Source organism: Zingiber officinale, chromosome 2A (genome assembly GCF_018446385.1).
Source record: "Zingiber officinale cultivar Zhangliang chromosome 2A, Zo_v1.1, whole genome shotgun sequence".
In the NCBI taxonomy this organism is placed as follows: domain Eukaryota; kingdom Viridiplantae; phylum Streptophyta; class Magnoliopsida; order Zingiberales; family Zingiberaceae; genus Zingiber; species Zingiber officinale.
In genome coordinates, this window is record NC_055988.1 from 124,088,848 (window position 1) to 124,160,936 (window position 72,089).

Below are 72,089 nucleotides of genomic sequence, written 5' to 3' on the forward strand. Positions count from 1 at the left end.
AAGCTGACAAAGGGGAATGCAAAAATAGCGACTCACTTTCAGAGAGGAAAGGGTGAATAGGAAAATTAAGGCCAGCTATAATCTATTCTTTGAAAAAAGTCACATAACCCTGAGGAGGCCAGGAAAATTGATGAACCTTAGAGGGTATGATAACGTGCATGGCTACGGACACTTTGTAGTTGAAGCGAAGATTATCCAAATTTACACCGTTGAAGGTCGACACGCCAAGAGCAGGCCTAGGTATTGAAAGATCCATGGAGAGCAAAAGGAAGGTGAGAAGGCAAAAACACAGAAGGAAGAAGAGAAGGGAGGAGGGCTCAAACTAGCAGTAAAGAGTCCGAAGGAGATGTAGAGTAGACTATTTATAGTTGTCAGGAGGGACGCTAGAAGAAATGCCTCGATATCAGCGCCAATAATGTGATCCGTAAACAATGTATGTGGTGTCAGGTGTAGGCGCGTAAGTGATGTTGGTCGTTGGATCACTTTAGAATACCGTGTAGAAGGGTCTTGTTAGAAAAAGCTGGGTCGAATGACACATGATAAAAAGGGGTTGGAAGTCTTTATGACATCGGAGACAATCGATGCTACAGAAATCCCTACTCGAGCAGGTGGGAGGATCATGGAATCACTGTTGCTCGTGACTGATCGAGTAGTTATACTACGTAACCCATTCGGGAAGATGGAGTGGCCAGTAAGGATTAACACTCGGTTAGATGAAATGACCCTTGCCTGCCCAGGTGATAACCCGACCAGGCATCCACGAAGGGGGCAAACACTTAACAAGTTACTTAATTATATAAGGTGAAATGTCTAAGGGTCTTGGACGGGCCCAGTAGACATTTAAGCACCACATTGCACACTGATAACATGTTGATTTACACAACACTTACACAACATCTTAAAGGGATTTCAAGTTCAAAGTCACGAAGATGTTTGAAACCTTACATCATCATTCAGAATGGAGGAAGATAATTATAAAATAGCACAAACTACTCAAAAGAAGGAAAGACTTCGTTAGGTAGCTCGTTGAGGAGATGGGTTCGGTCCAGGAAGTTTTCAGGAGGAGTCGATCGGGGCAAACCTTTCTCCTGCAGTTGCAACAAAGCCCCTGGGCCACCATAACAAATCATCTAGTCGATGAGATGACCTATCTTAGTTTCAAAATCATTGGAATCTAGAAAAGAGGTCTTGTGAGCTGCTAGACGAGAGCCCTCGCCCGCCTAGTAGTCTTTCAGCTCTTCCCTAGCCTTATCTACGTTGTCTCGTGTCAGGGCACACTTTTAGTGGGCATCCGCTGTCTTTTCCTTGGACGCTGAGAGCTTCGCCTGTACAGACTTGAGGGCAGCTTGAGCCGCATCCAATTACTTTTAAAGGGGGCCTCCCGATTAGTGTTGGCAGACAGATCTACCATTTTAGCCGCCAGGTTTGTCTGCAGGGAGGCATGTGCCCTTTGGAGGTCCTGTAGTTGGGAGGAGAGGGTGGTAACCTCTGTGCCCCTCGCCTCTAAGTTGCCCAGGATTTGAACTCGCCTTATGGCCTTAGACTTAAGCTTGAACTCATTGGTCTTCAGGGTAATCTCCAGGAACTTCACCTTATCGGACTCGACACGGGCTAGGCCTCGAGCAATTCGAGTTTGGTCCTCCACCATCTGTAGGTGAGATTAAATCAAACTCTCAGGGGTCGTCAGGTCAAAAGGCGACCCACGATCAAAGGGGACTCCATCCCCTGAATTCAAATCCTCAAAGACTCATTCTCCCGATGAAGACCAGCTACGCACTAGGAGAGGCCCAGCCCCATGACACAGGTCTGTAAAAAGTGCGGGCAGGATTAGCAGTATTCCAAGGACGTGGAGAGGGAGCAGGTAAAACTTACCGACACTAGTCGTTGGGAGAACTGGTCGGCCAAGTCCAGTTGGGGGTATTCCAAAATTTGGTCGACATTGCTCTTCCATGAATCGGCCAGGGCACCACGGAGTTGCACCTGACCATAGTTGGGGGGCATGCTGGAAGAAGGGGTTGGACCCAACACTTGGAGGGACGACAATTGAAATGAAGAAGTGAAGACATACCGTCCTTTGAATCACTCCTTGGGGAGAGAAGAGGATGCAGAAGCCGTGGGTGGTTACTGGCTCAAGGATTGAGGAGCAGAGGGCGTAGAAGTCCCGAACTGGCCTTCTGCTCGGGAGGTTATCTGCTCCTGGACTGGGATGGAGATAGGAGAGGAGGCTGCAGCCTCCGACGAAGCTGGGGTGCTTACCCGGGCAGGAGTTTTGGCCTTATAGGATGCCCGTGACATAGGAGGCCTCGGGGAAGGGGGGGGGAGGGGGGAGAGATTGGACTGATGGAGTAATGCGCCGTCTCTTGTGTTGAAGGTGCAAGTGCTGCTCGGGAGCTAGAGAGGAAGCCTTCTTACCGGCAGTTGCCTCGATAGGAAGCTATTCATCTTCAGGGGTCTCATGGTCCCCCGACTGTTGAGAGGAGGCCCCTGTTGAGGCGCTGGCTTGAGGAACCTCTTGGTCGGACATAACCTCTCTGCCTCGCTTCCGCAGGATTTCGCTCGGCATTACGGAGGAGTCAAGAGCGAAGGTTCAGAACATGATGACTTTTGCAGGTAAAAGAAAATACCTCAGTTAGTGAAGATATGAAAGGAGAGTCGGGTAATCTTACCAAAAGGTGTGCTCAAAGATATCTGGACGGGGCTCAGCCCGAAAGTGTACAACACACTCTCCTATAGCAAAGAAGAGAGTTGAAGTTGCACTCCATCGAATTTTTCAGAAGCAATGAAATAAGCGGGCTGATGTTGATGATCACTCAACTCAAAAGGAGAGGGAAGATTGGGATACCATTCAACAGGTTAAGTCACAGACTCAAGCAACTGGATATAAAAAAAATGAGACTTTTAGCTTTTATTGGAAGAAGGCATGCTCTCGAAAAATTTATACCCGGTCTTGAATTACACCATGAAAACACCTGACTTTGATTGCTTATGGGAATACAAATGGTAAAAAAGGTTGAGGAGTCAAAGGAATCTCATACAAGCGACACAGAATTATCATTCCACACATGACACGGAAGACATTAGGGGCGAACTGGGATAAGGGGATACCAAAATACTGATTCAAGGAGAAAAAAAAGGAAGGGATAGGAAAGCAGAGACCGTCAAGAAGCTGGTCATTGAAGAAGGTCACGAAGCTAGTGGGAAGAGGACAAGGGTGGTCGTTGGGTCCTAAAAGGTGAAACTTGTATGCTTCAAAAAGTTACAAGATAGATTGTACCGACCTGAGGTCACTCCTATCAAAATCAGAATGAAAATATGCGTACCACGGTACTATCGTTTCTCCGGTCATTATCGAATCGAAAAATGGAGCAAAAGATGAGGGAGAAGAAGCACTTACAAAGGAGATGCACTAAGGAAAAAGTGAACGAGCAAAAACGAGCAGAAACAAGCAGAGAAGGAAAGGTCAAAGGAAGACGAAGGACTGATGAATAGCTATTGGAGGCCTTTAGGGTTTTTAAACCAAAACCCTTAAGGAACATGGGGATTTGAGCCAGACAATCAAAACACCGAGACGCACAAGAGTCGTTAGATCAAGGGAGAGAAGAGTCATCGGGTCACAGCAGAAAGCGTGTGTCAGACATCATATCAAGGAAAGTTTGTATGACATGTGTTAGCTTCCTATGAAGTAACATTTATGATGAAAAAGACAGGGAAATCATAGAGTTGATATGGGAACAGTGGCACTAAGCCTCATTGGGACCATGTCTCCAGGACCATAAATTCCATACGACTACCTTGGAAAATAGAGTAGGAGGCGGCGGGAAGCATTGATTAAAATTTGGCACCTCATCCCAACCTCGGAATTAAAGTAAGATTCAAATTTAACTAATGTCTTATGTAATACGTTTCATGATCACAGGTGGATTGGGCTAAGTCCACAGGTGCATTTCCTCCAATCTCCAATAACATTTTAGTCGGGATTCCAGACTCTCATCCTAGCGCAAGTTAAAGTGAGAATGCTCTCAATCTCCAACAACCTCTCAGCCGGGACTCCAGACTCTTGCCCTAGCGCAAGTTATAAGTGAGCATGCTCTCACGCCTAACGACCTCTCAGTCGGGACTCCAGACTCTCGCCCATCACGAATTATAAGTGAGCATGCTCTCACGTCCAACGACCTCTCGGTCGGGACTCCAGACTCTCGCTCCAGCGCGAGTTATAAGTGAGCATGCTCTCACACCCAACGACCTCTCGGTCGGGATTCCAGACTCTCTCCCCAGCGCGAGTTATAAGTGAGCATGCTCTCACACCCAACGACCTCTCAGTCGGCTTTCCAGACTCTCGCATCAACGCAAGTTATAAGTGAGCGTGCTCTCACGACCAACGACCTCTCGGTCGGCGCCTCAGACTCTCGCCCAGCATGAGTTATAACTTAGCATGCTCTCACAACCAACGACATCTCAGTCGGCATTCTAGACTCTCGCCCCAACGCAAGTTATAAGTGAGCATGCTCTCACGACCAATGACCTCTCGGCCGTCGTTCCAAACTCTCATCTCGATGCGAGTTATAAGTGAGCATGCTCTCACGACCAACGACCTCTCGGTCGGCGTTCCAGACTCTCGTCTCAGCACGAGATATAAGTGAGCACGCTCTCACGACCAATGATCTCTCAGTCAGTGTTCCAAACTCCCATCCCAGCACGAGTTATAAGTGAGCATGCTCTCATGACCAACAACCTCACGGTTGACATTCTATACTCTCGCCCCAACGAGGGTTATAAGCGAGCAAGGCCTTTACCAACTACCTCTCGATCAGTATTTTAAACTCACCACGGTAGGGGTGATAGACAGGCAGGGCCCTTGCCATAGCTCAGAGAAGTAGTTTTTCGGGGGGCAATTAAAGTTGCTATCATCACGTAATTCATGGATATTAAAAAATGGCCTTTTTGTTAAAGACATCTGCATGAAGCAAGGGAGTTCCAGTGGGAAAAAGGTAAAAGGACACGAGTAAAGACTGAAACCCAATCAGGTCTGCATTTAATTGATAAATTACAGGGGAGTGCTCCTCAAAATCTCATTCTTAAATCAGTGAGAACATAGAGGTCATCTAAGTGCTTAAAATTCTCTGCCAGTGCTAGCGAGGATTTGGCACCCCAGGCAAAAGTGTTCTACTTGACTTACTTTTTTAAGATGAAGTTGAGCCTGTGCTAGCTTAGCTTGAGTCAACTGAAGAATGCGCCATTGTTGAGCAATTGTTTCATCTTTAATCTTTGCTTCTTTCTACATAAGGGATATGGAAGAGGCGTGTTTCTCTTTTACATAGATCATGAATTGAGCTTGACTCTCCAGGTCTGAATAGGCTTTCTGTTTCAGCGCTACCTCAGCACGTGCCCGTGATTTAACAACTAGCTAGAGTTCTTCAATTTTCCTATGAAGGAAAGACTGAAGATCCCTCTTCTGTGCCATCTCAACTAAGGCTATATCCTTCTGGCAAGCAGTTGGGTCATATGTGTCAGTTGCTGGTGAAGGTGTTGTAGTTCACTAAACTCAACGTTCAACTCCATGAGTAATGGACATTAGTTAAAGGAAAGTATGTATCTGTGGGTGAGGGTCGATTCTTTTTAAAGAGGAAGATGGGAAAAGTCGCCTTTTGCAGAGATTAAAGTGGCCCTTCACCTGAGATTGATTGAGCAATTAAACAAGTTACAATACTGATGGTCTAGGAAAAGAAGCAGCATTCATAGTCATAATGACGAAGTGAATGAAACTCAAGTTTGAGTCTAGTCAGTCGGACTTGAGCCTCTTTCGACTAGACTTGGAGGGGAGGCTTGTGATACAATGCATAAAAGTAGGGCCCGATAAAGCCAGACAGTTAGAAGTCAAGGGGGCATGACAGTCAAGGGCGGTTAGAAGTCAAAGGGGCGTGACAATCGATAGTTAGGAGGGGAAAGGAGTTAGACCGCCTAACGTTATCAGTCGTATAATTCCCAGTTGGGTACAGACAGAGCGGAGTCTCAGATCTGAGACATAAGATGTAGCCTAGAGTAGTGCCTGACCTACCCCGACTGGTCGGACTTCCTCAGCTCAGGCCGCATAGCTAGGTCTGGTACTTTCAGTAAGATAACTGCCGGTCGACTTTTCAGCGATCCAAGCGTGAAAGATGGGGCCCACGCCACACCTCGTCTCCCTCATCAAGACTCAAGTCAAGGGGCTCACCCGAACAGTCATCCCGAGCTATCCGGAGCAAAACTAAGGCAGGACAGAAAGCACTAAGCGACAACATAATGTTAGAGAATCGTAACCTCCTGTTAGAGAATAACTGTCATGTGTCAGGGAATATTCTAGTGGTCTGCTGTTGCCTGTAAATGGAACCTTCCTTCCACCAATAGAAGGTCACTGTACACCTTCTCTCACCCGTTAGGCCCTGACACCTGACATTCTCTGACAACATGCAGGCTTTGATGGTATGCAACGCCATATAAAAAGGGAGGTCATCTCCCTTAGTTAGGTACGCGTACATGCGCACTCATCTTCGACAATTCTTTTTTCCTTTGTACACTGTTCTTTTGGGGGAAAAGTACCTGACTTGAGCGTCGGAGGACCTGCGCCCGGGACTTTTTTTCCTAGTTTCTAGTTTTTGACGTCCCGTGTGCTTGTCTGAGTGTGCACAGAGCTAAACTGCCGCCGGTCTTGTTACCTTTGTCTGACTCAGATTCCGGACAGGATCACCGGGCATGCCCAGAGATACTTAACTTTATATATAACTTTTAATAGGCGGTCGGTCGGATAGATGCCGAACGAACATGAGGTTCTATGTGAACACTCGGTCGGTCAATGCCCAGGCGGGTCCAAAGGTGCTCAACCTTATATATAATTTTTAATATACGGTCGACCGAGTAAAGTCTGAATGAACTTAAAGACATGTGGCTTTATAAAACTCTTAGTATAAGATCGGCCGGACGAAGATTAATCAAACACAAGCCTCCTTTGTATACCCGACCGGGTAAAGACCGGGCGGGCTTAAAAACGCTTATCCTTAAAAAACTCTACACGTTTGCTCGGTTGGACACAGGTCAACGAGGTTTAAGCTAATCTATGTCACATTATCCTTGAAATAAAGTTATAACGTGCATGATTTGTCACATGATTTCTTGAATAAAACTTTGGTAAACTGTAGGCATTATATTAGTTTCTGAACAGATTTCTACAACATGCAATATATGACAAAGCAGATTGATATTATGACAACAATACGGTTGCCCTTGTGGATCGACCAATATATATTCAACAGACTAGCAACAGACAACATTATGACAAACTGTTAAAATTTGTCGGAGAATATTCCTTTAGGATTTTCTTCGAAGGTTATTATGTTTCTCATATTGATTGTAGCAACATATTCTCTTAACCGTCTCAATAAGGGCATGATGCATAACGACAAAGGAGGTACATCTTGGGTAGAAAAAAGATTTCTTGGATTATACGAAACATTCAGGATGTACTTTCTTTCATTTTCTAACAAATTCTGAGGTACCGGGGACCATCTCACGATCGTGGAGGTTTGTGAGATGGTATAAAAGAGGGTCCTTTCCGTTGGTAAAGTATACAAGCATCTGCATCTGAATTCTATCATCTTACAAGTAGTTTTCTTATTATTCTTCATCTACCTCTTAGAGAAAGAACTGGCTTGAACATCGAAAGACCTAACCAAAGATCTCACCTCAATCCTAGGTCACCAATATTTTATTAGATCGTTTGATTATGTATAGAATTATTGAAGAGTTTTTTTAATCTTAAAAAATCTTCTATCTATCAATAAATTATCCATTAAAAATTTTATATCATCTTCTCAGTCTGGAGATATGATCAAATATAATTTAATTTTAAATTTTACCGAAAGTTAGTAAAAAATTCATACTCATAATAAAATAATAAGATTTAATAATACTATGTCCCACCTCAATCCTAAACCCTAAGATGAAATAATTTCATCGACTTTTCTAGATAACAAATCCATTTAAAGGGATCGTCTCTCGAATCCAACGGCCGAGATGGTTCCGAAGCTTCTCGAGCTGAACCGGAAAGAAAACTCTTTTCTCCCATAAAACCTCATCCGCCTCCCCTTCCGATCTGTGTCGCCGGTGGTGGAACTCTCGCTCAAATCCCACCGGACCCAGGTCTTCAAGCTCGCGTTTTAAGGTGAGATTTTCGCTGCCTTTCCTTCTCTTGGTGAGGTCTTGTGCTCGGTGCTTGCACGGCCTTTTACCTTGATTGCTTAGAGTTTGACCAGACACTTGAGCTGGTCAGCCTTCAGGGTTTTGGTTTAGATCTTTTTCTTAACTCTCTTGACCCCAAAACAAAATTCGATTCTTATGCCATTTCAGCTCACTGCGAGTGACTTAATGTATGCTTTATTTATCGAAGATATTTTTGGAAATGTTTATGGCTTGTATATGATTCTAAAAGTTACAAATTTGTTGCATTTGATTGCAGAGGGGATTGGTGCTTGAACTTCGTTATGAAATCTCTGCTTCTTGTGTAAAATGAAACGAATTTAGGGAATATATTACTCAGTAATATTGCTTTGCTCAGTAGGAAACATTTTTGCACCTTATATCTTTTTTGCTTTTTAGCATTGTGCTGTGTCTACCAATTTATTTTAATATATACATTTGTTAAATGGCGTATTCTGTTTCTGTCGTGTGACATTTGAATATTTTGATGGTGTACTGATATTGCACTACTAGAGATCCTTCTATGAACCACAAAAATAAATAAATAAATGCTTGCACATCATTCCCGGACCACTAGATGCCGCTGTAAATCTGATTTCATATGTTTTTAGATGGCCCTTTAAACAACGTAGTTGGAAATTTTAGAATTTTCCCCTTTATTTTTGAGATAATATAATGTTATGTTTCTCATCAGCAGACGATGGCTTCAACTTTCTATGCAATGTCTACTTTTGGTGCTATTGCTTCTCCTGGAAATTTTGGAGCAGACAAGAAGTTAGCTTCTAGACAGAAGCTTTCTTCTGTTGTTTCTATATCACCTAGTTTAGTCATCAGTAGCAGGAGGCAAAGCTTCATTTCTCCGAGAAGAGACAACTTTAAGATTAATGCCATGGCCAAGGAATTATACTTCAATAAAGATGGCTCAACAATTAAAAAGTTACAAGTATGTTATATGGATAGTAAATATTTCCAACTATGTGACTTATTGAGTCCTAAATACGTGCTTTTTTGTTTCTAATACTCCATTCTGGTGTCATCAGACTGGTGTAAACAAGCTTGCTGATCTTGTTGGGGTTACTCTTGGCCCAAAGGGCAGGAATGTTGTATTGGAAAGCAAGTATGGATCACCTAAGATTGTGAATGATGGTGTTACAGTAGCAAAAGAGGTCGGAAATCCTTCACTTGATGATACCTAATGTATCATGTTACTCTCCACACTTTGTTTGATATAGTGATTATTAACTCATATTCCTGCCTTATGAATGACTCATTTCTGTGAATTTCATATTTGGTTTTGCTTTTTCTTGACAACTGGTCATCATGATCCATGTTAGTTAAGGTGGTGTGGCCTATGCTATTTAATATTTTCTGTATTTTTTGATACAGAAGTCTCTTTTCTCACTACTTTTTAACTTCTCTTGAAGACAAACAAGCCCTGCAATGTTTTCATGCTAAATTTACATGGTCCTTTGCAAGGATACAAATGTCATGTTGGGAACTCATGCATTCTCACAGTTGCAAGAGAAAGAAATTATATCGGATGGTATACTATGCAATACTGCTCGCTTCATTGAAGAATGTACCTTCTGATATATATGCCACTTAGATGTTGGTCTTTCTGATTGATACATCTGAATAGGAAACATTGTGTAGTGCAATTTTATTTGTGCTGCTTGAATTCCATGAAAATGCTTTTGATTGATGTGTATTGGCAGCATGACTGACTGTCATAGCTGATTATTCTGCCCATAATATTATAGTTGCTACCCTTCACAAGTGGAATTATCACTTTTTTGTCCATTTGATGGCAAAACATTTTGATAATTGATGCTTTACTTGTTGTTTGATATTTATTATGTTATGTGATATTTATCCTTTGTAACTCCAATTGAAAATAGGTTGAGTTAGAGGATCCTGTCGAGAACATTGGTGCCAAACTAGTAAGGCAAGCGGCTGCTAAGACTAATGATTTGGCTGGGGATGGGACAACTACATCTGTTGTTCTTGCTCAAGGAATGATTGCTGAAGGTGTTAAGGTACACCATCATGATCAAATTCTGTAGCAGCTTGTGGATTAATTGTCCCAACTGGTCACTTATGTGTACCTCTTTCAGGTAGTTGCAGCTGGTGCTAATCCTGTTCAGATTACCCATGGTATTGAAAAAACTGCTAAAGCTCTAGTTGCTGAACTTAAGAAGATGTCTAAGGAGGTAGGCTGAGCTTTTTGTCAGATTGTATCAGTCATCTCCAAATGTGAAATCAGACTAGCTAGAAATTATGTTAGCAATGATATCACTAGTTTGAATTATGCAATCTTGTGATACAGGTTGAAGACAATGAACTTGCAGATGTTGCAGCTGTTAGTGCTGGTAACAATTATGAAATTGGCAATATGATTGCCGACGCAATGAGCAAGGTTGGGAGGAAGGGTGTAGTTACTCTTGAAGAAGGGAAAAGTGCTGAAAATAATCTCTATGTTGTTGAGGGAATGCAATTTGATCGTGGATATATTTCCCCATACTTTGTGACTGACAGTGAAAAGATGACTGCTGAGTATGAGAATTGCAAGGTTTAATCTCATCACAAGTATATATATATCTATATATATTTTGTCATGGAAAGTTCCTTTCTCAGGTTAGTGTATGACTGAATGCAGGGTTGCATTAACTTATATTTTGTATTTTTCAGTTGCTTCTTGTTGACAAGAAGATCACAAACGCAAGGGATCTAGTCAATGTCTTGGAAGATGCTATACGAGGGGGGTACCCAGTTGTCATAATCGCAGAGGATATTGAACAAGAAGCTCTAGCAACGCTGGTTGTGAATAAATTAAGAGGGGCATTAAAGATTGCTGCACTTAAAGCCCCTGGATTTGGGGACCGCAAAAGTCAGTACCTTGATGACATCGCAATACTGACAGGAGGTTGATTTATTTGCTTTCCTCATATAATTCAGCTACCATATATTCTGCTTGCCATGCATTATTCTTTCAAAGATTCTTATCTGATTTTGTTTATGCAGGTACTGTGATCAGAGATGAGGTTGGTCTTTCCCTGGATAAAGCTGACAAAGAGGTTTTGGGTACTGCTGCCAAGATTGTGCTTACTAAGGATTCAACCACCATAGTCGGTGATGGGAGTACACAGGAGGAAGTCAATAAAAGAGTTGCACAGATCAGAAACCTGATTGAGGTTGGATTTTAGGGAAACAATATACTTTACTTTTACATAATAAAAAATTCTAAATGAGTAACTGCATTTAATATACACAGGCCGCCGAGCAAGAGTATGAGAAGGAAAAGCTCAACGAGAGAATAGCAAAGCTATCTGGTGGTGTTGCTGTTATTCAGGTAGGCTGAAGCTTGTTTTTAGTTTCTTTTTTTGTGCCTATATGCCTCAATGTTTGACTGGCTTATTTTACTTTGCTTCTCAAACTTGTGCAGGTTGGAGCACAGATGGAAACAGAACTAAAAGAGAAGAAATTGAGAGTTGAAGATGCTCTTAATGCTACGAAGGTGAATTTTATGGCTGTTTATTTCGCTGTTCTTAGTATGCTTTATGTTTAAGATTGTATTCTAATCACCTTTTGTGCTTTATGTTCAGGCTGCTGTTGAGGAAGGTATTGTAGTTGGTGGCAGTTGCACGATGTTGAGGCTTTCACTGAAAGTTGATGCCATCAAGGAGTCTCTTGAGAATGATGAGCAAAAGGCAAGCGTTCCTCCTGCATAGAAATGCTTCATTCATGTGTATGGGCAACACGAATCATGTCAAGGTCTTCTATGCTAAATCTTTCCTTGCGATACAACTTGCAGGTTGGGGCAGATATAGTAAAGAGGGCTTTGAGCTACCCTCTGAAGTTGATTGCTAAAAATGCTGGTGTCAACGGAAGTGTAGTCACCGAAAAGGTATGCGATCCATTGATTTCCCAAAGCTATTTTTGACCCACTCATGTTTGATTTTCAAGCTTTAGGTCTTGTCAAATGATAACTTCAAATTTGGTTACAACGCCGCAACTGGCATATACGAGGACTTGATGGCTGTGGGGATAATCGACCCCACCAAGGTTTGTTTCTTTTCATGCGATACACACAACATTCTATTGCTCTCATTGATACACATAAATGCAATACTTAACAACAGGTTGTGAGGTGTTGTTTGGAGCATGCTGCTTCAGTAGCGAAGACTTTCCTCACTTCTGATGTGGTGGTTGTCGACATCAAGGAACCGGAGCCTGTGCCAGCAGGGAACCCAATGGACAACTCAGGTATCAACACTGAAACAAGTTTAGAAACAAGTTGTATGATCTCCTTACGAGTTACTTGTTGGCAGGTTATGGCTACTAAACAGAGGAAGAAGGACGTAGGGATCATATACACGCTTCATATGCGGAGTAGCTTAGGGCAAAAACCCAAAATACGGGTTGGTTTGAGAACCAGTTTGAGCAGAGGGAATTTTTTTTCTTCAGAATGTCGATGACTAGATGTTTGGTTTCCAACTATTTACATTGAGAGAGAATGTTTGACAATTGGATTTGAGTTTGCTGGCTACGTTGGATTAGATTGGTCTGTGGGACCCATTTGATCTTCCAATCAGAAGCCAGGGGAAAATCCTAGGAATTTAACGAGGCTCCAGCGGTCTCTCGCTGGACGGGCGCCGGGACAGGATTTTGCCCCATCCTAGTACGAATCTCGATCGTCGGTGAACCACAGCTGCTCCATTCAACGCTCGTGATGCGAATTCTAAAGCGAACTTGCATATCTCCTTGGAGAGGAGCAGTGCCATTATATATATATATATATATATAAACATTAAACAAATCCGTTTACGGTTCTGAGCTCCGTCGTCTCCACCGCTGTTCATTTCCTCGTTTTCTAGGGTTTCTCTTTCCCATCTAATCTCTCTTCTTAAACCCTAACCCGCCTTTCGATTCTTCCGGGAGGCATGGATGGCGCTGGAGGAGACTTGGTCGGAGCCTCTGCGAAGGGAGCCACCGAGACGACGGCCAACGAGGTTCTTAGTGGCGGTGCCCCGCCCCCGTTCCTGAGCAAGACGTACGAGATGGTGGATGACCCGGCGACGGACGCCGTCGTCTCGTGGGGGCCTGCCAACGACAGCTTCGTGGTGTGGAATACCACCGAATTCGCCAGGGACCTCCTACCTAAGTTCTTCAAGCACAACAATTTCTCCAGTTTCGTCCGCCAACTCAATACCTATGTACGCTTCTTCCACTGGTTCTCTAATCGTCTGCTTTTGATCTCGAAATCTTCTATATCGAACATTCTTCTTGAGAAAATAAGAAGAATCGATTGGTATAGCTGAAAATAAGAATTCTTGAGAAAATAAGAAGAAACGATTGGTGTAGCTGAAAATAAGAAAGTATTACTAACTATCATCTCCAGATTGGAAAGTTTCTGGGAGAATACATATGAACAACCTGATAACTTAATCAAAAGGAAGTTGAACACTCTCCTATCTTGGGTTAAATGGGAAATTTATTCGTTTTTTAGTTTGTTGAAGTTGGGAATGTACCCTTGAGTTTCTTGTTGGTAGTCCTGGTATTGGTAGTTGTTTCCTTGCTAGGTGGTTTATACTTGGTCAAGGCACTTAAGGTGCAAGTGTTGATTTGCTCATGCAATTTAACATTTTGGACATGTGCATGAGCATCTTTCAATTTATTAAATCAAGTAATGAAATGTGATCGAAGTATATTGTAATCTTATTTCCACCATTTGAAAACCTTTAATTTAAATATTCAGGCTAAAACATCTTATAGCATAAAAAACATCACTTGAACAAAGTGAAAAGTGCCTGCTGTACAATTCATCATATCCTAATGCCTGAAAATATTTGGATGAAAATTTACTTTATGATTATTGGTATTTTATGAACTTATCAAAAATAAAGATTTACTATTATTATGAACCAAGTATGAATTAGAGTTTCAGAGGCTTGCATGTGTGACGTATAAGCAGGTAGTAGCGGTTCAATGTCTAGAAAACTTGTTATCTCATTACTGCATTATCTGAAATTTTGGGCATCAGCTGGTAGTGGAAGCTCAATGTCTAGAAAAACTTAGGGGGTGTTTGGTTGATGGGTTTAGGAATGAGGGAATGGAATGATAGTGAAAGATAGTGTTTGGATTGTGAGTTTGGGAATGACAATTTGGGAATGGTTTCTAGATTTATAGGAATCAACCAAACCCATATAATTAGGTGGGTTTTATTCCCATTCCCATTCCATCTTACTATCAAACCCATACCCATAGTCATTCCCATCATTTAACCAAACGTCACCTTATTATCTCAATACTGTATTCTGTGAGATTTTGGCATTGTTTGGACCTTGCCCAGAGAATGAGGATCAATAATTATCCATGACCGCTGTCATGAGCATCTATAATTCAGATTGGATAAACTTAGACCTTGTGCAGCCAAACTACTAATGGGAATGGGCGAGTCAAATAATAGGCATCTAGAATATATATTTAGGTACACTATTCGGTCTACTAAAATGTAACCCTAAAAATTATACAAGTATTGTATGGTAGTGTTGAGCTTGGTTCTGAAAACTGTTGTACTGGCCAATGCACATTCCAACATTTCTAAACCAATCAGAGTGTAGCAGTTGAATTATCAAAAGTGTTGTTAATGTCACGTTCCGAAGGAGTTCCTGCCCGACAAACGGATAATATCTCCCCCTTATAACAACATATGAAATATGGATACATTGTCACATGGTTATATAAGTATAATAATTATAGTCCACACGGCTGGAACCATATACAACCGCGCAGGGTAAATAGCAGCCCACACAGTTGGAAGGAAAAACACAGTGGAAGACATAAGGACAACCCGCATAAACCAAAAATGACAGATTGCGATCCGTCTCGGCTTACACAACTACCACCAACAACCACAAAAGGAGTCATAAGGCTGAACACCAAGTCCTAGTCAATTTATTACAACACTATGTCTATAAAATCCAAAGAAAATGCGAGTAAGCATAAAACAGAGTAAAAGCCGTCCTCAGATATGATGCGGGATCGGCAGACAGGATACTCCAAGAGACTTTGCAACATCTACATGTTCCTGAGAAACATAAAAGTACAAATAGGGGTGGTGAGTCCGGGTGACTCAGCAGGTAATAGACATGATAGTGCATGGTCAATATAAAACATGGAGATCAAAGCATACAGTCTTAGTACGGAAATAAGAACATGGTCATATACGATATAATCAATGCACATATTCAATCTGGATCTAACACACACGGTATAGTGATCAATAAACTCACTAAGAATCAACAACATATCTGCTCGCAACACCTGAGCAAAATAAATGAACATGTATGATAAATGAACATGTATGAAGCATGACATCCATATGTAACAATCATAGCTTAATCAAATGCAACATATCACAAATATATGCAGATATATATCCAAAAGATGCACAGCGTACCATATGCATATGAACATGTATGCATCACTCCTACACTCCACTCTAGCCGCCACTACATTTGAGTGACCGAGCGGACAGGACTGTGACGACTGCTCGTGTCTCCAGCTGCCACTACATTCATGTATCTGAGACGAGCAGGATACAAAGTAGTTATCTAGTTACATAACAAGGAGGGGTCATTGTCTGCACGACTCCAGCAACTATTACTCAGAATGGGCGAGCGGGCACAATAGGACAAGCTGAACCCAACTCTAGTTACCACTCCCCTTGAGTAGTCAAATGAGCGCGAATATGCTTGCCGACTCTCTTACACAATAAGGGAGACAATGACCATCAGCATGCATATAGTGTAATGATGAGCATGATGTAAATAATCATGATACAGACACAGTCAACGATGATGAATTGAGGACGTGAAAACCAACAATCGAAGTGGACGGCGGCATCGGGCGAGGAGATCGCGAGGAAGAAGGGGATTGGGAGGGATGGAAATGAAGGTCACAATAACTCCACATATATACTTAGGGGTTAATTAATTATACACTAAGTTAATTCCTTAATTAACTCCCACTTAAATAGTTATTCCAAACAGGTTTCCTCTAAGTCTAATAGATCCATCCACTTAAAACGTATCATACAGACTCTCTTTAAATCCCAAATTTTTTTTTAAAAAAATTCTCAAAAAATTCTATAAGGTTATTTCTTCACTAACACTTATTATTTAATTGCCGTATCTTACCATTAAAGTTTTTTTTTTTGTTGTTGTTTGTTTTTTATCTTCTCTTTATATATATGTCACCACTTCTCTCTTTATGTCATTTCTTCTTTATTCCCCATTACAATATTGCCTCTGCACCCTATCTTATTCTCTCTTGCTTATGGTTCTTTTACTGTTCTTTTTGTTGCACTATCTTTTCCTACATGACATATAATGTGCCATTATATTTATCATTTGACTGTAATATTTGACATAGGCCAATATTGAATAATAGGTTTGAGACCGTCGAGGGTTTTATCTCAGTGATTTGCAATGCGTTTATTGAGTTCATCGTATCTCTAAGTTTTTTATCCCTATAAATAGTTAGATTTTGTTTTCTGATAGAATGCTTCTTGAGTTACCATTATAACCTATTTTTTTTTAATGCTTCTCAACTCTTTGATTTTTATTGATGTCTCCTAGTAATTTTATTCTTTCATTATCTTCTCTTTTTGTTATTCTTTGAAGTATTGTGAGAAACTTAGAACTAAAGGTTTTAAGTAGAGATAAACTTGACTATGTAAAATTTTGTTTTAAAAATAAAAAATTTATAGAACAACTAAGATAGATGGACATGAATTTTTTTAGATATTTTAGTTTATTATTCAAAGAAAGATATGATAAAAAATATTATTATTAGGGCAAAGAGTGGGTGATTGAGATAGAGAGAAGCTCTGTATGTCTTTAGTCATTTGCTCTTTTAGGATAAAGGAAATCATGCAAGTCTATGGTACATTTTATCTGAAAACAACTAGATTTTCTGTTATCTAAAATTTTTTCTTATAACACTTTTGAAAAGTTATATATCTGATAGGTCTAAATAACTAACACATAGGTTGATGGGAAAAACAACTATGCTAGATTAAAAAGGAACATTTATTTTATTGGAATTTGCATTTGGGTCTATTCTCTGAATGACACATACGAACAGTTAGTTACTGGTATTAGTCATGAATAGAAATAGTAGTTGCTTAGGATTGTTATGTTGTCGTTTGGAGCCTAGGCTTCCTGTTTAGAATGGTTGTTATCTGGGTTTGATTTAAATAGTTTATGCGTTTAGCCACTAACTTTTATAATTCTTGGTTCTTTTTCAACCTCGTGCAGGGTTTTAGAAAAGTTGATCCTGATCGATGGGAGTTTGCCAACGAAGGCTTCCTGAGAGGGAAAAAGCATTTGCTGAAGATGATCAATAGGAGAAAATCAGCTCATGCACATAACCACCAGCAGCAGCAGCAGCAGCCCCAGACACAGAATACAATTGAGGTGGGAAAATTCGGTTTAGAGGGGGAGATTGAGAGGCTTAAGAGAGACAAGAATGTGCTCATGCAAGAACTGGTTAGGCTGAGACAGCAGCAGCAAAGTACTGATCAGCAGCTAAACACCATGGGCCAGCGCCTCCAAGGTATGGAACAGCGCCAACAACAGATGATGTCATTCTTGGCAAAGGCCATGCAGAGCCCTGGATTCCTAACCCAGTTCGTGCAGCAAAATGACAGCAATAGACGCATTGCGGGAGTAAATAAAAAGCGGAGATTGCCTAGGCAAGACCAGCTGGATGTTGAAAACACTATGCAGGATGGCCAAATAGTTAAATACCAACCCTTGATAAATGAAGCAGCAAAAGCAATGTTGATGCAGATTTTAAAATTTGACACGTCACATAGGTTGGAATCTTTAGGAAACTCCCAGAATTACTCGATTGACAATTGTCAAGCCCCTCTTGAAGCTTTTGATAGCAGAAGTCCGCTAAAGAGGATATCAGGAGTTACACTGTCTGAAATGCCTACTAGTTCAAGCGAGTTCTCTTTACCTACTAGATCTGAATACTCAGCATTGCCCTCATTATCAGTGCCATCTAAAATTCAATCTTCTAGTGTACCAAATATCACTCCAACTGAAAAGCCTAAAATGAATTTGCCTGGGTTTGCCACCCCGACCCATACTAACATTGGTGTCCCACAACTTTCTCAAGTCTCTTCCATGATTCCAAATGGACATAATCATAGCTATGTAGGACAGAATGAAGGAAGCATTCCTATGAATCCTATTCCAGATTTCATGGATGAGTTGTCAGAAATTGAGACTGATCAGCTTGCTTCTGATGCTGACATGGACATATTGAATGATATCGAGAAGCTTCCAAGCATTAGTGATCCTTTTTGGGAACAATTCTTGACGGACAGCCTACCCTTGGGAGATGCTGAAGAGGTTGATTCAGGCATACATGAACCTGAGGAAGCAACGCTAGAGTCAGGGAATGGTTGGGACAGTACTCATAACATGGATCACCTCACAGAGCAGATGGGGAATCTCGCATCAGATCAATAGGTAATACTGAAGATAGCCTACATGAATCTGAACTTTCTGAAGTCTGACCATTAGTAATGGTTTGATGCAAGTTAGCAACCGTGATCGTAATCCTGCTTTTGATAAGCTACCTAGTTTCCTGCTTATCAGTGAGTCAAGAGGTATGTGAAAGAGTGTGTTAATAGTTTGTATAATTTTTAGGCAATCAACCTCTTTACTCTTGCAGCTGAAGAATAGTCTGCATAATTTAAGATATCATATTCCACTAAAGTTGATCCAATCTTCTCTACCATCATCTCTCTTTATCTATCTTGAGATTGATAACTGCATGAACATCTGAGGTTGGTTGCACGTGTGGTGTCCTGCAGTTTGGTTTTTGGCCATTTAAATAGCTGGTATATAGCATTTATACATGTTTTCTCTGCATGAGTTCCAGATAAAATGCTTTCAATCACAATTCCACGTGAATTGTCAAATGCAAGCATTTCTATAATGGAATCACCTAGGAATCCTGTGAGTTTTTAATGATGTGCTCCACTAATAACAAGATGAAGAAACTGTGTTCACTTGTAGGTGGGGACTATGGACATTTTCAATACTGCAATAATGGGCATAATGTTTAGCAATGGAAATTATCTTCCTTGTTAGTTCTAATCTCAATTTTTGCTACAATGTATAAAACTGTGATAGGGGATTGAAAGAAACGAATTGGATTATGTGATTCATGAAGAGTAAGCATGCATTTATCTCATGATTGATATAGTGTACTATCTATAAACTGCACGACTCTATAAATCCAACTAATATATCCTGCATTCAAATTAAACTTTAGATACATCAATCATGCCTATAAGCAACTGAGTCTTAATCTGAGTCTTGAGATTTTCTTGGCATTTCATATAGAAAAAATATATACATTGGATGACACTGCACAGGCACTGGTTATATTCATGCAGATGCTTCAGTTTGTGCTTCAATCACAATTTTTTTTGTTGGATTCTGACCGAGAAACATTGTTTCTGCATGTGGCTTTGAATTAGAAACATTCTAAACCACTATAAGCAACTGGTTGACGAGCATTCTTGAGTCCGATATATCTGCTTCCTTGATATATCGAACACAATACATATGTTAACAACTTGAAATATGTAGTAAACATGGTGCAGAATGACTTGTAGAAAAATTAACAATCCTTGGGACTAAAGTTTAAAGCATGATTTTTTTGCTGTTCTTTGGTGCATACTCCACTTTCAAGGAAAGATTTTGATTTATCAAAGTAGTTGCTATATTTTCCAAGTCTCTTGTTTTTACATATCATCCATCTTTGACGTTGCACAAGGTTGAATGTGATCATCATGCTTTACAAATATCATCATAGTTTTCAAGCAATATCTGTCTCAACTGTTTTGAAACCTTCAGAACAATCTTTGTTTGCAGCTTTACAGGATCATGGCTGCTACTCTCAATTACTGATTAATCATAGAAGCATGTGAACAATATCATTCTTTTGGTGCCTTGCATCATTTTTTATCGCCTAAACTTCACTTGCAGGGGTGGAGTTGATACCAAATTCACTATTCAGCTTATGAATAATATTATTTCAATCAACTTTTACTTCTTGCCTTTTCTTGAGTTCTTATGTGATTCTGCTCGATCAACCAGAACTTCATTGATGAGTTCTTTTTCACGATCAATTGCTTCAAGAAAAGTAACACAACTGCTAAACACTGTTTACTGCAATGCATTAGAGTTCTTTATACAAAATGAGTTGACTTCCTAAATTGTCCCCTACTCAGCGTTGGTCAATAAAATAAACAAGCTGTCTAATATTTTTACATGCTATATTATTATTTCTTCCTAAGGGATGTAATCGAATCGAGTTTAGTCGAGTTGAATTTTTGGATATTTGAATTTGACTCGTTTATAATCGAGTCGAGCTTGAACTTTATTTAACGAATATATTCATTACTTACGAATTTATTCGAGATAATATATAATAAATAGTTACTTTGGTAGACTTTTCAAGAGAAACGTTCATGGTCAAAAGTCAAAACTTCATTAAAGTACGAGTTGATCACGATTCTCATTTTATTATTTAATTGCAAGCCGCAGAGCACATGTGGCACGTGAGCTCATCCCATGACAACTTATTTTTATTAATTATATGTATATATATCGACACGTGTGCCTAAGAAAAATATTAATTAATATAATGCTTACTTATTACTCTCTACATTAATTAAGTTATTGATGGTACATAATTCGATTCTTTAATTTTATATTTAACACCTACACAAAAAGGTGACATCAAATATTATTATTTCTAATTTTGAAAAGATTGAGGTTCTGTTATTAAAATATTTGACCTGATGAATGTATAAATAAAATATAACATGTGATATATATATATATATATATATCAGGTATAGATTTGACTATGTAAATTTAGAGACAATTTATGTATATTTTAAATTGATTTTAAATTTTTTTTATTAAAATTGTAATTTATTTTAGAATGTTTTATTAGTGTAATACACTTAATTATGGAGTCACATGTGAAATAACTACTGATATTTAAGGTGTCTCTTAATGTTATTTTTCATTTTAAAGTTACTTTAGAACTTTTGTATATATATATTTCATTTGAAAAATGAATGTATATTCGTAATTAGAAGTTATGCCCTAATCGTTGTCTACACCCCCACCTTAATCACGATTAACAAATTGTATTATTTCATTAATTATTGCTAATGCCAATTCAATTGTAAAATGCCTGGGACACAAGGACAAATGCTGCCTTTGACCAACTTTAATTTTTACTAAAAAAAGCATATTTATTTTCGAAAATATTCCTTTTCTTTTTGATAAATAAAAATATAGCCCTTTTTAATCAAAGGGCGAATTAAAGTTGCAAATTTTGCAATAGACGTATTTAATTTTTAGATTTATCAAATGATGCATTTATTTTTTATTTTAATTATTTTTTATTTTTTTTCCGTCCATCACTATAGTTTTTTATTTAAAGAACAAGGTGGATTTTAAAGAATAATATTATTTTGATATTATATTTAAAAATTAATATTGCTGTGATGTTTTATTTAAAAAATTAGTATAATTATTCAGTTGATTTTTAAAAATACATACTATTTTGACACGGTATAAATATTAAATTCAACATTATTTTATTGTGTCGATTTTTAAAAATTAAATATTATTGGTCTTTAAATTTAATATCATAATGGTAAGTGAGTTTAAAAATTAAGTATGTCATTTGAGAATTGTATAATTTTAAATACGTTTTTGTTAAATATCAAGCTCCGTTTAAATTTTTAGATATGATTGAACTCAGATTATTTGATTGTTAAAAGTTTTTCATTTTTAATCTTATTTAGTTAGTAAGCTTCATATGCTAAACTTATTTGGTTGCTTTGAGAACGGTACTAAATTTAAAAGTTTGATAAAAATTTATTAATAAATATAATTTTTTGATTTTAAATAGATATTGTTTATAAATTATTCATAACTTTATTTATGAGTATTAATGTGCAGTATATACATGTTAAAGTTTATTTATTTATTTTAATAGATCATTTAAATTTATTTATTTAATTGACATTATGTATATTAAAAAAACGTAAATAAAATTTTATCAGTTTATTTACAACTCTATCTAATAGATGTGCAAGGACAATATAATTAATTATGTTAATCTCTTTTTTTAACAAAAGGTAAGTCTGTATAAAATAGAAAAGTGTATAATGTTATTCTTAAATATTGGTATAATTATTCTGAGTAAGGTTGATAAGTTTTTCTAAACTTGAATTGACTTGAACTTGAGTTTTGATATTTGGATAATATGTGTGAATAAAAAGTTAAATAGATCAAGATTAACCGGAAATTTGACTGGTAAAATCTTAACTGGAGGTTAGGCAAATTTAAATTCTAGTGGGACTAAGCAAACCTAGTTGGGAACTAGGTTAAGTCCAACACTTGGCATAAGTGAAGTCCTAGTGAGACTAGGCAAACCTAGTTAAGAACTAAGTTAAGTCCAAGGTAGGTTAGTTGGGAGCTAAACACTTGGCAGTGAAGTCCTAGTGGGACCAGACAAACCTAATTGAGAACTAGGTTAAATCCAAGGTGGATTAACTATGAGCTAAACACTTGGCACAAGTGAAGTCCTAATTGGGAATTAGGAAATGAAAGTCCTAGCCGGGTTATGTAAAGGAAAATTCAAGTGGGTCAAAAGTTAATCAGACACTTGGCGATTGTAAGTCCAACAGGGAGTTGGCATAACACGAGGAAATTTTAACATAGCAAATTTTTGAAGACCATAACTTCTGAGTTGGATATTGGAACAAGGTGATCTTGGATGCGAAACGAAGCTTATTTAGAGCTTTAACATTTGTACTACATACCAATCGATTGGGGGAATCAATTGGTTCTCGAAGCACAGTACAGAAGGCGTGGTAATCGATTAAGGTCAATCTAATCGATTGGTTGATCGATTGGGAGCCTCTTTCACATGAAATTGGGAGGAACAATGCCCCAATCAATTAGGAGATTATTTCTTTACGAAGCACAATAGCTTTCTCACAAAGGGGATGAATTGATTGGGAATATGCTCAATCAATTAACTGGGTATGTCATGAGAGAACAATAGGGTGCTAGATCGATTAGCTAATTGATTGGGGCAGACTCAATCAATTGGTAGATCGATTAGGCAGCGTATCTCGTGAGAACAGAACACTTTCAAATCGATTGGGTAATCGATCAAAATCATCTCCAATCGATTGGGTAATAGATTGGGAGAAATTGTGAGTGAATAGTAGCTTCCCAGATCGATTGGGTAATTGATTGGGAAGGTTCTTCTTCGCGAATAAAAGCATTCTTTATCTATCAGCCGATTGATTAAGAAGCTACTTATTCAATTATGATAGGGCTTAATCAATTGGGAAAAGAGGAAAAGAGCTGTTACGAGTTTTAGACGATTGGATTCGATCTGATCTAACATGGTAATCAATTTGGGATAAGGTCAATCGATTGAGAACCCTAAATCAGTGCAATATAAAGGGATTTCGTGAAGGATTCAAGTATCCCCTTCTACACTCTTCTCCGCCAATTCTTGAGCTTTGGGCGACAAGTGTTGTTGCACTTTTCAAGCATCAAGAGGCCAAACAAAGCAATAAAAGAGCAAACAAAGTAAGGTTCCTCATTGTAATTGTTTTCGATTTCTTTTGTAACCTATTTTGCATTTCTTGTATTTGAGCTTGTACGAGCCTTCTCTACCTCCAAATTATTTTTGAGGGGTGTGTTCATAGTAGAGTTGTGTGCATAGTGTGGATCCTTAGATTAGTCACCTTAAAAAAATAGAAAATAAAATAAAGGTGTTAGCATTGCTTTGAGTTTTCCGTTGCAACATCAACAAAAAGAAGCGAAAGAAGTTATTCACCCCCTCTAACTCTCTATGTGCCATAACAAGTGGTATTAGAGAGAAACCAATTTTCATTGGACTAATCATCAAAAGAAGCAAGAGCTAGAGGAAGAAGAAGAAGTAGAAGATTTGAGGCATAATTTCAACAAGTTAAAAGGCTAATCATCAAGGGAGCTGAAGTTAAAAATGGAGTTTAGAGATGGATTTGGATATAATAACCGAGCATCTCCACCATTTGGATTGGGAAGCTTCGATATTTGAAAGTAAAGGGGTCAAAAAACTCAATGGGTCAAGAACACGAGGTTTTGGAGGTTAAGAGATGCTCAACATCTGAGGATGAAGTTGAAGAGGCATCCGCCTAGGGGATTGAAGGGGAGCGGAGTTCAATAACACTAGAACAAGAAGAAACCTCAACATTCAGATCAAATGAAGGATCATATACCTTCTCTACAATCAAAGGTATAATAATTTCAATTGTTACAAATAAAAATCATATCATATGATCTGAGTGTAGGAAGAATGGACACTACAAGAACAAGTGTTCAAAATTGGCTAAGAAAAAAACTCAAATGACTCTCAAGATGAAGAAGAAGCCAAGAGAGGTCGATCCCGTGATACGAAAGTCCAAGAAGCACATTATGACAAAGGGACATTATCAAAATCAATGTCAAAGGGGAAGGAATTTGACCAAGAACAAAGAAGGAAATTTAAATCAAGACGGGGCTTTAAAGAAAAAAACTAAGGTATTATTAGTTAATGGTACTTATTTAAATCATGATAAAATGCATGTTAGAAATATTTATCATTTAATACTATTTATCATCAAATATAAATTATAAAAAACCTAAGAAAAAATATAAATTATTTCATGCTAGAACTATCTTACCTAAGTATATATAGGAAGGCAAAAAACCATTTAGGAAAAAACTTTAAGGAAATTAGATATATGCCTAAGAAGAAAAATCCAAGGCAATAAGTGAAAAATCCAAGTTCGAGGATTTAAGGATAGAAATCCAAGTCTTGAGGTCAATATTTGATAAATTAGAGAAAACCCGTAAGAAAATGATAAATGAAGTCATAGGGTCAAAGAAGCAAAACCTAGGATTAGATAGACAAGATTCATTCAATTGAAAAAGAGGTTTGAGATACAAACCAAAGGCCAAAGAAAATGTGTCATTTTACCATAGAGTTACATATAGTTATAGAACCAATATTAGGTTTAGGAGTCAAGTCTAGATTTCAAGGAAAGTTATTTCTATAGTTAACCTTGAGAAGACTAACATGACTAAGGCTTCTAAGAAGCCTAAGAAAGTCATTAAGAAGGTTACAAGGGAAGTTATCTCTAGAGTTGACCTTGAGGTGACTAAGACCTCTAAGAAGTCTAGGAAAGTTATCAAAAAGGTGTTTAAAAAAGTTATCCTTAGTGAATACCTATCACACCTAAGGAGCACTAATAGGTTTTGGATTCCTAAGAGTGTGTTCGCTACACCCTAGGTGGATTTAAAGTGTGTTAACTCAAATTGGAAGGGTAGTTAACCCAACCATGGTGAAGTTGACACTTTAGAAAATTTTTAAGGTATTGTGATATCTTGAAAATGAGAAATGTATTTTTACTCTTGAATAGTAAAAGTATGTCAATCAAAATGTAACGACCACTCTTCTTACTACTACTACACTCTAAGGATGACCGTTACTTAACTACTAACTCTACTTAACCGGTATGATTAAAAATCATATGGAAACCCTACCGAAAAATTTCGACAGAGTCTCCCCTGTACCGGTGACCATATTCAACAATACATGCAATATATACTCAGCCACAAGCGACTGGAACACATATCAATCAACCACGCAGTTAATTAAGTATCAAACACACAAATATCTACTTACTAAACTGAACTCATCCTACATGCAATCTAAACAGAATAATCTCAAATGACATGAACTTAAAATACAACTCAAATGTTTATAATAACTAAAATGCGGAAACTAAAATTAAGGAAAGAAGACTAAAGGGACTCCTTCCTAATCCCAAGACTTCCATAGTCCTGGCATCACACATCATCTGCGCCACATTGTCACCTTCCTTTATCTACTAGTAAATAAACAAACATACTGAAGTGTTAAACATGTAAAACTACTCATGCTCTTCTAATAGCAAAGACCAGTAAGCTAATTCAAATAACATGCTAGCATAAAAGGGAACTAAACTTGCTGATTTTAAAACAAAGTGAAACTTAATTCATTTGTTCTAAACTTATTCTTTTATACCGTTATACTTATGTGAAACTTATTTCTTTTGTTCAAAAACTTATACTTATAATACTTCAAAATAATAATCAACTTCTTCTTGGGTCCGACAACTGTACTTACTATGCGCGCATCCCTAATTAGACCCGAGATAGCTGGTCCTGAATCTAGTAGGGTTTACTAGGTTATCTAAACCTAGGGACCGACTATGGGAGCCCAGTCCAAGGACTACTGAGAGTCCTGCATAATAGGTTATCTAAACCTAGGGACTGTTAGAGTGTATACTAAAAGTCTAGCTTTTGGTATAAACATTTATCTAGAAATAAGAATCACATTGGTCAAATGTCTACATTTATGATAAATGTAGTTGTTCAATTAATTTATATTATAGATAACATGGTGTGTGGTGTCACACACAGAAGATTATTTTTTCGGTTTCCTTATAAATTATAAATAGTAGCTCACGACTAAGATAGAAAGGAACAAACCATTGGAAAGTCGTAGTGTAATTAGGTATTAGTTTATCTTAACTATATAATTACACTAGTACACTTAGAGTGTATTGAGTAGGACCATTTGAGGTCGTTCCTTTTATACTGACTTTATGAAGGAACAAAGACCTCAGTTATTATGGAAGTGTGTACTCTTAATCCTAATATAATAACAAGCACATATATTTGATATTTATTTCTTTAATTTATCAATAGGTGAGATTTAGTTCGATAAATCAATAAGCCCGATAAGTTGGGAAATGATATCACTTATAGTGTGTGTTGTTGATTATAGAAGGAAACAGTGTCCTAGTGATCTAGGTTGAGAATGTCCCCAAGAGGAGCTCATAAGGATTGTCATGTTAAACCCTGTAGGTGGACTTAGTCCGACATGACGATGAAGTTGAGTGGTACTACTCTTGGAGCTAGATATTAATTAAGTGAGTTGTCAGTAACTTACTTAATTAGTGGACATTAGTTATCTTAAACACAGGGAGACTAATACACTCATAATAAGAAGGAGCCCAAAATGTAATTTGGGATTGGTGCGGTAGTTCAATAATAGTTCTTTAGTGGAATGAATTATTATTGATGAAATTAAGTTATGTGTTCGGGGCGAACACGGGATGCTTAATTTCATCGGGAGACCAAAACCAATTCCTCCTCTCGGTCCCTATCGTAGCCTCTAGTATATAGAGATTTATACCCACCGCATACCCACCTTCTTACCCATCCAATGGGGCCGGCCAAGCTAGCTTGGAACCCAAGCTAGGGCCGGCCAAGACCAGGGATGAGCTAAGTTGGTGGCCGGCCAAAGCTTGGGTCCCAAGCTTAGGTGGCCGCCACTAGAATATTAAAAGGATTTTATTAAAATTATTTTTTATGTGGATATCAAGGTTTTAAAGAGAGTTTAAAATTAAAATTTTCCTTTTATAGCTTTCTACAAAAGATTAAGAAAAGATTAATCTCTTTCCTTATTTGTAGATTAAAAGGATGGTTTTAATTTTTGGTAAAAACTTTCCTTATTTGTAAATCATCTACATGTTTAAAAGAGAGTTTAAAATTTGAAATCTTTCCTTATTTGTTGATTAAAGGTGGATTTTAAATTCTAAGAAAACTTTCCTTTTTAATCATGTTCATGATTTAAAAGAGAGTTTAAAATTAAATATTCTCTTTTATAAGTTTCTACAAAAGATTAAGAAAAGATTTGATATCTTTCCTTATTTGTAGATTAAAAGAGATTTTAATTTTTAGAGATAACTTTCTTTTTATCCACATGTTTAAAAGAAAGATTTTAATTTATTAAATTTCCTTTTTTATAAACCAATCATGAAGGGATAAAAATTATTGGAGAAATTTTTTATAAATTTCTGGAGACAAATTAGGAAGTTTTAATTAATTAAAACTCTCCTTGTTTGTAGCTTTTATATGGCCGGCCAAATAAAATTGAGAAAGAAAATTATTTTTAATTAAATAAATTTTCCTTTTCAATGGCAAAAGAATTAAGGAAGTTTTTATTAAATTTTCCTTATTTGCCAAGACCAAGGATTATAAAAGAGGGGGTAGAGGAGGCTTCAAAGCTAACGACTCTATTCTATTTTTCTTCCTCTTTTCCTTGGTGGTGTGGCCGGCCCTTCCTTCTTCTCTTCTTCTTCTCTTTGTGGCCGAACCTCTTCATGCTCATGGAGTTTTAATTGGTGGCCGGATCTAGCTTGAGGAAGAAGGAGAGAAAGCCTACATCCCTTGGAGCTTGGTTGGTGGAAAAGATCTTCATATTTTGGAAGCTTTGTGCTTGGCCGAAATTTGAAGAAAGGAGAAGGTGCTTTGGTGATTTCTCATCTCGGAAGATCGTTTCCCACACAACGTCCGAGGTTAGAAGAGGAATACGGTAGAAGATCAAGAGGTTTTTCTAGAAGGTATAACTAGTAATTTTTCCTTTCCGCATCATGCTAGTTATTTATGGAAATAATACCAAATACAAGAGGCTTACGATTCTAGTATTTCGAATATGTTTTTCGATGATGTGTTCTTTTGTTTTATTTTTCCTTGTGATTTGATTGTTCTTTTCGGTTAATCTAAAGTTATTTTAGGAAATTAAATATTAGCTTTCCATAAAAGGTTTTGTTTAGTCGGTGGTGGTTGCTCCCATATCCAAGAAGGTCATGTGTCTCGCCACGTCAGTACTGGGAACCAATTATGGAAATTAATATTTAATGGAATTAATAACTTAAGGTGATTTGGGTCAAACGTGTTAAGTTCCGCAGGAGATCCAAGTCAAAACCTAAAAGAACAAATAAATTAAGTTTTGGATCAAACGTGTTAAGTTCCGCAGGCGATCCAAAATTTAATTTAAAAGAACACATGGTAGCTAGGAAAAGGTTCAGACCTTTGTACAAAATTTTTGTACAGTGGAACCTCTAGACTTTCCGAGTAGCAACCAACAATTGGTATCAGAGCTAGGGTTTTGCCTCTGTGTATTTGGTATTAGTTTAATTATGCACATGTCATACATAATTTAGGAAGGATAATAGTAGGATGTGCTAACTTTGTGGATGCAGGATCCAACTATTATGGCTTATAGTTATTATGTGTGTGATTGGACCCTTGGACATGTCAAGGGAATTTTATTGTATGTGCATTATTGTATTATAAAATACAGCAGGAGCTGTATTTAGTTTTATTAGGATTTTATTTTTGATCTAGATACATGTACATTCCTTCGAGGAATATAGGATCGAAAAATGTAAAATTCTATCTATGTCGCGGATTGAGTCTTGCAAGGCGTGGAACCTTTTGAGGACCAGAGGCGCAGCGGAACAAGGAGCAAGATGGATGCGACAACTAGACCCGATGGCGGTGGCCAAAGATGGCAGCAACTAGGGTTGGTGACACACGGAGGACAGCAATAGATAAAAGCCATAATAGTTGAAAATTAGTTTTTCTATTTATTGCTTTTTATGCTGTGTTGTGTGTGCTTGTTAGTATGCATATTTAGTAGGCTAGCATAGTTAAAATTCCTCATTTATAAATAACTAAGTGGGAGAGGGATTTTTAAGTAAATCCCATGGTCTCCATTACTGGTTTGTAAGTGATGCAAACAAGCTTGCGCGTTGGCTCTGAGTGCCTTCCTCCATAACGGATGAGCTTGTTTGTGGATCACTAGAACAGACTTCCATTTTGGGATGACGGAATTAAAGGCGTGTGATCTTCCCCAACGGAAGGGGCATAATCTTATTAATGGACTTAGTGTCAAGTAATGGTATACACTTAGACACATCTAATAGTATCCTCCCCATCGGAGTCACTGCTATTATTTGTGTGACCAAATGATACCAATTATTAATTTTATTTGTCAAAAAGTTAGGTTGATAAGATAATAAAATTAATGGGTTAAAACCCTCCTTTTACAAATGTTGAATTTGTATACGTCCACACTAACGTGGCATGCAAAATTCAAGGTGTTTGAGGTGTTGGTGAATTTAAATAATATTGTTTGAGGAATCAATATTTTTTAAATTCAAAAGTTTTTGACCAAATATTTGATCAAAGACAGATCAATTATTAATTTTATTCGTCATAAAGTAAAGTTGACGAGATAATAAAATTAATGGATAAAAATCTCCTCTTTGATTTTGTATACGTCCACACTATCGTGGCATACAAAATTCATGGAGATTTTAAGGAGTTGATCCTGACCAAATATTTTTGTGATTCTTAGGATTTAAATATTTGTCAATCCCCTAGTAGTCATACTATAGAAAAGACTTAGTAGTCCCAATTGTAATGATTGGAAATAGGACTTGGACATTAAGGTAGACTGCCTTCTTAGAACTAAGATCAATTTAAGGTGTATTTAATTCATTAGTTGGAACATGTCTAGTGGTGTTATCTACCAGAACCTGGAGTGTAGATACTGTTGGTGCAAACCTAGTTGACCAAGCGTAAACCTTGGTCATGGTTTCGATGTTTGACAATACAGAAAGACATGTAGACATGGACAATGCAGGTGCAGTTGTCCATGCGGAGAGATACTGATCAGGGTCTGATCAGGTTGGATGAAGTAGAGTCAAGTAGGTCAAGGTTAACCGAATACTTGACTGGAAGTCCTGGTGAGTGAAGCCAGGCAGTCGGGAAATCCTGGTGAGTGAAGCTAGGTGAAAATCCTAGTGAGTGAAGCTAGGTGAAAGTGAAAGTCCTGGTGAGTGAAGCTAGGCAGTTCGGAAAGTCCTGGTGAGTGAAGCCAGGCAGTCGGGAAATCCTGGTGAGTGAAGCCAGGTGAAAATCCTAGTGAGTGAAGCTAGGTGAAAGTGAAAGTCCTGGTGAGTGAAGCCAGGCAGTTGGAGAAAGTCCTGGTGAGTGAAGCTAGGCAGTTGGGAAAGACCTGGTGAGTGAAGCCAGGCAGGGGATCGGAAAGACCTAGTGAGTGAAGCTAGGCAGTTTGGAAGTCCTGGTGAGTGAAGCCAGGCAGGGGATCGGAAAGACCTAGTGAGTGAAGCTAGGCAGTTTGGAAGTCTTGGTGAGTGAAGCCAGGCAAGGGAAATCCAGATGGGTCAAGGTTGACCAGACATCTGGTGAAAAGTCCAAGCAGGGAGCTTGGCACGGGAAAAGTCCAAGTATGGAGACTTGGCACGGAGAAGACCAAGATGGAGACTTGGCACGGAAAGTCGGAGAGGGCTCGGTAGCTCGTTCTCCGGACTGTGGTCAGAGAGGGCTCGGTAGCTCGTTCTCTGGACCGAATGAAGTCGGAGAGGGCTCGGTAGCTCGTTCTCCGGACTGTGGTCAGAGAGGGCTTGGTCAGAGAGGGCTCGGTAGCTCGTTCTCTGGACCGGACGATGTCGGAGAGGGCTCGGTAGCTCGTTCTCAGGACCAAGTAGGGTTTAGGGCTGGGAGCTCTAAACCTGGATGGTCTGGTGACCGATCCAGTGATACGCTGGGTTATCTGATCGGTCTGGTGACCGATCAGTAACCAAACAGAAGCATTCTGTTGCTTATCTGATCGGTCAGCAGACCGATCAGTGATCGATCAGTAGCATACAGTGAAGTTCCTGATCGGTCTACAGACCGATCAGGAGACGATCAGAAGGAGATCACCTTCGGGAGGGAAAGGTCCTGATCGGTCATGGGACCGATCAGGGAAGGGCCTGATCGGTCTTGTGACCGATCAGGACCCTTGTGGACCGATCAGGATGAAGCCTGATCGGTCCACGTCCTAGCCGTTGCGTAGCAACGGCTAGTTTCTTCTGTGTCTTCTTCGCAGGTTATAAAAGGAGATCGCTCGGACTTGCTGCTTGTTCTTCCTCTTCTGAGCTGCTACCTCTTGCCTCTGTAAGAGCTTGCTGTGATTTGAGCTTTGCTGAGCTCGCCTCTGCTTGAAGCTTCGTGTGAGCTTCATCGGCTGATTCCTGCTGTTGTAGGCGTCTCGTGAAGTTGCTGCTTCATCCAGTCGACAAGAAGGCAAGCTAGGGTTATTACATTCTTGTATTGTACTTAGTTTCTTGCTGTATTCTTGTACTCCTGTTTATCTTGTTGTTGCAAGACATTGTGGCGAGGTTTCTCCACCTAGAAGGAGTGATTATTAGCCGGGTTTCCGGGTTCTCATCCACCAATGGATTGGTAGGCTTCATCCACCTTACGGACACGCCGAGGAGTAGGAGTCTCATCTCCGAACCTCGTTACATCGACGCGTTGAGGTTTGATCTTCTTGTTTTCGTTTCTTGTTTTTATTTTTCGCTGCGCTAACCCTAATTTGTAGAAAGAAACGAACGATTTTGGGGTCGGCTATTCACACCCCCCCTCTCTAGCCACGACCATCGGTCCTAACAAGTAGTATCAGAGCGAGGTCGCTCTTCGTTGGATCAACACACGGGGGAGCACGAGCTAGAGAATGGATCTATTTGGAGAAGATGTCACGATTCCGCCCTTCTACGACCGCGACGACTTCGCGTATTGGAAGGTAAGAATGAGGTATTTTCTTATGACTAACCTTGAAAATTGGACTTGTGTTCAATTAGGTTTTAAGCCTCCGATGGATAAGGAAGGAAAACCATTAGAGAAGAAGAAGTGGACGAAAGAGCAAATCCACCAATCCACGATTAATGATGAGGTAATGAAAATATTTGAATTCTCATTACCTAATGACATTCTATGTAAGATAGGTGGTTATAACAATGCCAAGGAGTTGTGGAACAACTTGGCCAAGTTCCATGAGGAGATCTCCACTTCAAGCCATGAAGAGGAGTCAAGTGAGCTAAGTAGCTCACACCATGGAGGAGAGGAATTAGAAGTTGAGGGTTACTCAACATCTAAGGAAGAAGAGGAGGAGAGCACTTCTTCAAGATTGGAGCAAGAAGAAGAAGCATCTACCTCCGGAAGGGATGAAGGAGAGAGTCTACATTCATCCTCAACCCTAGGTAACTCAAGCACTTTAATTTCAAGCAAATTACACATAATGTGTTTTGAGTGTAGGGAGCTTGGGCACTACAAGAGTAAGTGTCCAAAGAGGGTTAGGAAGACTCCACCGGCGCCAAAGGTCAAGGAAGCCGGAGTCCTGATACGCAAAGGGAAGGAGCACGTGGTGTGCTTTCAATGCAAGCGAAGGGGACACTATAGGAGCCAATGTCCGAGGGGGAGGCAACCTCACAAGGACAAGAGACCGAGCACATCGATAGGGGGAGCTAAGGCAAACCCTAAGGTAACATTTAGGGCTCATTCTTGCAATCATAATAAGAAACATGCTAGTAGTTTTGTTGCTATTGTCAATAATGATAAGCATGTTAATTATAGGAACCAATACATGTGCTTAGGTGCCAAGCATGTTAGTCTAGGTAAGGACAACACTAGAAATACCAACCCTAGGATTAACTCATCTAAGGTTAAGGAGAACCTAGGTAGGAATCCCAAAACAACTAGACATATGCCTAGGAATACCTCAAGGAAAAATGATAAATTAAAGCTTGAGGTATTAGAGAAGGAAAATCAAGTCTTGAGGTCAAGACTTGATAATTTAGAAAAGGCTTTTAAGGATTTGACTCTAGGGTCTAGGGGTCAAAAACCCAAGTCCAAGGACAAGAAAGGTTTGGGTCACAAACCTAAGTCCCAAGTGGTCAAACCCACTTACCATGATGTTCCATTCGATTATGGAACAAAATCTAGGGCTAGGAAGACCATCACCAAGGTCACAAGGGGAGTCACCCCTAGAGTTGATCTTGATGAGTCCCAAATGACCAAGGCTTTAAAGCCTAGGAGGGTCATTAGGAGGGTTGCTAGGGAAGTCATCCCTAGTGAATATTTAGTGAACCCAATGAGTTCCAATAGGTATTGGGTTCCTAGGAGCATGATTTCATCACGCTAGATGAGTTAGGGTGTGCCAACCTTACTTGAATAGGTAGTTAACCTAATCATGGCAAAAGGTGTCACTTTAGGAATTTACAAGGTGTAATCAAGCCTTGAAAATGAAATGGAAAGTTATTCCTAAGGTGATTAGAATGTGCCAATCACACTTGAGGAGTTTTCTAGGGTCAATCAAATTGGCACATAGTGATCTAAAAATCTTTGGTATACGATTATAGGTCTACTACACTTAGGAATATAGAACCTATGGCAAAATGATCAAAACTATCAAAAATGGCAACTAAGGCTAGAATTAGGTATCTTCTATACCTTTACATGTTATTTGCCATATATTGTTTGTCATATGTCATGTCATGACATCATACTCATTTTATTATCATTTGAAATATCATGATAATGCTTAGGTTATCTATATGTCATGCCTAATTTAAGTTTCATACTTTATGCCATGACATCATGACATTGGCACATGTTTTCATTTATGATATCATTATATGTCATGTCATCATCTCTTGCATTTATAATCAATGAAATTGATTTAAGGACTAAAACACAATTTGATATCGAGATCGAATTGGTGTTTAGAAAATGCATGAGAACCTAGTTAAGATAACTTAGACCCATATCTCACATCAAAATTGACTTGAATGTGTTTGATACACCTTAGATGTGTGTGAGATATTAGGATTATGAGTTAGGATCAAGGTGCATAGCTCTTGTACCTTAGATGAGCCTAATTCGAAATTGGGGATCATAGGGAAAGCTTGTGTACAAGTCATATACATTTAGACCTAAGATTGTGGTCCCAAATTAAAGGGTTTGAAATCATTTTAAAATTGATTTGAAAAACCTTGATAGCATTCATCATTGAACAAGGTGATACAAAGATGAGTTAACTTTGAGCTATTTCAAAGACTTGTGAACTTTGTATCAAGATTGAAAAATGGAAGTTATTTTCATATAAAACTATTTGTCCATGATAGTATATGTTATGAGGAATGTATCCTCAAAATTTTATAATTTTTAGAATTTTCTGAAATTTTCTAGGAGTTTCTGAATTTCGTGGAGAGAAATCAGAACTTATCAGACCTTTATCAGGTTTGTGGACCGATCAGAAGGGTTTCTGATCGGTCCAGGGGTGCCAGGATCGGTCACTGGACCGATCCAGAGGGAGCCTGATCGGTCTGGTGACCGATCAGGGCGTGCCAATTTGCTGATTTTCGACTGGTTGTCTGAAATTTCAGCTCGGGAATTGGTATTTTAGGTTTCTAAAGGTTTGAAACTCTACAAGACATTGTTGGTGCAATAGTCAAGGGGGAGTTGACTTTTAGGGGAAGTTATGTTTGAGGATGAGTGATATGGGATTATCACTTAGTTGATTGTTGACTTTAGTATCAAGGGGGAAATTAAGGGTTTCAATGAAAGGTATGTGACTTTCATTAGGAAGAAACTCTTGACCTTGATTCACTCTTTTTGATGTGTGTCAAAAAGGGGGAGAATGGAGAATTAGAGAATGTTCAAGGAAGAACATTGGAGTTAGTGGGAGAGTTTGTTGATCACAACGAGTGAAGTTGTGAACAACGATAACTTACTCTTCAGGGGGAGAGTTTGTTGATGTGTGCCAATAGGGGGAGAATGAAAGGGTTTAAGTTAGGCCTTCATTATCTAAGAAGGAGGTTGCCTTCTTAGAAGGAGAATGTAAGGTGGTAACTTATGTTTCATTATCTAGTGGCATGAAGAAAGTTGAGGCTATTGGATTAGCCTAACTTAAAGGTATTGTCAAACATCAAAAAGGGGGAGATTGTTGGTGCAAACCTAGTTGACCAAGCGTAAACCTTGGTCATGGTTTCGATGTTTGACAATACAGAAAGACATGTAGACATGGACAATGCAGGTGCAGTTGTCCATGCGGAGAGATACTGATCAGGGTCTGATCAGGTTGGATGAAGTAGAGTCAAGTAGGTCAAGGTTGACCGGATACTTGACTGGAAGTCCTGGTGAGTGAAGCCAGGCAATCGGGAAATCCTGATGAGTGAAGCCAGGTGAAAATCCTAGTGAGTGAAGCTAGGTGAAAGTGAAAGTCCTGGTGAGTGAAGCCAGGCAGTTCGGAAAGTCCTGGTGAGTGAAGCCAGGCAGTCGGGAAATCCTGGTGAGTGAAGCCAGGTGAAAATCCTAGTGAGTGAAGCTAGGTGAAAGTGAAAGTCCTGGTGAGTGAAGCCAGGCAGTTGGAGAAAGTCCTGGTGAGTGAAGCTAGGCAGTTGGGAAAGACCTGGTAAGTGAAGCCAGGCAGGGGATCGGAAAGACCTAGTGAGTGAAGCTAGGCAGTTTGGAAGTCCTGGTGAGTGAAGCCAGGCAGGGGATCGGAAAGACCTAGTGAGTGAAGCTAGGCAGTTTGGAAGTCCTGGTGAGTGAAGTCAGGCAAGGGAAATCCAGATGGGTCAAGGTTGACCAGACATCTAGTGAAAAGTCCAAGCAGGGAGCTTGGCACGGGAAAAGTCCAAGTATGGAGACTTGGCACGGAGAAGACCAAGATGGAGACTTGGCACGGAAAGTCGGAGAGGGCTCGGTAGCTCGTTCTCCGGACTGTGGTCAGAGAGGGCTCGGTAGCTCGTTCTCTGGACCGGACGAAGTCGGAGAGGGCTCGGTAGCTCGTTCTCCGGACTGTGGTCAGAGAGGGCTCGATAGCTCGTTCTCTGGACCGGACGATGTCGGAGAGGGCTCGGTAGCTAGTTCTCAGGACCAAGTAGGGTTTAGGGCTGGGAGCTCTAAACCTGGATCGGTCTGGTGACCGATCCAGTGATACGCTGGGTTATCTGATCGGTCTGGTGACCGATCAGTAACCAAACAGAAGCATTCTGTTGCTTATCTGATCGGTCAGCAGACCGATCAGTGATCGATCAGTAGCATACAGTGAAGTTCCTGATCGGTCTGCAGACCGATCAGGAGACGATCAGAAGGAGGGAAAGGTCCTGATCGGTCATGGGACCGATCAGGGAAGGACCTGATCGGTCCATGACCGATCAGGGAAGGGCCTGATCGGTCTTGTGACCGATCAGGACCCTTGTGGACCGATCAGGATGAAGCCTGATCGGTCCACGTCCTAGCCGTTGCGTAGCAACGGCTAGTTTCTTCTGTGTCTTCTTCGCAGGTTATAAAAGGAGATCGCTCGGACTTGCTGCTTGTTCTTCCTCTTCTGAGCTGCTACCTCTTGCCTCTGTAAGAGCTTGCTGTGATTTGAGCTTTGCTGAGCTCGCCTCTGCTTGAAGCTTCGTGTGAGCTTCATCGGCTGGTTCCTGCTGTTGTAGGCGTCTCGTGAAGTTGCTGCTTCATCCAGTCGACAAGAAGGCAAGCTAGGGTTATTACATTCTTGTATTGTACTTAGTTTCTTGCTGTATTCTTGTACTCCTGTTTATCTTGCTGTTGCAAGACATTGTGGCGAGGTTTCTCCACCCAGAAGGAGTGATTATTAGCCGGGTTTCTGGGGTCTCATCCACCAACGGATTGGTAGGCTTCGTCCACCTTACGGACACGCCGAGGAGTAGGAGTCTCATCTCCGAACCTCGTTACATCGACGCATTGAGGTTTGATCTTCTTGTTTTCGTTTCTTGTTTTTATTTTCCGCTGCGCTAACCCTAATTTGTAGAAAGAAACGAACGATTTTGGGGTCGGCTATTCACACCCCCCCTCTCTAGCCGCGACCATCGGTCCTAACAGATACAAATACCATTAATCATGTCTGTAATTCATTGCAGGGTTCCAGGAAATCCGACAACTAAATGAAAATAAAAAACACCGTCCACATGGGCACTACTGCAAAAGTAGCAGCTGTTGCAGTGGGAGAGGTTTATTCTCTAATAGGAATAAAATTTGGATTATTAGAAATTGTCTTTAGATACTAAGTTTAGAAAGAACCTGACTTCAGTTTCTAAACTATTAAAGAATAGATATTGTGTCTATTTTGATAACAAAGTTGTTATCAAGAAAAATAGGGAAGTTATCTATTCTGGTATGATGGTTGACAATTTATAATCCAATAACTCCCACGATGCAACAAATGGAAATTAGTAACACATCTTCTAATTTTAAGAGAAAGCAACCTTCGGAAAATGAACCATTAATATCTTTGGCATCTAAGGCTAGGTTATATTTACTTGAGTAGGATTCATTGGTAGTTGATGAACTTTTGGGTTCATTAGTAGTGGAAATCTTTCCAACCTACGAGTCTTATTTGGAAGGAAAAATAACCAAGAAGCTTTTAAGTCTAAGGGGTATGGAGTCAAAGATATATTGGAATTGGTTCATTCTGATTTGTGTGATCCTATGATCATCCAGGCAAGAGGTTGTTTCAAATATTTCGTCTATTTTATAGACAACTATTTGAGATACGGATATATTTACTTGATGTGCTGCAAGTCTAAGTGCTTTGATTAGTTCAAAGAGTACGAGGCTGATGTGGAGAAACGACAAAGTAAAAATATCAAGTCACTATGGTAAGATCGTAGTGGCAAGTACCTCTTGGGAGAATTTAGAAGTCACTTATCAGAAGTAGGGATTCAATCCCAACTAACTGCACCTGGTATACCCCTACAGAATGGTGTAGTAGAAAGAAGGTATAAGTCTCTTATAGAAATAAGTAGATTGATGATGTATTACCAAATTCATTTTAAGGATATATTCTGGAAACGGAAGTGAACATAGTACCTTCCAAAGTCATAACTCTCTACTCATATAGAATTACTAAATAGGCGTAAGTATATTTTAAAACATATTCGGATTCGGGTAGTCCAGCACATATGCTGAAGAGAGACAATGATAAGTTAGACAGGAATTCACTTGTTTGTGGGTTATCCTAGAGAAATGAAAGTAGGTTTATAGTCTTAAAAAATCAGAAGGTCATTATTAGCATCAATGATCGATTTTTAGAAAAGGACTATGTAATAAATCACGTGCCCATAAGAAAATTTGTTCTTAAGGAAATAATAAAAGACATATCTAATTTAGTACCAACTGTACAAGATGAGATACCACAAGGAAACTGCAACACGTATCACAAATGTTACATAATTGCAGAAAGTACCTCGTCGTAGTGGGAGGGTTGTTAGGCAACCTAAAAAAATTCATGTTTTGGGAGAGTTTTTGGACTCGATCCCTGGAGGACATGAACCTGATCTCCGGACATATGATGAAGTACTCCAAGATAAAGATGCAGCATCTTGGCAAAGAGTAATGAATAACAGAATTAGAATATATGTATTCTAATAAAATCTGGAAGCTTGTATGGTGTAAAAGCCTTTGGGTGTAAAAAGGTCTATAATAGGAAAAGAGGGATAGAAAGGAAGGTAGTAACTTTCAAAGCAAGGCTTGATGAAAAAGGAAACTTTTTCACTGGTAGCCATACTTAAGTCTATCCGGATTCTTTTATCTATTTGGCAAGTGGATGTCAAGACAGTATTCCTTAATGGAAGTCTTGAAGAAAGCATCCATATAAAGCAACCAGAAGGGTTCATTGCAAAGGGCTAAGAGCATCTTGTGTGCAAGCTCAATCAGTCTATGGACTGAGGCAAAGCTTCAAGATCTTGGAACATTTGGTTTATCAAAGTAATCCAGATCTATGGATTTAGTAACCGGATAAGTCTTGTGTATACAAAAGATGTGATGGAAACGTGGTGGTATTTCTTGTACTATACGTAGATAACATTTTTGGTAGTTGGAAACAATATCAAAATATTGTCAGAAGTAAGGGTATGGTTATCCAAACAATTCGATACAAAGGACTTGGGAGAATGTATATATTCTTGAGATCAAAGTAATAAGGGATCGCAAGAAAAGAATATTTTACTTATCCCAAGCTTCATACATCGGAAAAATCCTTGCTCGTTTTAAGCATGCAAAACTCCAAGAAAGGTTTCTTACCTTTTCAGGATAGAGTAACTTTATCTAAAGATATGTCTCTGTAGACATCAAAGAAGATAAAGGAAATAAAGGCAGTTCTTTATGCTTCGACTGACGGAAGCCTAATGTATGCTATGCATGAGATCAGAAATCTGTTTTGCCAAGGGCATAGTTAGCAGATATCAAAGTAACTCTGGACAAGGACAGTGGACTGCAGTAAAGCATATATTGAAGTACCTTAGAGGCACTAGAGATTATATGCAAGCTTACAAGGCAGTTAATTTGGTCCTTGTGGGTTGCATGGATTTTGACTTCCAATCGGATAGGGACAATAATAAGTCAACCTCGGGGTTTTGTGTTTACTTTAGGAGGTAAAGTCATAACTATGGAAGAGTGATAAGCATAGGTGTTTTTCTGGACTCCACCATAGAAGCTTAGTATATGGCAAGCCTCTGAGGTAGCCATAAAAGCTGAATGACTCAATAACCTCAAGATAGACTTAGATATGATTTCTGGTTTGTCGAAAGATTATTACAATTTATTGAAATAATGTTGGTGCAGTAGCAAACTCGAAGAAACCATAAGTCTATAAGGTAAGTAAACACAATAGAGCGCAAGTACCACCCAATACGAGAAATCGTATAAACGAGGAGAAGTTTTTGCCGCCTAGATTGCATCAGGTGATGACCTATAGATCCTTTCACTAAGGTCCTTAAGGCAAGAGCTTTTGATGGGCATGTTGAAGGGTTGAGAATCAGATGTATGGCAGCAGATATGGCAGCTTAGTCTTTTAGTATAAGTGGGAGATTGTTAGAGTGTATACTAAAAGCCTAGCTTTTGGTATAAACATTTATCTAGAAATAATAATCACATTGGTCAAATGTCTACATTTATGATAAATGTAGTTGTTCAATTAATTTATATTATAGATAACATGGTGTGTGGTGTCACACACAGAAGATCATGTTATCGGTTTCCTTATAAATTATAAACAGTAGCTCACGACTAAGATGGAAAGGAACAAACCATTGGAAAGTCATAGTGTAATTAGGTATTAGTTTATCTTAACTATATAATTACACTAGTACACTTAGAGTGTATTGAGTAGGACCATTTGAGGTCGTTCCTTTTATACTGACTTTATGAAGGAACAAAAACCTCAGTTATTATGGAAGTGTGTGCTCTTAATCCTAATATCATAGGAAATGGGAGATTGAATCTACCCAAGAGGAGATTGAATATCATAGGAAATGGGTAAAAGCAGATGAGATGGTGCGGTGTTACATTTTGGCTTCAATGTCAAATGTATTGCAACATCAGCATCAAGATTTACCAACAGCATATGATATTATGAACAATCTCAAGGAACTCTTTGGTCATCAAGATAGGGCTTCTAGGCAAGAAGCCATGAGAAAGATAATGACAACCACCATGCAAGAGGGTACTCCTATAAGGGATCATATCCTAAAGATGATGGCTTATCTGAACGAGATACAAATCCTTGGAGGAGAAATTGATGGGGAAACCCAGATCGATATGATCCTCCAAACGCTACCTAGAAGTTTTGAGCAGTTTCGCCTGAACTATAATATGAATAAGAGGGTTTATTCATTAGCGGAACTACTGACAGAACTTCAAGCAGCAGAAGGATTATTTCGTCACAATGCTCAAATTCACTATCGAAAATGGTTCTACTTCTAAACCGAAAGGAAGAAGAAGAAGAAACAAGTGGTTCAAGAAAGAAAGTGAATAAATCTCAGTGTACGGGATTTAAAGTGGAATAAAGAAGCAAGGGCAAGTGCTTCATCCGAAGGTGCGGACATTGGAAGGCGGACTATCCTCGTAGGAACCAAAACAAAGGTATATCTCATACTCTAGTTGTTGAAACATGTTTAGCGGTGTTATCTACCAGCACCTGGTGTGTAGATACGGGAGCCACTGATCATGTCTGCAATTCCTTGCAGGGGTTCCAGGAAACCCGACGACTATCTGAAGGAGAAATTACCGTCTACATGGGCAATGCTACTAAGGTGGCAGCTGTTGCAGTGGGAGACGTCTACTTATCTTTTAGTAGAAATAGAAATTTGATTTTAAGAAATTATCTTTATGTACCCAGTTTTAGAAAGAATTTAATTTCAGTTTCTAAACTGTTTTTAGATGTATATTCAGTTTCTTTCAGTAACGATGTAGTTATTAAAAGAAATAAAGTGATTATCTGTTCTGGTGCATTAGTTGACAATTTGTATACTTTAAATCCAATTTCTTCCACAAAGCAAAACATGGAAATTTATAACTCATCTTCTAACTCTAATAAGAGAAAAGAACCTTCGGAGATGAACCAAGCATATCTTTGGCATCTAAGGCTTGGTCATATTAACTTAAGTAGGATTCAGAGGCTTATAGCCGATGGACTTTTGAGTTCATTTGAGTTGGAAAATTTTCCAACTTGTGAATCTTGCCCGGAAGGTAAAATGACCAAGAGGCCGTTCAAGGCCAAGGGGTATAGAGCCAAAGAAGTGTTAGAATTGGTTCATTCTGATTTGTGTGGTCCTATGTCTGTCCAGGCAAGAGGAGGTTTTGAATATTTTGTCCCTTTCATAGACGATTATTCAAGATATGGATACATTTACCTAATGCGCCGCAAGTCCGAGTGCTTTGATAAGTTCAAAGAATACAAGGCTGATGTGGAGAAACGACTAGGTAAAAAGTATCAAGACACTACGGTCAGATCATGGTGGCGAATACCTCTTAGGAGAGTTTAAGAATTACTTATCAGAGGCCGGGATTCAATCCCAATTGTCTGCACCTGGAACACCCCAACAGAATGGTGTAGCAGAACGAAGGAATATGACTCTTATGGAGATGGTTAGATCAATGATGAGTTATTCAGAATTACCAAATTCGTTTTGGGGATATGCTCTGGAAACAGCAGTATACGTTCTGAACTTAGTACCTTCTAAATCAGTTTCTTCTACTCCCATAGAATTGTGGAATGGGCGAAAGCCCAGTCTAAGACATATTCGGATTTGGGGTAGTCCAGTACATGTGCTGAAACCAGATGCTGATAAGTTAGAATCCCGTTCAGAAGTTCGCGTGTTTGTAGGATATCCCAAAGGAACGAAAGGTGGTTTATTTTATAGTCCTAAAGACCAGAAGGTCATTGTTAGCACCAATGCCCAGTTTTTAGAAGAAGACTATATAATGGATCACAAGCCCAGTAGCAAAGTTGTTTTAGAAGAACTTAGAGAGGACACGTCTACTTCAGTACCAACAGTACAAGATGAAGTACCACAAGAGACTGCAACACGTGTCACACATGATACACAACCACAGACAGTGCCTCATCGTAGTGGGAGGGTTGTAAGGCAACCTGAAAGATTCATGTTTTTGGGAGAGTCTTCGGATTTGATCCCAGGTAAACATGAACCTGATCCCCGGACATATGACGAAGCACTCCAAGATATAGATGCAGCATCTTGGCAAAAGGCGATGAATTCTGAAATAGAGTCTATGTACTCTAATAAGGTCTGGGAGCTTGTAGAACCACCTGATGGTGTAAAAGCCGTTGGATGTAAGTGGATCTACAAAAGGAAAAGAGGGACAGACGGGAAGGTAGAAACCTTCAAAGCTAGGCTTGCTGCGAAAGGGTACACTCAAAAAGAGGGAATCGATTATGAGGAAACATTTTCACCGGTAGCCATGCTTAAGTCTATCCGGATACTCTTATCCATTGCTGCTCATATGGATTATGAGATTTGGCAGATGGATGTCAAGACAGCTTTCCTTAATGGAAGTCTTGAAGAGAACATCCATATGAAGCAACCAGAAGGGTTCATTGAAAAAGGCAAAGAGCATCTAGTGTGCAAGCTCAATCGGTCCATTTATGGACTGAAGCAAGCTTCAAGGTCTTGGAACATCCGGTTTAATGAAGTAATCCAGTCATATGGATTTATTCAAAGTCCGGATGAGTCTTGTGTATATAAGAAGTGTAACGGAAACGTGGTGGTATTTCTTGTACTATACGTAGATGATATTTTGTTAATTGGCAACAATGTCAAGGTATTATCAGATGTAAGGGTATGGTTGTCCAAACAATTTGATATGAAGGACTTAGGAGATTGTGCACACATTCTTGGGATCAAAGTTATAAGGGATCGTAAGAAAAGAATGTTGTGTCTATCCCAAGCTTCATATATAGATACAATCCTTGCTCGTTTTAGCATGCAGGATTCCAAGAAAGGTTTCTTACCTTTTAGACATGGAGTAGCTCTATCTAAAGAGATGTCTCCAAAGACGTCGAAAGAGATAGAAGACATGAAAGCAGTTCCTTATGCTTCGGCTGTAGGAAGCCTAATGTATGCAATGCTATGTACGAGACCTGATATCTGTTTTGCCGTGGGCATGGTCAGCAGATATCAAAGTAACCCTGGACAAGGACATTGGACTGCGGTAAAGCATATATTAAAGTACCAGAAGGACTAGAGATTATATGCTAGTTTACAAGGCAGATGATCGGTGGGTTACACGGATTCAGATTTCCAATCAGATAGGGATAACAGTAAGTCTACATCAGGCTATGTGTTTACTTTAGGAGGTGGAGCCATTTCATGGAGGAGTGTTAAGCAGAAATGCGTTTCGGACTCAACCATGGAAGCTGAGTATGTAGCAGCCTCTGAGGCAGCTAAAGAAGCAGTATGGCTCAGGAACTTTCTAATGGACTTAGATGTGATTCTTGGTTTGCCCAAAATCATCACAATTTATTGTGATAATAGCGGTGCAGTTGCAAACTAGAAGGAACCACGAGCTCATAAGGCAAGTAAACATATAGAGCGCAAGTACCACCTGATACGAGATATCGTGAAGCGAGGAGAAGTTGTCATCGCCAAGATTGCATCAGCAGATAACCTGGCAGATCCTTTCACTAAGGCCCTTCCGGCGAAAGCTTTCGATCGGCATGTGGAGGGAATGGGAATCAGATGTATGGTAGAAGATATGACAGCTTAGTCATTAGTATAAGTGGGAGATTGTTGGAGTGTATACTGAAAGCCTAAGCTTTGTAAACATTCATTCTGAATAAAGAATCACATTTGGTCAAATTTTCTACATTTAGTTGTAGTTGTTCAATTAATTTATATTGTAGATAATATAGTATGTGGTGTCACATACAGAAGATGATATTATCAGTACCTTATAAATTATAAACAGTAGCTCATGACCAAAATGGAAAGGAACAAACCATTAGAAGGTCGTAGTGTAATTAGGTATCAGTTTATCTTGACTGTATAATTACACTAGTACACTTAGTGTGTATTGAGTAGGACCATTTGAGGTCGTTTCTTTTATACTGACTTTATAAAGAAACAAAGACCTCGGTTATTATGGAAGTGTGTGCTCTTAATCCTGATATAATAACAAGCACATATATTTGATATTTATTTCTTTAATTTATCAATGGGTGAGGTTTAGTTCGATGAATCAATAAGCCCGATAAGTTGGGAAATGGTATCACTTATAGTGTGTGTTGTTGATTATAGAAGGAAACTGTGTCCTAGAGATACTAGGTTGATAATGTCCCCAAGAGGAGCTCATAAAGATTGTCATGTCAAACCCTGCAGGTGGACTTAGTCCGACATGACGATAAGGTTGAGTGGTACTACTCTTGGACTTAGATATTAATTAAATGAGTTGTCAGTAACTCACTTAATTAGTGGACATTCGATATCTTAAACACAGGGAGACTAACACACTCATAATAAGAAGGAGCCCGAAAATGTAATTTGGGATTGGTGCGGTAGTTCAATGATAGTTCTCTAGTGGAATGAATTATCATTGATAAAATTAAGTTGTGTGTTCGGGGCGAACACGGGATGCTTAATTTTATCGGGAGACCAAAACCAATTCCTCCTCTCGGTCCCTATCGTAGCCTCTTATTTATAGAGTTCTATACCCACCTATACCCACCTTCTATACCCACCCAATAGGGGCCGGCCAAGCTAGCTTGGGAACAAGCTAGGGCCGACCTAGGTATAAGATTGGGTGGCCGGCCCTAGCTTGAACCCAAGCTAGTGGGGGCCGGCCAAATTAAATTAAAAAAGAAATTTAATTTTAATTTTTATTATGTGGAAGATATAATTTATTAAAGAGAATTAAAATTAAAATATCTCTCTTGTAAAAGATCTACAAAAGATTAAAGAAAGAGATTAGATCTCTTTCCTTATTTGTAGATTGGTAAGATATTTTATTTTCTCTTTAAAAATTATTCACATGTTGTAAAATTAAAATTATAGAAATTTCCTTTTTATCAACCATGAAGAGATTTAAAGAGAAATTTTATTTTTTAAAATTTCCGGAAACAAATTAGGAAGTTTTAATTGTTGATTAAAACTTGTCCAATTTTTTTTTCATTGATATGGCCGGCCACTTGATTTTAATTGGGGAAATTTTATTTTATTTTTCTCAATTAAATCAAGTCAAGGAAATTAAGGAAATTTTATTGTAATTAAATTTCCTAATTTGCCTAGGCCAAGGAATATAAAAGAAGGGGTGAGGGTGCCTTCATGAGACATAACATCTATTATTTCTCTCCCTCTTTTGTTCCTTGGTGTGGCCGGCCATCCTCTCCCTCTCTTCTTCTTGTGGTGGCCGAACCTCTCTCTTCCCCTTGGAGCTCTTGTGGTGGCCGGATACTACTTGGAGAAGAAGAAGAAGAAGGAGAGAAAGCTAGCATCTCTTAGAGCTTGGTTAGTATTTTAGTTTTTTTTTCTCCTTGGTGAAGTTTTCCTTTGTGGCCGAACCTTGCTTGGAGGAGAAGAAGGTGGTTGGTGGTTTCTCATCTCGGTAAATCGTTGCCCACACAACGTCCGAGGTTAGAAGAGGAATACGGTAGAAGATCAAGAGGTTTTTCTACAAGGTATAACTAGTAATTTTTATTTCCGCATCATGCTAGTTATTTATGGAAATAATACCAAATACAAGAGGCTTACGTTCTAGAATTTCGAATATGTTTTTTCGATGCTGTGTTCTTTTGTTTTTTCTTTTCCTTGTGATTTGATTGTTCTCTTTGGTTAACCTAAAGTTATTTTAGGAAATTAAATATTAGCTTTCTATAAAAGGTTTTGTCTAGTCGGTGGTGGTTGCTGTCATATCCAAGAAGGCCATGTGCCTCGCCACGTCAGTACTGGGAACCAATTATGGAAATTAATATTTAATGGAATTAATAACTTAAGGAGACTTGGGTCGAACGTGTAAAGTTCCGCAGGAGATCCAAGTCAAAACCTAAAAGAATAAATAGATTAAGTTTTGGATCAAATGTGTTAAGTTCCGCAGGCGATCAAAAATTTAATTTAAAAGAACACATGGTAGCTAGGAAAAGGTTCAGACCTTTGTACAAAATTTTTGTACAGTGGAACCTATAGGTTTTCCGAGTAGCATACCAAATACAAGAGGCTTACGATTCTAGTATTTCGAATATGTTTTTCGATGATGTGTTCTTTTGTTTTATTTTTTCTTGTGATTTAATTGTTCTTTTCGGTTAACCTAAAGTTATTTTAGGAAATTAAATATTAGCTTTCCATAAAAGGTTTTGTCTAGTCGGTGGTGGTTGCTCCCATATCCAAGAAGGCCATGTGCCTCGCCACGTCAGTACTGGGAACCAATTATGGAAATTAATATTTAATGGAATTAATAACTTAAGGTGATTTGGGTCGAACGTGTTAAGTTCCGCAGGAGATCCAAGTCAAAACCTAAAAGAACAAATAAATTAAGTTTTGGATCAAACGTGTTAAGTTCCGCAGGCGATCCAAAATTTAATTTAAAAGAACACATGGTAGCTAGGAAAAGGTTCAGACCTTTGTACAAAATTTTTGTACAGTGGAACCTCTAGACTTTCCGAGTTGCAACCAACAGGGACGACTATGGGAGCCCAACCCAAGGAGCACTAAGAGTCCAGTACAGTGCCACTGATAAAAGTAAAATACTTGTTATCTTTTAATACTTCTAATATATAATGCCTCGGCATTTTCTTTAGCATCTTGTGTGCCAAAATCCCTAAAGTCTTGACTTTGGGATTCTACTTAAAGCCTTGGCCTTTTTCTTTCTTTTCTTCATCTATCTTATACTTGTTAATACTTCTAAAAGAATTTAATAGAACTCTTATTTTTCCACTAGAACACATGGTTGTTCATGCTTGTTAAAAATAACAAATGAAAACTAGAGAATCTGCATATCATACAAGCTTAACTAAATCTAAAACTTGTGGGAATTAAAAACCTTAAATCTTGCTACAACTGAGATAGAAGAAAGAGAGCAAAGAATGCATGCTACTCAATAATCTCTAGCTATTCCAATGCTGTATAATGAAATCCAAAGCAAAGAAAACAAAATACACTAGCTGTACGGAAAATCCAAAGCATGGAAACAAATCTGACTTCTTCAAGTATGCTACAACAAAATTAAATAAAGGAAACCACATCTGAATTCCTTAAGCTTGCTACGTCATAATTAGAACAAGGAAAGCAAATCTGAAATTTACACTTGAACATACTAAGAGTGAATACTTAAACAAATGATTTTGCATATTATAACTAACGAAAATCTGCATGCTACATAACAAAAATCTGCTCTACTACCCATTGAAAAATATGCACTACTACAAACTAATTTCTGCTATATGATTTAAACTTTAGCTTAAGCACAACTAATCATGCATAGTTCTTCTCTTAAATCCTTTACGTGATCTATTCGGACTCACTAACAATGCATGCACAATTTAACCATCCTAAGGGGACAATGGAAGAAAAAGAGATTTTCTTAAATAGTCCAGATTCTAACTCTCACAATTCTTCTCAAGTTGATGTCAAATGAACGATAAGCACAGGGCCGTTGACACCCAGAAATCCTAGCAACACTTCACTAATCCAACTCCGGAACAAATACAAAGCCATCAAAACTTAAGCTAGCACACATCGAAAGCTTCAACTACAGATCATAGAATCAAATCCGGGTTTGCTACAAGCTCCAAGAGGGGCTGTTCCAAGCTTCAACGAGGTTGTTCCTATCTCATACATAGCACAAAACCAACCAAATTAAGCTTGCTGGAGACTTAAAACAAAAAAAAACCTATATGAACTGATTCATGGCTTCAGCAGAATTGCAAGGAGGAAAAAAAAACAGAAGCTTGGATCTATTCTAACAATCAAGAAAATTGCTACTGTAAACTTAAAATCTTAATAGTTTCTCATGCTCATTGCCTAGAATTAGCTATGACCTTGTAGCTGATCCGTTCACAGCACATCACAAACGTTCACAAACACAAACCGAACATCACTTGGAGTTAACACATCAAAACATAATACAAGAAATTCGTCTCTACTTCAATGGAAACTCGAATCTATCCCTAGCTTCTGAACCATCTCAACGGAACTCGGAACTTTGCTTACCCATTACTATCCAGAAGCCAAACCATTCGAAAAACAATCGAAGGAACTACTCTTACTGCAGGTGAGAGCACTTACCTTGCTGTTCTTGAACTCGCAGCCGGTAAAAATCCCTTCTAGGGTTCGGACGAGCCCACGATCTCGGCGTTCTCCTCGTGTCGGCGCGTCCTCCTTGACAAGATTATCACGACGGTGTGAAAGACCCTCGGATTTGGTCCTTGACCAGCCGCCGGAGACGAAACCTAGCTTCGGTTTCGTTTCCGCCCGAGAGAAGTCGCCGACGCCGCCCACGCGTGAGGGAGAAAGGGGAAAAAACTAGGTCACGGGGAAATAATCAAGCCCTAAGTTCTCCTCTTATAACCTTAATATTCTGTTACAGCTTAAGACTATTTCGCTTCCTTCTTATTACGAAATTCCCATTGGATCACCTGGTCAGCCGCGTTTGATCAAATCAAACCGTCGTTGGTTCGATTCCCCCACAGCGCCCTTTTTCATTTTAATTAATTTTGATTTCCTAACTACGGTTTTAGTACAGTTTTGACCCTTATCTGATTAAGTAACAACTGCTAGCCCAGTTGGTTAGTCAGGTTTTGCTTGGGTCAGGGGTTGCCGGTTCGAGCCTCGGCTTGGACATTTTTTGTCGAAACTTCCTTCATTTAGTAAAAATACCAAACGACCTCCAAAAATTACATAAAAATGCTCTAAAAATTTCTAAAAATCTCTAGAATATTTCTATAGCATTTCTAAATATTTTTAAGAACTTTTAAAACTTTTAATGGGGAAAATTGGGTCGTTACAATCCCCCATATCTTATAAAAAGTTCGTCCTCGAACTTAGAATAATTCTGGAAAATGGTACTTGTTAAATTTGGCAAAAGAAGTTGACACAAAAGAGTGGGTAGCACCAGTATCAAATAAGACGGTAGCTAAATGCTAAATGCTAAATGGTAGGTATTTGTCCTGTGACTACCGTGGAGGTACCGACAGCTTCTTCCTTAGTGAGAGAAAATACTCTGACATTGATTGGAACGGGTGGGGCTTCTAACCTTTCCTGACCGAGATAGGGTCCCTCTAGTGATGTTGTCATGTGGTGTAACTGTGCAGGCTTGCCTTCATATTGCATTAACTGTTGCTGAGGTGCCTTAAACTTATTAGGACATGCTCTAGCAAGATGTCCTTCTTGGCCACATGAATAACATCCGGTCATACCCAAAAGACAGGCTCCTGGATGCGATCTCCCGCATTTAGGGCAGGAAGGAAACTTAACCTGCTCGTCTATTGGACCTCCCTTTTGGCTGCCTCCTGTATCCCCTCGTTTTCTTTTGTTACCCTTGCCCTTCCAATTCTGATCACTTGACTGAGGTTTCTGACTTCCCACTGTCTTGTTTTCGATCTTGACAGACTTGTGTTGCTCTCGTTGCGCCTTGATGCTATCCAGATAGTGCTCAGCGACTAATGCTCTGCTGACCAGCTCCTCGCCAGTCTGGGGCTGATGAGTTCCACTACTCACATTAAGTGCTATTACTGGTCTCAGCATCCTGAGCATCATTCTGACTCGTTCCTTTTCTGTACTTACTAGCTCTGGACAAAGACGGGCTAGCCTATTGAATTTCTGTACTACTTCTTCCACCGACAGGTCTCCTTGTCTGAATTCTATAAACTCCTCAAAATGCTTATTGGTGATTCTTTGACGGAAGAATTCTTCGTAAAACTCTGTCTCAAAGTCAGCTCAGCTCATCTGATTGACCAACCTCTTGCTCTTAACTCTCTCCCACCATATACGGGCATCTCCAGATAGGCAGAAAGAAGCACACTTGACCTTCTCGACTTCCGGCCAATCGAGAAGCTCCATGGTGCTTTCTAGTGTCTTGAACCAAGCCTGAGCATCCCAGGGCTCAGTCGTGCCTGAGAAACTTTCTAGCTTCAGCTTCAACCACTGTATCAGGTAGGCTTCTTGTCTTCTAGGTGTTGTGGGGACTTCCAGAGCGGCTGGTGGAACTTCAGTCACTACTGGAGTCTCCACATTAATAGTTGGAGGAGTGGGATTAACTGGATGTTGATTCGCCATCAGATTGACGATCACTTGTTGCTGCTCCGCCACTTGTCTCTGGAGTTGAGCAACAACTTCAGAGAGATTTGGTTCAGCTATTCTGGGCTCTTCGTTTTCCTGTGCTCGGCCCTCAGTACGAACGGTACGGGGATGTCCTCTTCTTGACATCTAATTATGTAGGAGAGAAGCAAAACTAAAATCATCTCTATTCTTCCTAAGCATATGTATCCAAACATAGAAACAAGAATTTTCTTCTTACTTAACCGCATATAAGCAGATGCTCTATACCGCAATTAATAAGCATAAAAGAAAAATTAAATACTTTCTTACTTGAAGACGGCAAGGATGGTGCTGATGTGTAATGCTGGAGAATGGGAACTGCTCTGATACCAACTGTAACGACCACCCTTCTTACTACTACTACACTCTAAGGATGACCGTTACTTAACTACTAACTCTACTTAACCGGTATGATTAAAAATCATATGGAAACCCTACCGAAAAATTTCGACAGAGTCTCCCCTGTACCGATGACCATATTCAACAATACATGTAATATATACTCAGCCACAAGCGGCTGGAACACATATCAATCAACCACGCAGTTAATTAAGTATCAAACATACAAATATCTACTTACTAAACTGAACTCATCCTACATGCAATCTAAACAGAATAATCTCAAATGACATGAACTTAAAATACAACTCAAATGTTTACAATAACTAAAATGCGGAAACTAAAATTAAGGAAAGAAGACTAAAGGGACTCCTTTCTAATCCCAAGACTTCCATAGTCCTGGCATCACACATCATCTGCGCCACCTTGTCGCCTTCCTTTATCTGTAGTAAGAGGAAATGCAATCTATAAGCAAAATGCTTAGTAAGCGCTATCTAACTCACAAAACTCGATATGCATGTGAATATACTGAAAACTAAAACTGAATGCTCAAAGGAAATTTACTCATGCTCATCTACTAGTAAATAAACAAACATACTGAAGTGTTAAATATGTAAAACTACTCATGCTCTTCTAATAGCAAAGACCAGTAAGCTAATTCAAATAACATGCTAGCATAAAAGGGAACTAAACTTGCTGATTTTAAAACAAAGTGAAACATAATTCATTTGTTCTAAACTTATTCTTTTATACCGTTATACTTATGTGAAACTTATTTCTTTTGTTCAAAAACTTATACTTATAATACTTCAAAATAATAATCAACTTCTTCTTGGGCCCGACAACTGTACTTACTATGCGCGTATCCCTAACTAGACCCGAGATAGCTGGTCCCGAATCTAGTAGGGTTTACTAGGTTATCTAAACCTAGGGACCGACTATGGGAGCCCAGTCCAAGGACTACTGAGAGTCCTGCATACTAGGTTATCTAAACCTAGGGACGACTATGGGAGCCCAACCCAAGGAGCACTAAGAGTCCAGTACAGTGCCACTGATAAAAGTAAAATACTTGTTATCTTTTAATACTTCTAATATATAATGCCTCGGCATTTTCTTTAGCATCTTGTGTGCCAAAATCCCTAAAGTCTTGACTTTGGGATTCTACTTAAAGCCTTGGCCTTTTTCTTTCTTTTCTTCATCTATCTTATACTTGTTAATACTTCTAAAAGAATTTAATAGAACTCTTATTTTTCCACTAGAACACATGGTTGTTCATGCTTGTTAAAAATAACAAATGAAAACTAGAGAATCTGCATATCATACAAGCTTAACTAAATCTAAAACTTGTGGGAATTAAAAACCTTAAATCTTGCAACAATTGAGATAGAAGAAAGAGAGCAAAGAATGCATGCTACTCAATAATCTCTAGCTATTCCAATGCTGTATAATGAAATCCAAAGCAAAGAAAACAAAATACACTAGCTGTACGGAAAATCCAAAGCATGGAAACAAATCTGACTTCTTCAAGTATGCTACAACAAAATTAAATAAAGGAAACCACATCTGAATTCCTTAATCTTGCTATGTCATAATTAGAACAAGGAAAGCAAATCTGAAATTTACACTTGAACATACTAAGAGTGAATACTTAAACAAATGATTTTGCATATTATAACTAACGAAAATCTGCATGCTACATAACAAAAATCTGCTCTACTACCCATTGAAAAATATGCACTACTACAAACTAATTTCTGCTATATGATTTAAACTTTAGCTTAAGCACAACTAATCATGCATAGTTCTTCTCTTAAATCCTTTACGTGATCTATTCGGACTCACTAACAATGCATGCACAATTTAACCATCCTAAGGGGACAATGGAAGAAAAAGAGATTTTCTTAAATAGTCCAGATTCTAACTCTCACAATTCTTCTCAAGTTGATGTCAAATGAACGATAAGCACAGGGCCGTTGACACCCAGAAATCCTAGCAACACTTCACTAATCCAACTCTGGAATAAATACAAAGCCATCAAAACTTAAGCTAGCACACATCGAAAGCTTCAACTACAGATCATAGAATCAAATCCAGGTTTGCTACAAGCTCCAAGAGGGGTTGTTCCAAGCTTCAACGAGGTTATTCCTATCTCATACATAGCACAAAACCAACCAAATTAAGCTTGCTGAAGACTTAAAACAAAAAAAACCTATATGAACTGATTCATGGCTTCAGCAGAATTGCAAGGAGGAAGAAAAAACAGAAGCTTGGATCTATTCTAACAATCAAGAAAATTGCTACTGTAAACTTAAAATCTTAATAGTTTCTCATGCTCATTGCCTAGAATTAGCTATGACCTTGTAGCTGATCCGTTCACAGCACATCACAAACGTTCACAAACACAAACCGAACATCACTTGGAGTTAACACATCAAAACAGAATACAAGAAATTCGTCTCTACTTCAATGGAAACTCGAATCTATCCCTAGCTTATGAACCATCTCAACGGAACTCGGAACTTTGCTTACCCATTACTATCCAGAAGCCAAACCATTCGAAAAACAATCAAAGGAACTACTCTTACTGCAGGTGAGAGCACTTACCTTGCTGTTCTTGAACTCGCAGCCGGCAAAAATCCCTTCTAGGGTTCGGACGAGCCCACGATCTCGGCGTTCTCCTCGTGTCGGCGCGTCCTCCTTGACAAGATTATCACGACGGTGTGAAAGACCCTCGGATTTGGTCATTGACCGGCCGCCGGAGACGAAACCTAGCTTCGGTTTCGTTTCCGCCCGAGAGAAGTCGCCGACGCCGCGCATGCGTGAGGGAGAAAGGGAAAAAAACTAGGTCATGGGGAAATAATCAAGCCCTAAGTTCTCCTCTTATAACCTTAATATTCTGTTACAGCTTAAGACTATTTCGCTTCCTTCTTATTACGAAATTCCCGTTGGATCACCTGGTCAGCCGCGTTTGATCAAATCAAACCGTCGTTGGTTCGATTCCCCCACAGCGCCCTTTTTCATTTTAATTAATTTTGATTTCCTAACTACGGTTTTAGTACAGTTTCGACCCTTATCTGATTAAGTAACAACTGCTAGCCCAGTTGGTTAGTCAGGTTTTGCTTGGGTCAGGGGTTGCCGGTTCGAGCCTCGGCTTGGACATTTTTTGTCGAAACTTCCTTCATTTAGTAAAAATACCAAACGACCTCCAAAAATTACATAAAAATACTCTAAAAATTTCTAAAAATCTCTAGAATATTTCTATAGCATTTCTAAATATTTTTAAGAACTTTTAAAACTTCTAATGGGGAAAATTGGGTCGTTACACAAAATTTGTAAGAATTGAGCTCGATCAAATTGGATAAAATTCAAAGAAATGTCAAGTTGGGATTTTGACATTTTCTAGGGAGATGAGGGTAACTTAGGTTTATGTTTGACTCAGCGATTAGTTGATAATACTTAAATAAAAAATCTAGGTATTTTCTTTATGCTAAATTACCAATGTTGTGTGCCCTATCACATGCCATGACATCATGATATACATATTGACATTACATCTCATCATGATATTTGATACATGTCATGTCATACATGCATCATTATTTATGATAGTCTTTCTTTTAAAAGTATGCATTTGATATCTGTCATAATCAGTATCATGCATAAATTATTAATTATTTGTAATTAAGGATAATGATATTAATTGACATCCCATGTAAGATGATCAAAGTTAAATTGTCTAGTTAGATATGCATGATCCCTTAATTTTAGAAAAATCTTATTTTACATCTCTTAACACTACAAGAAAAAAGCCTAACAACAACGGTTTTTCGCCGTTGTCGTAGCCCATTTTGAACTGTTGTTAAAGGCCGTGTTGTTAAAAGGGGTGCCCAAAGATAATGGTTTTTAACCGTTGTCTTTGTAGGCAAAGACAACATTTTTGCAACGGTGAAAAACTGTTGTCTTTTCCTTCAAAGACAACAGTTTTTCACCGTTGTCTTTGAGCGTATGCCTAGGCTCTTCAACAACAGTTTTGAACTGTATACGACAACGGCTAAAAACCGTTGTCTTTTTTGCAAATGACATCGGTTTGACAACGGTTAAAAACCGTTGTCTTTTAGCGAACAATGTTAATTAACATCAGTTTGTCACTGTTGTCTTTTAACTCCATTGACAACAGTTTGACATATTTAAACTGATGTCTTTGGGTACAATATACAACATTTTGACAATAAAAAACATCATCATCCAGTGCAAATTTCATCCAGTGCAAATTTCATTGATAAAAAACCTACATAATCAATATTTACAATGCAAATTTCATTAAAGTACCAAACATCAACATTCAAACATCACAAAAGTTTACACAGCCAAAAGTTTATATATATCACACATATATATAAAGTCCAAAATATCATGTTTTGTTGGAGCACGTCTTCTCTACCTGTGCATCTTCTAAATAGCCTGTGCATCTTCTAAACTGCAGCCTTTTCTGGTTTCTCCTCCCTCCTAGCTTCTCTTTTCTTCTCCTTTCACAGAAACGGGGTCATTATCTTTTCCCTGAGGTAAATAGCATATGATTGCAAGTTAAGTCATTTCCCAGGAGTAAATGGCATAAAAAATGGATCTCTTGGAAATTTCAGTTTTACAAAAACTCAAAGAGTAGTATGTCTTAAAAGACCAGCTATATGGCTTTACAAGTAACTCTTAAGTATGGTAAACCAAACCTATCAACTTTACATATACCAAAAAAAATTCTATCCAATTTGAAGTCTAGCGAAACTCCATCTACTATGGGTTCAACTGCTTTGTTAGCGAGATAATCCGCCAGCAACTTAGTGTTCAAAAACCCTCAAGCAAAAACTGAAATTTTTAGAAACAGTAACTTTCTCCACACAACTAACCAAATCCCGTCAACTTGATGAGTCTGTCTAATTAACCTCCATGCAGACTTGGATGAGAAAGCTCCATCCAAAGATAATTTCCAGATCTGCAAGTCAGGCTCTCCCCTCAGAATATAAACATCAAGAGCTTTTACAACCAAATCAGGCGTAAGCACATCTCTTAATTTGAGAAGAACCCATCCCTGCTCATCCCACATAGAAGACACAGACCTACGAGGATCTCCAACCATATTACAAAGCTAACAAAGGACCTGCATCTAACAATGTATCAAACCAGAAATTAATATGATCTTCACCTAAATGCCATCTAATCTGCTCTTCTGCTACGTTTCTCATCTGTAACATCCTTTTCCAACAATGTGAAGCTTTGTTTTTGAGTAAAACCACCACAGGAGAGACTGACCCACAGTACATGCTAGACTGAAATTTCGACAAGTGTGTTCTCTGCTCCTAGAATCTGCACCACATCTTCCCTGAAAATGCATTAGGCACCTCAGATAAACTTCTCACTCCCAATCCTCCTTCTAGCTTAGGTTTACAAATATCTTTCCAAGAGATCCAGTGAATCTTCCTATTGGAACTGATAGAACCCCAGAAAAAATTGGCCATAATCATCTCAATTTGATGTAAAATACCCCCTTCGTCACTATTAATAATGGAGGCATCTAAAAAATGGATTCTTCCTACCAATATTGAATTACTTATGTTACAGGGTGATATATGCAATCAAAGTTTGGACCTCAAACATTAAATTTCTCTGTTAGTTACTATACATGGTAAAAGCCCCGTTAGACATACATTAAGTTGTAGTTAGGGAATCAACAAAAAAAAAAAACACACTTGCGTTGATATTTCTGCTTGCGTATTCTTTTGCAACAGTCTTGGTGAGACCAATCACTCCTGCCTTTGCAGGACTGTAATTAGCTTGGAATACATTACCGACTAAACCAACAACAGATGCCCCTGCTCAATTGAATGATATTTCAATATCTCGAAAAAAAACTAAAGCATAAAGATGCTGCAGTAACAAGATTATTACCCTTCTAAACAAAGACATCTACATTATAAAATTGAGAACCCCAGAAAGTTTGTTATGTAAACCAAAATATAGTATAAATATTTGACAAAGGATTAAGGTTAATCATTTTTTATATTTGACAAAGGATTAAGTTATTGGTTTGTATTTGATGTTGGTGCATCAAGTATGCAGTTTAGTCATGCCGATTGGATTTGGTAAATGGACTCAGAGATAGATATCTCCAAATCAAGTGCAATCAAGTATAAGCAGCATGTATTCAATTCAACTGAATATTATTATTGTCAAATGCAATAAGATGAACTCATGTATATACCTATTCATAGATATGATCTTGTATGCATTCGGCTATCTCAGAGCGCACTTCATCAATTTCTTCTTGAGAGTACTCCGCTTTTGTGAACTGTGAACACACATAAATTATATGATCTTAAAGAACAAAATATAATTAATTGGAAAAAAAATAATAACTAAATAACAATTCGTGAAGTGATACCAAAGATCATTTTGAGAAATTCGTCCTAGTTGATCTACTAAGATTACCCCAAAGAAGTCATCTGATATGATTCCCATGCTGTGAGCATAAGGTATTTTAGAATTGGTATCGACTTTTCCACCCGTGAATGGATTGCCAATCAAGTAACCCTGAAAGCCAAGGCTTTTTCTTTCATATAAACTATGACATAATTTAAAGATCAAAATTAGATTCTTTCCCTTTATTGCCAGTGGCCCATCAATTCAAGCAATTTACCTGGAGGTTAAGTAATAGTTCTTTCCCTTCATCAATACCTGAATTACAGTAAAGGAAAATGGCATGTAAATTAACACCCTCATCAATAGTTTACATTAAAAGTAGAGTTACCATCCAATATTCTTTTGGCCACCATAGGTACAATTTTTCTAGCATATGAATCCCCAGCAATGTAGAGGGGATTGGAGATGAACTGTGGGTGCTCAACAAGCCACTGCAAAAGTGAAAGATTACATCTTTAAGGCACTTACAGTAATTACATCAGGAATATATATGATCTTTCCCACCTGTAAAAGAAACTTAGAAGCCTGTTCGGACCAAATAGTATCGTTGGCATCATACCCTTCATATTTTCTTGAGTATGAGAATCCAGAACCCAACGGGGAATCTACAAAGATAATGTTGGCTACCTGCACAAATGTTTTCACGCAGACAGGACAAAAGCATGTATCATATTGCTTCCTCAATTACTGATCAAGAAGAAGAAGTTACCTTGGTCCAGGAATAAGGATGGTAGACCAAGCTTGGCAAGCTCCCGTTGTACTCGGCTGTCACAAATTTCAGGGGCCTGCGAATGGATTTCTACTATGAAACGAGAGTAGCTAATCATAGCAAACATGGAAATTTCACCCACCGATTTCGAAGACTAATCCGCTGAAGGCAGAGCACCTGGGCCCGCCGGTCAGCCAGAGGAGCAGGGGGTCCTCTACCGGATTGTTCTCCGACTCGATGAAGTAGTAGAAAAACTCACCGCCGTGGTCCTGGTCCACCTCCACGTACCTGCACCAACGAGAGCAGAGGTTCATGGGGGTCAGAGCAAAGTTAAGGTTGGGGGAAACAACATCCGGACCCTGTCTCTAAGTAGAAGGGAAGGGGGCCTTGGAATCTAGGTAAATAGGTGACCACAGAAGATGAGAGAGCAGAGGAAAAGAAGCAGAGAAAGATCAGTGAGACAATCAGGAGAGGGATTTCGATCTTCCTCCTCCTCCTTCCTTCTTCTTCCTTCTTGTGTTGGAACTGGCTGAAAGTCGAGGCGACGAGGAGGAGGTGGTGAAGATGGCTAAAAGTAGAGGCCGCGAGGAGGAGGTGGCGAGGCCGAAAGTTGAGGCGACGAAGAGGGCGGCGAGGAAGGAGGCAGCGAAGGGGTGGTGAGGAGGGAGGCGACGAAGAGGGCGGTGAGGAGGGAGGCGGCGAAGAAGGCGGTGAAGAGGGTGGTGAGGAGGGAGGCAGCGAAGAGGGTGGTGAGGAGGGAGGCGACGAAGAGGGCGGTGAGGAGGAGGCGGCGAAGAGTAGGGTTTTGGGAAAGAGACAGAAAAAAATAAAGCGTAAAACAGACAAATGACGAAGGAGAAAAAGTGGCGAAAGAAAAAACAATCGCATTCAACAACGCTTAATAGACAACGGTTTTTAAAAACTGTTGTCGTAATCCCAAAAAAGCGCACATAGACAACAGTTTTAAAAAACTGTTGTCGTTCCCTTTAAAAACTGTTGTCGTATCCTCAAAAAAACATAAATTGACAACGGTTTTTAAAAACCGTTGTCATAGGCCAAAAAAATTACTAAAAGATAACAGTTTTTGTTAAAATCGTTGTTAAAAGGCAAAAAGACAACGATTTGGTATAAAACCGTTGTCATTTGAGTGTTGTTGAATGACATTTTTCTTGTAGTGTAAGACCATAGGCTTGACTTGTATGCATTTTTGAGACACATTAGATATAAGTGAGATGTTAGAAAGATAAACAAAACTCAAGATACTGATTTAGTACATCTTTTTGAATTTTAGTATCATCAAAATAAATGATTATGTGAAGTTTAATCATAGGAAAAGCTAGTATACAAGTTATGTGCATTTAGTCCAAAGATCATGGTTAGAAATTATTTTCTAAAATCATTTCAAAATTATTTTAGAAAACCTTGGTGAAGTTTATCTTTTGATAGGAGTCACCATCAATTAAGTGGACACTAAGTTAGAGTGAAACATTGAGGTTTTCAATGGTTTTTAATTTTATGTCAATTTTTTAAAATGAAATATATTTTCATGGAAAACTATTTTTTCTTAATAGTATATGACATAAGTAATGTCTATGTGAAATTTTATAATTTTTTGAAAATTATAAAATTATTTATGAGTTTCTTAAATTGAATCTAAAATTGAATTTAGAAATTAGAAACTCTAATCGATCAGGACATGGCTTAATCGATCAGGTGATCGATTGGGATAAATCGTTATCGATTGAATCCTAACTTATTCGATTGGTAAGCCATTTTTCTCAACATAGAATGGTTCTTAATCAACCAGATGATCGATTAAGACATTTCAATTGATTGAAGACGGTTATCAATCGATTGAGAATTGCTGATTTCGACTGGAATCGTCTGATTTCAATCCATTAACCTACACTTAGTTAACCTAACAATCTCTAACCCTCTGAAATACTTATACAAGTATATTAGGGTAATTTTCATAGTGAAAATGAAAATGGGGAAGGTTTATGGTGAAAATCATGGAGTTAAGGGAGAGGTTTAGATTCAAGATTGAATGTTTAAACCTCATGATTTCATTTTGAGTTTTCCTAAAGATTTAGGAACTCAAAATTATTATTGGTGTAATGATAGAAGTTGGAGTATGCTTTGAGGGGGAGGTCTTCCTGAAAGACATAATTTTTTATGATAAGGATGAGTAGACAATGAAAGGTTGGGAACCTTCTTTGTGATGAATGCTCAAGGTTGATCATATGATATAATGAAAAGTATGAGACTTTCATTGAGTTTCTTTGAACAAATTGACTCTCAAGAAGAGTTTTTGATGTGTGTCGAAGGAGGAGAAATATGAGGTTTAAGTTAGAAACCCCCATTCGTGCTTTGGCATGGGATGAAGTCATGGAAGTTGGGCTAATGGGTTAACTTAACTTAAACATATTGTCAAACATAAAAAAGGGGAAGATTGTTAGTGTAATCGTATGTGAGTCAAGGTTGACCAGTCTGACTAAGCTCGAGTTGGCTCGATCTTGAGTTTCGATGTTTAGACAATATGTGTGAATGAGAAGTAAAATAGGTCAAGGTTGCCCAGAGACTTGATTGGCAAGGTCCTAACCGGAGGTTAGGCAAATTGAAATCCTAGTAGGACTAGACAAACTTAGTTGGAAACTAGGTTAAGTCCAAGGTGGGTTAGCTAAAAGCTAAACACTTGACACAAGTGAAGTACTAGTGGAAATAGACAAACCTAGTTGGAAACTAAGCTAAGTTTAAGGTGGATTAGCTGGGAGCTAAATACTTGGCACAAGTGAAGTCCTTATTGTTGGTATAATTAGCACTAATGGTTAAACTCAAGTTTTGATGAATGACAAATAGCTTAAAATTAGATGTTATATTTTCTAACCTATTTACTAAGTGTATAGGACTGAAAGACTTGATGAGACTTGACATCAGGCTGGAGTCTAATTAGGTTGATAACTGGCACGGGAAGACCCGATCAATTGATATTTGACAAGAAGTCTAGTTGGATCCGCGAGTCTTGATAACTTGCTGAAGTCCAGATGGGGCATCTAGCATGAAGTACTGGTGGGTCAAGGTCAAGTAAGTCTGTAATGATAAGTAAGGAAAGCACTGGAGGATAGTGATCTACTGAGGATGGGTCCCAGTAGAGCTGTAGGTGCTGGTCAAGTTTAGATCCATTTTGGAAGTCTAAGATGAAACTATGACTAGATGCTGATACATTTGTTATTTGGACTAACGGACTTTTATAGACACTAAGTGCAAAAATTAGTCTCAGATGAATAGTGTCTTAGGCACCTCGGAGCTGTGGGGAGGCGCCTCGAAGCTGAATGAAGGCTTCCTGGATAGGGAGGAGGCACCCTCATGTAGATAAAGTTTGAGGATAGAGTTTCGCCGCGGGGAGGCGCCCTGGACTGCATTGGAGGCACCTCAGAGCCTGTTGGATGCGTCTCAGAGTGAGTTGGAGGTGCCCTCTTGCGGAAAGAAACTAATGACTACAGATCGAATAAGCACTGTTGGAGGAACCTTGGGTTGTTGGAGGCGCCTCCAACACTATTTATAAGGAGGTTATCGACATCCCTTAATACAAAGATCTTCTACACTATTTCTCGACTGTTCTGTTGCTACATTCTTGCACCACTGCTATTCTACTACTTGTCTACGTTTGAACGCTGCAAGCAGACCAACGCCAACACTTGAGCTTCCACTTTTTGACATCACTGTGTTGGGTAATGTTTATTTTAAAAATCATTTACTTTATTGCTAAGGAAAGATACCTGGATCTTGGAGTAGGAGTCACAGAAGGCTCTGAACTAGGTAAGCTGACCGTGTTGCTTTCCCTTTTCCAATTCTATTTTTTTATTTAGTTTTATTCCGCTTTGCACTTGATTTTTTTAAAATAAAAAAAGACTCATCTTAAAATACATGTGATTCACTCCCCCTCTCACGTGCCTACTATCCTACACTAGTGGGACCAAGGAAACCTAGTTGGGAAGTAGGTTAAGTTTAAGGTGGGTTAGCTGGGAGATAAACACTTGGTACGAATGAAGTCCTAGTTGGGAACTATGAAATGAAAGTCCTAGTGGGGCTAGACGAGAGAAAGACTAAGTGGGTCAAAAGTTGACCAAACACTTGGTGGTCATAAGTCCAATAGGGAGTTGACATGAAACGAGAAAGTTTCAACGTAGCAAACTTCTGGAGGCCATAACTTTTAGCTCGGATATCAAAATAAGATGATCTCAAATCCAAAACAAAGCTTGTTTAGAGCTTTAACACTTTAACTTCTTACCAATTGATTGGGTAATCAATTGGCGGGAGTTTAATCGATTAGGGAATTGATTAATTCATGAAGCATAGTACAGAAAGTGTGGTAATCGATTGGATAATCGATTAAGGTCAATCCAATCGATTGGTTGATCGATTGGGATCCTCTTTCACATGAAAATAGGAGGAACCAACCCTAATCAATTGGGAGATTGTTTCTTCATGAAGTGCAGTAGCTTTCTCGCGAAGGGGATGAATCGATTGGGAAGATGCTCAATTGATTAAGCCAGACGTTGATCAATTGGGAATCAATTAACTAGGTTTTTCATGAGAGAATAGTAAGGTGCTGAATCAATTGGCTAATTGATTGGGGGAGACTCAATCAATTGATAAATCGATTAGGCAGTGTTTCTCATGAGAACAACAAACTTCTGAATTGATTGGGTAATCAATCAAGATCATCTCTAATCAATTGGGTAATCTATTGAGAGAAATTGTAAGCAACCAGTAGCTTCCTAGATCAATTAGTTAATTGATTGGAAAGGTTCTTCTTCACAAACAAAAGCATTCTTAATCGATCAGCTAATCAATTAAGAAGCTACTTTATTGATTACAGTGTGGCTTAATCAATTGGGAAAAGAGGAAAAGAGTCGTTATGAGATTTGGATGGTTGGATTTGATCTGATTTGATGTGGTAATCGATTAGGGGAAAGGTTAATCGATTGGGAACCCTAAATCAGCATGATATAAAGGGATTTTGTGATGGATTCAAGTATCTCCTTCTACAGCTCTTCTCTGCCAGTTCTTAAGCTTTGGATGACAAGTGTTACTATACTTTCCAAGCATCAAGAGGCCAACCAAAGAAAGAAAAGAGCAAACAAAACAAGGTTCCTTGTTATAATCATTTTTAATTTCTTTTGTAACCTAGTTTGTATTTCTTGTTGCATTTCTTGTATTTGAGCTTGTGTGAGGCTTCTCCACGTCCAAATTGTTTCCGAAAAGTAGTGTGTTCATAGTGGAGCTGTGTGTATGATATGGATCCTTGGATTAGTCACCTCAAGAAGGTGGAGACCAAGTAAAATGAAGGTGCTAGCATTGCTTCAAGTTTTTCTCTGCAACATCAACAAGAAGAAGTGAAAGAAGCTATTCACCCCCTCTAGCTCTCTACTTGTCCTAACACTAGATAGCTACTCATGTCTATGATAGATGCCTAAGGATTGGTATACATGTACTTGGATTTTTTTGAACACCGCCTCTATATCAATATACACACCCTCAAAGATGCGCATGTGTAGCGCGGGGGCCTGATAGAGTTCAGAAAGGGATAAATTCAGATTTACCATGGGAAAAAGAAAAAAAATGTGAGAGCAGCTTGGGGGAGACTGTGTCGGTGTCTATGGTTATAGCCCACAATGAGGGATTAGCACGGGTAGATCACCCGGGCTGGCTGCACGGGTAGATCACCTGGGCTGGCTCCACTATTGGAATCATGGATGACATAACAAGGTGATGAGCCTTCATCAAGCTACTAGTCCCCAGATAGCAGAGCCTTAAAACCCACAACATCCTTGTGTACGTGTTCATCTCATGTCACATATCCAACCACCATCGGATCTTTGCCCACAACTAGCTAACTAACCAACATCTAAAGAACACATATGCCTATGTCTCCTCCTCTAAGCAAATTGTTGGGAGATTGTTGATGCAATTATCCTTGGTTAAGGTCAACTAGTTTGACTAAACTTAAGTGAGTTCGAGTTTGAGTCTCGATGTTTGGATAATATGTGGGACGATATGTGAGATCGGAGTCCAAGTGGGTCAAGGACTTATATCACTAGCCTAAGTCCTTCGCGTGCTTCCAGCTCTAGGGTTCATGCCGTCGGGTCCATCGAGCTTCCTTTTCTACTGCGCTTCTGGTCCTCAAAAAGTACCACGCCTTGCAAGGATACGATTCACGACAAAAATAGAATTTTACATATATCGATCCTATATTCCACAAAGAAATGTACATGTAATCTAGATCAAAACAAAAATGTAAAACCCTAAAACTAATACAGCTCCTGCTGTATTTAATATATACAATCATGCACACACAAAAATGCCCTTAACATGTCCAAGGATCCAATCACACACAATATCTATAAGTCATAATAGTTGGAGCCTTCAACCACAGAGTTAGCACATCCTACTATTATCCTGCCTAAATTATGTATGACATGCGCATAATTAAACTGAAAACCAAACACACAGAGGTAAACCCTAGCTCTGATACCAATTGTTGGTTGGTCCTAGGAAGATCGTACCGGTTCCACTGTACAAAAATTTTGTACAAGTCTTGAACCTTTCCTAACAACCTATTGTGTTCTTTAGAAATTAAATTCGGAATCGCAAACGGAACATAACATTATTGATTCCAAATTTAACTTATCTGTTCTTAATGGTTTAGACTTGGATCGCAAACGATACTTAACATTATTGATCCAAATCCACCTATGTTATAAATTTAATTAAATATTAATTTCTATAATTGGCTTCCAGGACTGCATGGCGAGGCACTAGGCCTTCTTGGGTATAAGATCATCCACCACCGCTTAGACAAAGTCTTTTAAAGAAATCTAATATTTAATTTCCTTATATAACTCTAGGTTTAACCAAAAGGAACAATCGAATCACAAATTTGAAAAAAAAAACAAAAGAAACACAACTTCGAATATCTAATCTGAAAATCTAGAATCACTAGCCTCTTGTGTTTGGAATTCATACAAAGAAAACTAGTATGATGCGGAAAATAATTACTAGTTATACCTTTCTTTGTAAGCAATAACCTCTTGATCTTCTACCGTATTCCTCTTCTTATCTCGGACGTTGTGTGGGCAACGATCTACCGAGATGAGAACCACCAATTAAGCCTCCTTTCTTCTAGCAAGATTTAGCCTCCAACCAATGAGCTCCAAGGGATGCAAGAGCAAAGCCTCCTTTCTCTCCTTCTTCTCCAAGCTAGAACCGGCCACCAAAAACCCTCTAGTATTGATGCCGCCGATCACCAAGGAAAAAGAGAAAAGGAGAAAAGCAAGGACTAGGGTCGGCCACCACCAAGGAAGAGAGGGAGGAAAATAGAATAGAGTTGTGTCCCATGAAGGCACTCCTCCCTCTCTTTTATAATCCTTGGTCTTGGCAAACAAGGAAAATTTAAATAAAAAATTTTCTTATTTTCTTTGTCATGAAAAGGAAAATTTAATTGATTACAACCAATTTCCTTTTCTTAAATCATCATGGCCGGCCACCTCATAGCTCCAAGCAAAGAAAGTTTTAATAACATAAGAATTAAAACTTCCTAATTTGCTTCTAAAATTTTTAATAAAAATTTCTCTAATAAATTTTTCCTTCATGGTTGGTTATAAAAAGAAATTTTATAAATTAAAATCTTTCTATTAAAACATGTGGATGATTTCCAAAAAGAAAAATTTTCTTTAAAATTAAAATCTTCCTTTCAATCTACAAATAAGGAAAAAATATCAAATCTTTTCTTAATCTTTTGCAGAAACTTATAAAAGGAAATATTTAATTTTAAAACTCTCTTTTAAATCATGAACATGGTTATAAAGAAGGAAAGTTTTATCACAAATTAAAATCTTCCTTTTAACTACAAATAAAGAAAGATATCAAATCTTTCACTTAATCTTTTGTAGAAGGAAAGATTTAAATTTTAAACTCTCTTTTAAAACCATGATATCCACATAAGAAAAGATTTTAAATAAAATCCCTTTTATTTTTCTAGTGGTCGGTCACCTAAGATTGGGATCCAAGCTTTGGTCGACCACCTTAAATTGGCTCCACCCTTAGCTTTGGCCAGCCCTAGTTTGGAATCCAAGCTAGCTTGGCCGGCCACCTCAAGGTGGGTAGAAAGGTGGGTATGCGGTGGGTATAATTCTCTATATACAAGATGATAGATCGTTTGAAGCGATAGAGGGGAGGAGGGGAGGGGGGGGGGGGTGAATATCGCTCTTTTAAAACTATTCTTTTCTTTCAAATCAAAGTCATGCACAGCGGAAAGTAAATAGAGACAGTTTGTTTACTTTGTTCGGAGCCTAGCTCGACTCCTACTTGAAGGCTCGCGATCCTTGACCGCACTGGTGAGCAAACCACTATAACTCTTCTTTTTGAAATTCTTCGGAAAGAAGCAGATCGTACAATGGAGCAAGATAGTAACACCCTACTACCTTGCTTAAATGAATTACAAATGCAAGCTTAAAATAAATTTTACCGACAACTAAAATGAAGATATAGCTTAGGTCGGCACTTCCGGATGATGTAGCTTGCTGCACAGATGAGAACGAGTCACTTACAGAACAGGAATTTTTTATCAGAAAGTTGTCACTCTGCCTCTGACTTCGAGCCACAATTTATAAGAGTACTGGAGGTTCGGTCGACCGATCCCTCTTTTCGGTCGACCGAACTAGCTCCATTCCTTCCTCGATGAAGACTGCAGTTGGCTCGATCTGTCGCAGTAAAAGCTCATGAATGGTTCGGTCGACCGGACCTATTTTTCAGTCGACCAAACAGTATATTTCCCTGTTCGTCAAAATTAGTCGAGATATTTATTAAAGATGCAATTAATTCTGATTGGATCGGTCGACCGGTCATCCGGTTCGGTCAACCGATAAGCCTTTTCCCTTTTCTGCTGATCGATGTTTGTTGACTTGGTCTGTGCTGAGTCACCAGGGATCGGTCGACCGATCTTACGGTTCGGTCGACCGATCTAGTCTGACCTGCAACACAGTGTTAGAACAAAAGCTTCCTGCAACATAGATGTTAGCACACAGCATAATAATGAATGAGTAATAAAAGAACAGTAGAACTGTTCTTGATCTCAACTTGGAAACCTTCCCGATTTCTTTAGTTGGATCAGCGACCTAAAGTTGTTCCATTCTGGAATTCAATTTCACAGTCGCTCCTCCAGTTTGTTTACCTCAACCCACCTGCCAAACTTTGATCCTCCAGATCTAGTTTGGACTTTTCACTTAGCTCTGATCGGCTTGCCAGGACTTTTCCCTTGATCTTAGGAAAACGTACCGGTTCCACTATACAAAATTTTTTGTACAAGTGTCGAACCTTTCCTTAAATAACCTATTGTGTTCTTTAGAAGTTAAATAAGGAATCGCAGACGGAACTTAACATCATTGATTCCAAATTTAACTTATCTGTTCTTAATGGTTTAGATTTGAATCGCAAGCGGAACTTAACACTATTGATTCAAATCTACCTAGGTTATTAATTCCATAAATATTAATTTCCAAAATTGGCTTCCAGGACTGCATGGCGAGGCACATGACCTTCTTGGATATGGGAGCAACCACCACCGCCTAGGCAAAGCCTTTTAAGGAAAGCTAATATTTATTTCCATAAATAACTCTAGGTTAACCCAAAGGAACAATCGAATCACAAATTCGAAAAAGAAGAAAACACAAAATCGAAAAATAAATTCGATAAACTAGATCTAATTACCTCTTGTATTTAGAATTCATACAAATAAAATAAATAACTAGTATGATGCGGAAGAAAAATACTAGTTATACCTTCTCTTTGTAAACTAATGACCTCGAGATCTTCTGCCGTATTCCTCGCATCGCCTTGGACGTCGTGTGGGCGACGATCCTCCAAGATGAACACCACCCAAAAGAATCCTTCCTCTTCCTCTAGAATTCGGCCACCATCACCACCAAGGAGAAGAGAGCAAAGGGAGAAGAAGAAGGGAGAGGGTCGGCCACACCAAGAGATCACCCAAGCAAAAGAATAAGAGTTGTGTCTCATGAAGCCCCCTCACCCCTTCTTTTATATTACTTGCCCAAGGCAAATAAAGAAAAACCTTTTACAAAAAATAAAATCATCCAAGAGTTTTTCCTTTTCTCTTTTTATTTTTCCTTTTCTTTCCTCTTGATTGAATCAATCACCAATCAATGGTTATGATCAATCCTATTTGGTTTAGGATTGAATTTGGTTTAATCCTATTGGCCGGCCCTTGCTTGGGCACCAAGCAAGATGGCCGGCCACAATTAAAAGGAAAGGAAAAATAATTTTTAAAAATTTTACAAGAAGAAATCCTCTTATAAAATTTACAAACTCTCTTTCCTAAAGTATGAGTTAAAAAAGGAAAGTTTCTAAAAATTAAAACCATGTTTTAAAATTTAAAAACTCTCTTATAAAATTTCCTTTTTTAATATGGTGATAGAAAATTTAAATTTTAAAACTTCTTTTCCTTTTTTTCTTAAACCATAAGGATGGTTAAAAAAGGAAAGTTTTAAAATCTTTTAAACTCTCTATTTAAACATGTGGCCTAATTCAAATAAGGAAAGTTTTAAAAATTAAAATCTCTCTTTTAAAACTTATAGTTTTCTACAAAGAGAAGATTTTAAAAATTCAAAATAACCCTCCCTTTTTGAATTATTATGGCCGGCCCCTACAAGCTTGGTCACCAAGCTATAGGGCCGGCCCCTTTCAAGAGGATGTGGTCGGCCATTGCTTGGTCACCAAGCAAAGGTCCAGCCCCCTTCTTGGACACCAAGAAGAGTCTTACATTTGGATGGACTTGAGGCTATAATGAGGCTACAACAGGGACCTAGAGGAGAAATTGGTTTTGGCCTTCCGATGAGCTTGAGTATCCCGTGTTCGCCCTGAACACACAACTCAAGTTCATCAATAATAACTCATTCCACTAGAGAGTTATTACCGCACTACCGCACCAATCCCATATTACATTATAGGCTCCTTCTTATCATGAGTGTGTTAGTCTCCCTGTGTTTAAGATTATGAATGTCCACTAATTAAGTAAGTTACTGACAACTCACTTAATTAATATCTAGCTCCAAGAGCAGTACCACTCAACTTTATTGTCATGTTAGACTAGGTCCACCTACAGGGTTTAACATGGCAATCTTTATGAGCTCCTCTTGGGGACATTCTCAACCTAGATAACTAGGACATAGATTCCTTCTATAATCAACAACACACTCTATAAGTAATATCATTTCCCAACTTATCGGGTGATCCGGCGGTAAGAACAGGGACCCCCCCTCTGAGGGAAGTCAATGCCACGTGGGGTCAAAGGGCCGAACGGCCGACCGGAGAAAGGGGAGACCGGTCGGCCGAACGGAGTCTCATTAGAGTCAAAGGCACCCGGCGAAGAGTCAGGATTTCGACGCTCGGGTTGAAGAGAGGCATATGGCCGATCGGATAGCCCGTTCGGCCGAAGGCATAGAGTAGCATACTGCAAAGTCTCCACAGAGCACATTACCGGGAATCTCCTAAGTGGACCAGTAAATATGACCGGCCAGACGTGAGGGGAGTGTCGACCGGCCGGACACCCGTCATGGAGGAGAAAAGGACAAGGAACATCTTCCGAGAGCGTGCATGCTCTATGGCCAGGCCATACTCCAAACCTTACGACAAAGGGTTCCGCTGTCCCATCGAAGACGTGCTTGGACTGTAGCAGTATGGTGTCAGGCAAGCTTTCTGACAAGCCCTTACTGAGGTATGGGCTGGGGACACGTATTCGAATCGGTATGTGTGCATGAGCTCCTTCCCAGCTCTATATAAGGAGCCTCGCACTTCATCGGAGGTACGCATTCTTGCATATTCGGAGCCATTTCTTTGCTGTCCACTTGCCTGACTTGAGCGTCGGAGGGTCGTCGCCGGGAACCACTTCCCGGCCTGACTTCTTTGCAGGTTCGCCGGAGGTCTGTACGACCGGTCGGAGATCTACGTCAGCAGTTTGGAGAGCACCATGTGCCCAGCGTCCTTTGATTCAGCGTTCGGACAGGATCATCGAGTATATTGATTTATCGAGCTAAACCTCACCCTTTGATAAATCAAAGAAATAAATATTAAATATATGTGATTGTTATTATATTAGGATTAAGAGCACACACTTCCATAATAACTAAGGTTTAGTTCTTTTACTAAGTCAGTACAAAAAGAACATACCTAAATGATCCTACTCAATACACTTAAAGTGTATTAGTGTAATTTATTAGTCAAGATAAACTAATACTTAATTACACTACAACTATACTGATAGTTTGTTCCTTTCTATCTTAGTCTCAAGCAACTGTTTATAATTTATAGAGAACCGACAACATGATCTTCTGAGTGTGACACCACACTCCATATTGTCTACTATATAAATTAATTGAACAATTACATTTAATAAATAAATGCAGATATTGACCAATGTGATTCTTTTACTTTAACAAATAAATGTTTACGAAAGCTAGGTTTTTAGTATACACTCCAACAATCTCCCACTTATACTAAAAGACTAAGCTGCCATATCTGTTGCCTTACATCTGATTCCCATCCCCTCCACATGCCAATCAAAAGCTTTCGCCGGAAGGGCCTTTGTGAAAGGATCTGCTAGGTTATCTTCTGATGCAATCTTGGCGACGACAACTTCTCCTCGCTTGACGATGTCTCGTATCAGGTGGTACTTGCGCTCTATATGTTTACTTGCTTTATGGGCTCGTGGTTCCTTCGAGTTTGCAACTGCACCGCTATTATCACAATAAATTGTGATGATCTTGGGCAAACCAGGAATCACAT

At 38.9% G+C, this 72,089-nt stretch overlaps 3 protein-coding genes across 6 annotated transcripts; 2 read left to right on the plus strand and 1 right to left on the minus strand.

The window, feature by feature from the left end:
* Positions 1 to 8,036: 8,036 nt before the first annotated feature.
* On the plus strand, positions 8,037 to 12,753 carry LOC122042195 (ruBisCO large subunit-binding protein subunit beta, chloroplastic-like). 4 transcript variants are annotated; one of them, XM_042602188.1, is made up of 16 exons: positions 8,084 to 8,194; positions 8,489 to 8,552; positions 8,924 to 9,172; positions 9,270 to 9,395; positions 10,128 to 10,265; positions 10,344 to 10,439; positions 10,556 to 10,798; positions 10,918 to 11,152; positions 11,251 to 11,420; positions 11,501 to 11,578; positions 11,672 to 11,743; positions 11,832 to 11,936; positions 12,041 to 12,133; positions 12,199 to 12,291; positions 12,369 to 12,492; positions 12,558 to 12,753. In XM_042602188.1, exons 3-16 carry the CDS (start codon positions 8,930 to 8,932, stop codon positions 12,569 to 12,571), a joined length of 1,830 nt encoding a protein of 609 aa, XP_042458122.1. In that variant the 5' UTR covers positions 8,084 to 8,194; positions 8,489 to 8,552; positions 8,924 to 8,929; the 3' UTR covers positions 12,572 to 12,753. The 4 variants fall into 4 exon arrangements, with proteins under 4 accessions (XP_042458120.1, XP_042458124.1, XP_042458122.1 ...); XM_042602187.1 differs by having other exon boundaries at positions 8,927 to 9,172; XM_042602186.1 differs by lacking the exon at positions 8,489 to 8,552 and having other exon boundaries at positions 8,037 to 8,194; positions 8,927 to 9,172.
* Positions 12,754 to 12,893: 140 nt separating this feature from the next.
* Positions 12,894 to 19,044, plus strand: LOC122042196 (heat stress transcription factor A-1-like). Its single transcript, XM_042602191.1, has 2 exons — positions 12,894 to 13,442; positions 17,550 to 19,044. The coding sequence occupies exons 1-2, from the start codon at positions 13,170 to 13,172 to the stop codon at positions 18,771 to 18,773; spliced, it is 1,497 nt and encodes a 498-aa protein (XP_042458125.1). The 5' UTR covers positions 12,894 to 13,169; the 3' UTR covers positions 18,774 to 19,044.
* A 39,767-nt stretch (positions 19,045 to 58,811) lies between these two features.
* Positions 58,812 to 65,078, minus strand: LOC122043970 (serine carboxypeptidase-like 15). Its single transcript, XM_042604525.1, has 7 exons — positions 64,959 to 65,078; positions 64,743 to 64,798; positions 59,587 to 59,796; positions 59,371 to 59,516; positions 59,229 to 59,284; positions 59,024 to 59,146; positions 58,812 to 58,950 (listed from the first exon to the last, which is right to left on the minus strand). The coding sequence occupies exons 1-7, from the start codon at positions 65,076 to 65,078 to the stop codon at positions 58,819 to 58,821; spliced, it is 843 nt and encodes a 280-aa protein (XP_042460459.1). The 3' UTR covers positions 58,812 to 58,818.
* Positions 65,079 to 72,089: the final 7,011 nt, after the last annotated feature.

Excerpts from the sequence above, each read along its gene's own strand:
- LOC122042195 (XM_042602186.1), top strand. The coding sequence starts at position 8,930 with ATGGCTTCAACTTTCTATGCAATGTCTACTTTTGGTGCTATTGCTTCT. Across the intron at positions 9,173-9,269 it reads CAACAATTAAAAAGTTACAA|ACTGGTGTAAACAAGCTTGC; the intron begins GTATGTTATATG and ends TGGTGTCATCAG. Across the intron at positions 11,579-11,671 it reads GTGGTGTTGCTGTTATTCAG|GTTGGAGCACAGATGGAAAC; the intron begins GTAGGCTGAAGC and ends AAACTTGTGCAG.
- LOC122042196 (XM_042602191.1), top strand. The coding sequence starts at position 13,170 with ATGGATGGCGCTGGAGGAGACTTGGTCGGAGCCTCTGCGAAGGGAGCC. Across the intron at positions 13,443-17,549 it reads TCCGCCAACTCAATACCTAT|GGTTTTAGAAAAGTTGATCC; the intron begins GTACGCTTCTTC and ends AACCTCGTGCAG.
- LOC122043970 (XM_042604525.1), bottom strand. The coding sequence starts at position 65,078 with ATGAACACGTACACAAGGATGTTGTGGGTTTTAAGGCTCTGCTATCTG. Across the intron at positions 59,797-64,742 it reads TATATTGATATAGAGGCGGT|CCATCTTCACCACCTCCTCC; the intron begins GTTCAAAAAAAT and ends CTCTACTTTTAG. Across the intron at positions 59,517-59,586 it reads CCCTTCTACTTAGAGACAGG|GTACGTGGAGGTGGACCAGG; the intron begins GTCCGGATGTTG and ends TCGTTGGTGCAG.